The 72,089-nt window shown below is 36.0% G+C and overlaps 5 protein-coding genes and 1 non-coding gene across 6 annotated transcripts; 4 read left to right on the top strand and 2 right to left on the bottom strand.

Moving 5' to 3' along the window:
• The first annotated feature begins 15,593 nt into the window (after positions 1-15,593).
• On the top strand, positions 15,594-15,666 carry TRNAF-GAA. The gene has a single exon. It is a non-coding gene; the product is annotated as a tRNA-Phe (tRNA).
• A 434-nt stretch (positions 15,667-16,100) lies between these two features.
• LOC113278413 (uncharacterized protein At3g28850-like) lies at positions 16,101-17,074 on the top strand. The gene has a single exon (XM_026527262.1). The coding sequence runs from the start codon at positions 16,215-16,217 to the stop codon at positions 16,938-16,940; it is 726 nt and encodes a 241-aa protein (XP_026383047.1). The 5' UTR covers positions 16,101-16,214; the 3' UTR covers positions 16,941-17,074.
• Positions 17,075-28,759: 11,685 nt separating this feature from the next.
• LOC113284176 (probable inactive receptor-like protein kinase At3g56050) lies at positions 28,760-32,943 on the top strand. Its single transcript, XM_026533589.1, has 10 exons — positions 28,760-28,919; positions 29,039-29,150; positions 29,247-29,388; positions 29,842-29,913; positions 30,001-30,144; positions 30,235-30,330; positions 30,634-31,127; positions 31,231-31,421; positions 31,512-31,644; positions 32,088-32,943. Exons 1-10 carry the CDS (start codon positions 28,902-28,904, stop codon positions 32,684-32,686), a joined length of 2,001 nt encoding a protein of 666 aa, XP_026389374.1. The 5' UTR covers positions 28,760-28,901; the 3' UTR covers positions 32,687-32,943.
• A 340-nt stretch (positions 32,944-33,283) lies between these two features.
• On the top strand, positions 33,284-34,320 carry LOC113284175 (non-classical arabinogalactan protein 30-like). The gene has a single exon (XM_026533588.1). The coding sequence runs from the start codon at positions 33,523-33,525 to the stop codon at positions 34,255-34,257; it is 735 nt and encodes a 244-aa protein (XP_026389373.1). The 5' UTR covers positions 33,284-33,522; the 3' UTR covers positions 34,258-34,320.
• Positions 34,321-34,511: 191 nt separating this feature from the next.
• Positions 34,512-37,604, bottom strand: LOC113284174 (probable inactive serine/threonine-protein kinase bub1). The gene is made up of 4 exons (XM_026533587.1): positions 37,254-37,604; positions 37,004-37,161; positions 36,244-36,328; positions 34,512-36,156 (listed from the first exon to the last, which is right to left on the bottom strand). Exons 1-4 carry the CDS (start codon positions 37,497-37,499, stop codon positions 34,843-34,845), a joined length of 1,803 nt encoding a protein of 600 aa, XP_026389372.1. The 5' UTR covers positions 37,500-37,604; the 3' UTR covers positions 34,512-34,842.
• Positions 37,605-44,740: 7,136 nt separating this feature from the next.
• Positions 44,741-45,724, bottom strand: LOC113280467 (uncharacterized mitochondrial protein AtMg00810-like). The gene has a single exon (XM_026529087.1). It carries the CDS (start codon positions 45,722-45,724, stop codon positions 44,741-44,743), a length of 984 nt encoding a protein of 327 aa, XP_026384872.1.
• Positions 45,725-72,089: the final 26,365 nt, after the last annotated feature.

The following is a 72,089-nucleotide window of genomic DNA, read 5'->3' as shown; positions in this document are numbered from 1 at the left end:
GGCTTCATGTTAAAGTTTTAAAGGGCTTCACATTGATGACTGTGCGAGTTAGAAGACACTACAACACTACAATTCCTTTTGCTAAAACCTTTGTGTTGATCCTATCATGCTCTGGAAGATGTATCAAGCGACAGCTCTCCTCATGCTGGTTCTTTTATTCTCATCCTTGAGGACAAGGATGTTTTCAAGGGGAGTGGTATGTTGCAGTATAGAATGTAGGGGCTACCAGGATGTGTGTCATTAATAGTTATTTAGGAGTTCCCATATAGTATTAGTGTCTGTCTTTTAGTAATATTCAGTTGGGTGTAATGGTTGGTATAGATTAGCCCTCATGGATTGTTATTGGTCGTAGGATATTAGTTGAGTAACTTGGCCTTATAAGGTCTGAGTCAGTCTGTATTGCAACCTAATCGAATATCAAATATCAAATAGAACTTTGTTCTTCATGGTTGTGTTCCCTGTGAACTCAGATTTGGCCTGAATCTCTTGATTTAGGAGGTGTTTATAACCTATTTTATCCTTCTGTTTTTCTGACTGTTGTAGTAATAAAAAATATAGGAATGATGAGAAATACAAGTATTACTCCGAAGACATGAAGAATGTGAAGAAGTAACGAACTACAACAACGACATCATCCTTCCACTTGAGGTTAGTAATATTGACTAGAACTGTCTCATTCCTAACGTATCTTTCAAGTCGTGCTATATTGAAAACATAAAGATGAAGCTGTATATATTGTACATATTGTATAATACTCTAGTGATGTGACATGATCATAATAGTATGGTCATAGTATTGAGTAATTAGACTATGAAGTATAACGCTTATCTTTTGAACTTCGTAGATATGACATCGACATAATCTTGTATATATTGTTATGATTATGTGAATGGGTTATGGTGAAGATTTCATCCTAGGAACCAATTTTTTTTTCCATTTGTTTAACGGAAGTACATTCATGAACTTGTTTCGTGAACTAAAAGGTAAATCAATAGGGTTATTGGTCTGACTATTCATTGCAAATATTTGGATGACCAATATGAGTGAAATGGTATAACCGATATTAACTCATGTTATGTATTTTGGTATAACTAATCACAATGCCTGACTTATGATTTGGTATGACCTGTTTTGGTAATTGGTGTAACCGATCCTAAGTAATCACCATGTGATAGTATTATCGATCCTTGTAATTGGTGTGACCGGTCCTAGTAATTGGTATGACCGATATTGAGTATGTTTGAACGATCCTTGTAATTGGTGTAACCGGTCCTGGTAACTGGTGTGACCGATCACAAGTAATAACATGTGTAGATGGAACCAATCCTTGTAATTGGTGTAACCGATCCTAGTGACGGGTGTGACCGATCACACGTATTTACATATTTAGGTACAACCGATCGTAGTGATTGGTAGAACCGATTGAACCCATGTATGTAATTTGATATGATCTATGACATAGTAGTCTTAGATTACAGGAAAACCAATTTTAAACTTGTTTTGAAGTGTTGTATAACTGATTCCAAGAATGCAATATTTGCAGTGGAAAGATGTCAACATACTTTGAACACAAGCAGTAACTCTTATAATTTATTGTTCAAAGATATTCCTTGGTACTCAAGGTGTTTCTGCGCCGAAATAAATTAAGAATCTTTTAATTAAGGTTTTTGGTTTTATAAGCTTTAATTACCAGCAATTAATATATAGTTCTAGAGAATAAAAATTAGTAATGTGCATTTACTAATCGGAGATTTTCTATTGAGAGATTTCGGGAAATATAGGACAAGCATTTATTGGAATTAGCAAAATCGAATTTTTCCATTCATTGCATATCTTGAGAATATCTTCGGTTTTGGAAATTCCTTGGTTTCCAAACATCCTTGGTATATAAATACTTAAGTTTGCATTTCTAGCAAACTATCCTAAGTTGTTGTTTCTAGTGGAGTCGTCTATTTGGAGAGGAAAGTATCCTTATTAGGTGAAATCTCTTACAACCGCTCGTTTAAAGACTTCTGTGGGATCAAGAAGCTCCACGAGTATCGTTGGTGGGAAAATAGATAGTTGTTATTGGAGCACTGCTCTGTCGAACTCGTAAGTGTTGCTATCTCAAGCTTGTTTGAGTTTAGTTGATCAAAACTACAATTCTTGATTTCTAGTCTACTTATAGCTATATCTCGGATTAGGATAAAATTTGTACTTGAGCTTTAGACTTTAACACGTTCATCGACTGAAGACGAATATCAACTAAGGAGAGCTTGGAGGAACTTCATCAACAAAAGGTATGTGGAGATTAAAACTTATCTATCACTCAGAAGTTTATTCTATTCTATCTCCTAGTGAGACTAAGTCGTATAGCTATATAGACTTTTACGTTATACCCATTTGATATTTCGAGCTGAGTTTAACTCGCATATATATTTATCGAAATATGTGTTGGAAGCTTTTTGTTTTAACTATGTTCATCACTATTCTTGACAAGTTTAGTTGGAAACAGTTTATTTGTTGGAAACTAAATATTAAGTCAAAAGATGATCATGTGGAAATTGCCTTGAAACATCTCACATGATTTATGTGAGACAATCATTTGATGTCGAATTGGAAATTTTTGTATTAATTATTCGATCACTTGAAAATTACTTGAAGCTAATAGTTTGTGTGAGACATCTATTGTCGTCTTCTAAGGATGTTTCAATGATTGAAATGGGAGTTTAGAACATTTAACCATGTCTGGATACAACACGGTATACATACCTAGTATGCGAATTGTTTTGTAGTGATTTAGGTCCGGGAATCTTGTTTGCGTACCCAATATGCGAACGGTTTTAACTGTTAAGGTCTGAGAACCTTTTGTGCGTACCTAGTATGTGAACGGTTCTGCCTAAGTTGGGTTCAAGACTGCTGGTCGCGTACCTAGTTTGCGAACAGTTGGACAGGCCAAGGTCCGAAGCTGTTGTTTGCGTACCTGGTTAGCGAACACCGTGGTTTAAGTTCTAAAATCGGCTAAGTATGTTTTCCATACATATTGCCAAACGAATTATTGGTTGTGGTTGTTATACCCCCTCTTTTTCAGTTGCAGTGTTATTAGATTTCGATTTGATTTGATTGACTAACGATTGTTGAAACTTTGATTGCACCTAGTTTTTTTATTCTTGAAAATCTTCTCTTTTGATATAAGATTCACTCAAACTGGAACAGAGTATCGACGGGATCTTTAAAACTATTGTTAGATCTAAATACATCTTGTGATAATCCACTGTTAACAAACTCTGTTCTGTGCGTGATTGATCACAAGAGATTCAAGTGGTGTTGTGCAGGTTTTGAAGATTAAAGAAGATTTGAAGACGAAGAAAATTTCTTATTATTTTTTGTATCTTGTGAATTGTGTGCACAAACCTTAATTGGCTGGGATCCAACTAGAATCAAATTTAATCGATTGATTAGTTGCTCGAGATCGGCATTCTCTATATTTCTCTTTGAGATTTATTTTGATTGAGTGTGAATTTATACTTGACTATTTCGGTAGTTAAAGTTAGATTGATCTAACCAGACAAAGGATTTTATGAGATTAAATGGAAGATCCTTTGTCAAACAACTCATCTAAATCTTTAGAACGATTGATTAGAGTAGTTACCAAATAGATTCTTCCTTTGCTGTTTGGAATACGATCCAAAGGACTTGTTATTCACGTGTGTGACTCTAAAAGTCGAAGGCGCAAGGATACTTAATGAACTAAGTAGCTAGGGGTAGTCTGATTGATCTTAACTATACAAAGTTGGTATTAGATTTTGTATAGAGGCTTAATTCTGAGAGTATTTAAAACTAGACTAGGTCCCGGGATTTTTCTACATTTACGGTTTCCTCGTTAACAAAATCTTGTTGTGTCTTTTACTTTGATTAAAGTAAAATACACATATACGTTAACTCCGCATTACTTGATAGTGATCCTATAGAGTTTGGTTAATACCGAACCTATTATCAAGTAACACATTTTGTTGTTGTATTGTGTCGATCTTGTATCCATATATAGTCAATCACACAAGTTATCTTATTGTTGTATTGTCTCGATCTTGTATCCACAGACGATCACATGAAGTGTGAACCAAATCATTGTATTGTCTCGACTCAGTCCATAGATCACATTCGGTAGAGGACTTATAGGTTGAAACAAAAAGATTGTGGTGTATTTGGGTCCCCTCGTCTTTTCAATGGAAAGATGGACAACCTTCTTTTGCATACGTCAAAGTGTGGAGGTGTTTAAATAAGGTATCCTGCGTACCCTACTGCATATAGTTTTTGGTTCTGAGTTCTACTTTTTTTGACGTTGGTGTGAATACTTTTATGGAGTCTAGGGATGTTGATTTCTTTGAACATGTTTATTTTGAAACATGTGTCTTCTTAAGATGTCTTTTCAACTAGTCAGAATTTACCTTCAAAGGAAGATGAAATAGAGTTGACCCTAGGATAAATAAAAGGATTAGATCCGAGACTTCTTATAGGCCTGACTTCATAATATTCCTAGCTTAGTATGAGTTCCATACTCGTAAAGAAGCCAAAGAGGGGAGGAACGAATCCTATTTATTTAGCCATAAAACCGCTCCCATTTTTTTTATTTCTCATGTCTATTTCTTGTTCTTGAATAATGACATTGTCTCCATCCTCTAAATTCATGAAGCCGATAATGTTGGTGACTTTAAAATGTCTACTTACTACATGCATGGCTCCTTACTTTAAATAGATTTGGATGGTTCTCATTTCACAAAGTTAAAGGCAGAAAAAAAAATCAAATCAGTTAGTAAAACACAAAAACTTGGTAACTGTTATGCAGAGAATTAAATGAAATTTTCCAAAAACCAAAAAAAAAAGTTCATAGAGCATCGACCACACAAATGTCATTTAAGAACAGTGATTACTTGCAGAGTGGTGCAAATACATGTGATGTCAAAATAAATCTCCATGAAAATCTTCTTCTACTTAGAGTCAAAAAGAAAATCTTTTACTAGAAACAACTGTATGTATAGTGCGCTACAGTGGAACCTAATAGAAACACATAAAAAAAAATAGGGACACGTAACCTTTGCTTTTATGTGTTCCTATATAAGAATAAATAGGACACATAAAAAAAAATTCTTATATAGAGGTTATTCTTATAGAGAGTTTCACTAGGAAAAGATAAAGGTTAATTTTAACAAATTTTGTGTATAGACATATGTAAATGAAATTATGATAAACAAACATTTATTTAGAAATGTTTAAATTATTCTTACTATTTCTAGTTGTGTTATTATGTGTGTAAAAACTATGTTTAGAATACTAAGTTAAAAATATGATAGTACCAAACATTCAGATAAACAATATTAGTGATTTACATATCATCATTACGGGTATCATTCGGTAATGAGATATCCAATAACGCAAACCATGTTTCACACATACCGTAGAAATTGGCATCAATTGCAATAACCTACACCATCATGGCCTGAAACGGGATCTGTTACTGTATCTTGAGTTACAAAGTAAAGATAACGAACTATCTCCCTTTAACCAGCTGTAACATTATGATGATCAACTTCAAGAGGTACCATTCCCTTCTCATCACGAATATGATTCAACTTGTTATTCTTATTAGCCATCAGTACAACAGCTATAGAGAATCCACTCCTAGCGGCCATATGAAGTGATGTGAAACCACTATCACCTGTGTTTATATGCAAATTTTTTCGGTGGCTTGAGATTTACAATCTCCTCTACCATTATTTTGTTCTTGATTAAAGACATGGCACTGTGCATTATTGTAGTAGAGTCATTTGTGGTAGCATGTGTAATCACTTCGGGATTCTTTTTAAGAAACTCTTCATTGGATTCCAGTTATGTTCCCATGTTGCATGTTTTAGTTTTTCATTTCTTCCATCTAGTTAGAAAGATTTTCCTCCTTCTAAACACCACATGCACAAGCAAGAGTAAAAAACCTTAATATAACAACAAAAAATACTAAAGCGTACATATTTTGCATGTACACAACCCAATACATTTACTATCTACAACAATTGGTTGTTTTTGTTCACAATATATCATGATCAACATGTTAGGTTTCTTGCAAGTTAAGGCTATTCAAATCCAAATTTGTATTTATTTACATGATCATACGATAAGTAAATTTTAGATATATTTTTTACACAAACATCAAAAAGAAAATGTAGAATTTCAGGACTTGATATGCTTGTTTTATATTTTCAAGAAATCCTAAATATCACGAAACTCAATGGTTATTATATGGGGTTACCAAATTCTACGGAAGTTACTTATCTCCATTCCAATCACTATTCGGTTATAAGGAATTACCTCCTTAGTATTTGGTAATCGTAACAACCTTGTGAAACTTGTTAAACTTTTTTCTCACATACGTAAATCAGTCGTACTTTCATGAGCAGTTGATTTGTCGTGCCTCTATTAAACGTGTAAGTGTATTTTTTGGTTTTAACTAACTTTTCATATTAATCTATAGTTGTATTTTTAACCATCATCCAAAATCTAACTACGAAACGTAAAGGTATTTTAATTCAACTAGTTCGTCTGAGTCAATCTAAATTTTCCTTTTTATTTAACTCAAAAAGTTAATTCGTTTCAAATATATGCACAACGAGTCGGATATAAAGTTGTATTAGACTCTAGTACTTCCGGGTCAAATGTACAAAGCGAGAGATATATATTGACATCTGATTCAGTCCAAGTCGGATTCCAAACAAACAAGTTGGTATACTCAAGATTAGACATTATTTTCCTGAATAATATGGTTTCGACTTAAATTTTCATAAAGAAATATAGCCTATTTGTTTTATGTGTTTTTGCAAATGGCTAGCTACCCAAAGCTTATACTTAAATTTTAGTTTACAATGTAAATTTTGTGGGCCTGCAAAATGAGCCATTCGCAAAAGTATATTAGAAAAAAACATTTTGGAACATATTTTCAGTGATCCTAACTCCAACTTCATTTGGAAAAGAAAATTGTCAACAAAAATAAATGAAGATTACACTTTCGCAATTAATGATAAAATATGTACCTTATTTTGTTGATTATGATATTATGATGATAATTGGTTTTGCACAACTTTACGTTCTTTCTCATCATTTCTACCGTTACTACTATTATTTCTTAGAATCTCTATGAGTTGCTATTGAGTATTTTCTTTGGATACTGGGAGTTTATCTTGAGATTCAGCCAATACTTTAAGTAACGCTTCAAGCCTACCAAGAGACTCAGTTACCTGCGGACCTAACACCATATCCTGTAGCTGAGATCCATGATGAGCCTCGGCATCTCCTAGTTCTCTACTATACATATTATGGAGGTGGGAGGTGGCCGGGTGAAGTTTTTCAGGTAGAATCGGTCGAGAGTGAAAACATGGGTTATGGGGATTCAATATATGCTCGATCTTGACTGAATATGAACTAATTAATGGTGTGCATGATTAAGCTAAAAACCCTTCTTGGAGTGTTTTTTTCCAACAAGAAACACTCTATAGCCAATAAAAAAAATTAAGGAAACTTTTTTTTGATATACTTTTTTTCGAAGTGCTTCTAAAGTCAACTTTTAGAAGCTACACGGAAGATCTTTTTAGCTTTAAAAGAGTAAAATCAGAAATTGTGGAACTACTCAATTTTAAGAACGCGCGATTGGGGAATATCAAAACTAATTGGGATATGAATTACTTCTCCCAACCAAAGGTGTCTGCTAAAGGGTGTTTTTGGGGCGAAAATACTAAACCACCCTTTGATTAATTAAAAAACATTATGAAAAGACTGTTATATCCTTCCCACAAAATAAAAAACTTAAAATCAAAACCAAATACAAAATCAGCTATCCCCCATTTGAGTACCGGCATACTCGTGTGTTAGAGTTAGGTTTTGAGGAAAAAAAATTCTTCCATCTTCATCTCCTCTTCTTCATCGTTCTTCATATACTCTACGATTAATCGTTGAATCAAAAATTCCTTCGTCGATTAAAACCAACCCATAAGAATGCCTCCACGAAAAAAATCAGATGCCCAATCGAAATCAAAATTGATTGCTCAACAAAAACAAGAAAAGAGGATTGCTTTGATTGCTCAAGAGCAAGAGGAGGAAAAACAAGAGAACTCGGAAGATCAACCTCTCGTAAACATGGCTTCTGTGAGAAGGTAAGTGATTTAGAAATGTTTAATTAGTGTTTCAATCGATTTGTAGCCATGGGTTTAGGTCAAAATCGCAAACCTTAACTGAGACAATTGAGTTTCAGTAGCTTCCGACATTCAATTTAATATGAATACCACACCGGAACAGTGTATCGATATTCGATTTAGGATGAAACCCACACCGGAACTTAGTTACGTCATTCGATTAAGATTGAAAACCACACCGGAACTTAGTTACGACATTCGATTTAGGATGAAGGCACACCGGAACCCTGTTACGGCGTTAAAACTAGGTTGAATACCATGCCGGTATTGAACTTCTAATAAACAGAGAACCCTAGGGTTTTCTTATGGGTACCGGCATAGGTTTTAGGTTAGATTCCATGACGGTACCTTGTTATGGCATGTGTTTCAATTTTACGTATATGCCGACAAAGGTGTTTTCGTATCCAGGAACTTCCTAGACATTACCGGCATCCAGGACAATTATTTGGCAATCTCGGTAATGGTTCCTGGCATGTAATGGTTTAAATTTACTATGTCGTGTTTTGGTCACGGCATGGTCGATACTTTGTTAAGGTATGTCGGTAGTGATGATTTTATGTCGTTATGTGGTGTATCTATGCAGGTATTAGAAATGAAAGTTAGTTGTATTATATTTATTTCGTGCTTCTTTTGAAATAGGGCTAAAGCAAAGGAAGCTAACAAACGAAAAACTAAAGATAATGGCATTAAGAAAAGAAGGAAGGACGGTCTTGGTACTCCTCAGTCTCTGCCTCCTAGAGGGAAAGAACAAGGTCGCAATAAGCGTTTGGGGGCATCTACAAGAGGTGAAGTTTGGGAGAGTGGCCGTGACGTAGTAAACTCCCAATCCGTGAACCTACCGGAGCAATTGAGGAGGAAGATGAGCAAGATGAAGAGGAAAGTGAGGAGGAAGATAATGAGATTGATCCAAGTGAATTAGCAACCCAAAGCCAAGTAGTAGTGGAACAAGGTGGGCCAAGTTAACAACCGACAAAAGGCACGGGCACGGGCAAAGTAAAAGTTAAAGGTTCACACCTTCCTCATATTGATGACATGATACCTGACCTTGATCGTGGTAGAATTTGGGGTGCATCTTCTTTTGATCCGGGGCATCTATTTGGCTACAAGGACTCTTGGGCTCGTACCATCTATCAAACCTATGTAAGAATTTTTATCTCGTGCATATGTATTGTTTTGTATTTATATAAAATCTCTTAATCGTATTATCTCCTAATTGTAAGATCATAATAAGGTTGTGCGTGTTTGCCGAAACCAAGCCGCGTCTCATTGGGATTTGTCTAAGGAATGTGAAGAGGTCCAAACATTAGTAAAGGATTCTGGTCTATATCCTTTGGTTGAAAATTATGTGAAGCCAGATATTGTGACAGTCAATTGCTTCGTCGAAAGGTATCATGGTGAAACAGATACCATGCACTTCCCGTTTGGCGAGATGACCTTGATCCCTGATGATGCTCAGAACATTCTAGGCTTGAGTGTTACTGGAAAATCAATTGCAGAAGGAGATAACTTCCCGGACCTAGAATGGTCGAAGTTGCATGCTCTTACTAACAAGTTGTTGGATTGGGACTACAAGACTTCTGTGGAAAGCTTCTATGTATCTAAGAATAGTAGGACAAAGACCATCAAGCTGAAGCTGCTTAAGAAGGCCTTTGAAAACACGGCGCAGAGAAAAGACGAGGATAGATGGGACCCCGCACGGATTCGTTATACAGCCGATGCGTACCTTTTATTCATCTTGGTCACTAGGGTATTACCTGACACTAGTGGCAACAGGGTTAGTGCAAACTACCTTCAATACTTGGATTCGTTGGAAGAGGTCTTTAGCTATTCTTGGGGCACTGTGGTAATGGCACATTTGATGACGGAGATGAGAATGGCCTCTAAGGCGGTTAAAAACCAATTTGTCGGGAGTTTCACTCTACTCCATGTAATTTTATTTTTAAACTTATGTTCTTATTTATATTGTTCACATGTACCCTTATCATGAACTTAGAAACAAAATTTACCGATTTTTTATATGTATCATTTCACATTTGTATAGGTGTGGGCTTATGGACATTTCCCAACATTGTTCAAGGGCAACCCCTTCTTGAAGATTATACCCATTGATGACCCCGAGGAGCCTAGAGCCAAGAGATACCAGTTCAACAGCCATCTAAAGCTCAGTAACAATCATCGACTGAGAGATATGAGATTGGCTCTGGACGCAATGACTACCAAAGACGTTGTGTTCGACCCTTACAAGGAGGCTAGAGAAAACCGCCAATATTTGAGGTTATATAACGTTGCATTTTACGATGGGCCTTTGTTCCACCCAAAGGGATACGTTATGGATGATCCTCGACGTGTGATGCGGCAACTTGGATATAAGTAATTACCCTGCTTCATGACAGCCTCTACTGAAAGGTATCGGCTTGACCTTTCTGTGTTCGGCCATCCTCTTTCTAGCGTATCAGCATGGTGGCATCCCTTTACTAACCCTCGTCTCAAAGATTCCTAATTGTTCGGTCACAGCATGACAGCCACAATTTCCATCTCCGTCGACATCATCCGTATATACAATATACTCGCGAATAACCTCGGGAAGTTGTAGTACATAGGACTCTATTTTGGTATGGTAATGTCTATAAGTATTACCTGTTTGGGAATCCTTAAACATCTGCATATTACCAACTTTTAGCTTCAGTATATCCAATCCATCCTCTGCAATCTCTACATTTCCAACGTCTTCAGTATGTGATGGGAATTCGTACTTCCTTGGCCTACCCCTTCGCTTTTTAAAAGAGACTACGTCACCATGGTGTTGTGATGACTAGGAATTGGTCACTTACATTTTCCATCACTTATCTTTGACGTGGCTTCGGAATTTTCAGTTTGATGTACTTGACTTGATGTAGGTTCCTTATTCGGCCTTTCATTTTTATATGCAAAGCCTCCCCTTCAACTATGGGTGTGACTTCGGAATGCTCACCTTGTTTAATCATTGTTGGTACCTTCCTAGGCCTACCACTTTTCTTTGTAACCTCCGCTACATCGACTCTAGATGTGGCACCCTCTTCCTCGGCTTGTTGTTCTTGTTCAATCGATGCGGGTACCTTCGTCGGCCTACCCCTTTTCTTTGGAACCGGCACTTCATCGGCTTGTGATGTTGATACGGAATCCGTCATTTGTTCTTGAGTTGATAGCGGTAACTTATTCAGCCTACCCCTTTTCTTTGGAACCGGCACTTCATCGGCTTGTGGTGTGGATACGGAATTCCATGTTTGTTGTTGACTTGATGGAGGTTCCTTCCTCAGCCTACCCCTTTTCTTTGGAACCGGCGCTTCCGCGAACTTTGCTTCTGAAAGCTCACATCCGGTTGGGTCTCGTTTCTTACTTTCCTCGTCTTCACATTCGCGTTGACTCATTTCTTTCAATTCTTTCCTTTGTGTTCTCCTTGTCGTTTTAGTTTGTGGTCTACCGGGCGGATCTCCCTTTCTTGGCTCTTCACTTTTTGCTATCCATGAGCGTGTAATTATCCTTAGTTGGCTCAACAATACTTGTCGGATAGCCGAGTTTCCACGTGAGTAAGCTTCATAGAATTCCTTTGCTTCGTTTGTATCCTATGGTGATTGTCCGGGAGCTTCCGTAGGGGGATGTTCGAAAGATAGTTGCTTCCAAAATGGACCAATAACCTCAATAGGTATCACTTCTTCATACTTCACAAGCATATTACGACACAGAAGCCCCAACGAAGACATGTTGGGAAAAATACACAATCACCCGGTTTGCCGTAGTTTATCTCCTTTTCCATTTCTTTAATCATATGTTTTATTGCTCAATGCGAGACGTTGAATTTTATTTCTTGGAGCAAATTACCATATCGAAAATGTGATGTCATCCTTTCCATTGAGCTTTTCTCAAAAGCCTTCTTGATCCTATTGATATCATCCTTAAAGTATTGCTCCATTGCCTCGGTGACCGTAACCACGTTTCCTTGGAAGGATTGGATGAGATATTTAAATCTCCCATGAGCGGACTCTGCTATATTATTTGCTTCATTCCCGTAGTGTTTATACCGATTTGTCCATGCACGCACAAATTTTTCCTTGAACTTATCCAACAATTTATCCCGACAATGTGAGACGGCACTTGGATACAGTTCGTTATATTTGGCAATAAACATGTTCAATCTCTTTTCATATATATCCTCGGTAAGAGACCAATAAACTTTCTCCCAATCCTTTAGAAATTCCATCCACTTTTTATGATTTTCATCGTGTTCTTTGTCCACTCGCTCTTTAATCTTTCCTCTTTCGTCTTTTTCTTCTTCGGGTGATAGTTTCTTCTTGCGAACATCTTCCTCTATTTGAGCAATCATTCTCTTCTTAATATCCTCCTTAGAGGGTTCAAACAAAACATGACAATGTTTTGTCACATTTTGACTTATATGAAACGTACATAAGAAATTTTGTGCGTCCGGAGATACGTCGGATATTACATTCATTAGTGCTTCATCTTGATCAGTTATGATGACCCTCGGAAATTGATTTTCCGGGAACAATAATTTCAGTTGTCGTAATGCCCAATGATAATTGTAATCCCTCTCATTTTCTATTAAACACCAAGCCAATGTGAATGATACCTTGTCCGATGTTTTCCCTACGCTGTTGAACAACGACATGTTGTATTTGTTTGTCTTGTAGGTGCAATCCATCATAAGAACACCACAACATGTATGAGACAATTGTGAAAGCAAAGGATGCGCAATGAATATTTGAAGGGGCTTGTTGTCCGGTCCTCTTTTAATGATACGCGTGTAGTTGTGATCCCAAACTATCTTCTCAAATTATTTCATAACGGTCCTCCCTTCCCATTCCACCCTTCTAATGGTTGCTTGTGCGCTATAAATTGTACTTAGAGAAGAAACGTTCGCATCATCCTTTTCCTTGAAGCCTCTGAGAATCACTCTTGGTTTGATACATGCTTTGGTCTTTATCTTTACATCCTCGAATTCATGAGGTTTTGGTTTTAGCTTCGCAACTAGGGAGTGACCAACAAAATCTTTCGGATCCCGGTGGTTATGACGGACAAACCACACCGTACAATCCCATTCCTTTTCTTTGTCTCTTAAATGGAATACAAGCTTAAAGGGGAAATTATTCTTCCTCGTACGAGTCTTGTATACCCTATTAGTCTTCTTTGGATATACATAACCCTTTTTCTTATGGCTATCCTTGTTCTTGTATTTCCCACTTCTCTCGCAAACCATCTCAAAACGATTATCTGAACGTTGGGTATTCCTCACCAACACACACATGTTCTTAAGAGTCGTCTCTTTGGCCCAAGAAATTGCTTCCTATGGAGATTTTATCCCTTTATAAGGACAACAATGGGAGATTATAAGGATCATTACAAGCAATCCCCACATAAAGTTCTAAAAACTAGGTGAAAAGTATTGTTTGGTAACATACCGGAGGCATTTTATAGTATTCGGACGTATCCGGACCAAGCGGTTGGGAATTTGTTGGATCAATGTATGTCACAATCTAAGGAATGAATGAAAAAAAATTGAATTAGTTCCAAATATAATTAAATTACTATGTCGGGTACTGGTTCCGGCATGCTCGACGACAGCTCCGGCATATTAATCTCAAAACAACCAAAGCCGGAAACCGGTGCCGGCATTCTCGAATGATGTTCCGGAATTCCGGAACTGCACTTGAAAAAGAGTACCTAATTTTAAACAGTACCGTAATTGTATTTTCTTGAATATGAATGCCGGAAATGGAGTTACATGTATGCTCGTTGCACAATTTTCGACGCCGGAACCAAGATCCGGCACGGTCGATAATTTAAAACCAAGTCGGTATATTACTACCAAAATCACTAACTTATGGATGTTTTTCTTGTGGTACCTGCATGCTCTTTTTATAAGGTTCAAAGACGGAATGTAGTACCGGGGTGCTCGATAATTTATATACCACGCCGGTATTGAAGTTCAAAATTCTTTAACTCCTGGATGTTTTTATTGAGGTACCGGCATGATAAAGTTAGGAGTGAACCATGTCGGCTAAATATTCCATAGAATACTCGGTGGTAGGTAAAAAGTTAACTGCGCGCCGGCACAGAATTTTTGGTTGAAGACCACGCCGGTAAATGTTTCAAAATGGGGGATATCGGTTGCCTGCATCGAAATACTATGAATACCATGTCGTTATTGATGGTGTCGGCATGGTATTCATACTATTTCTATGCCGGCACAGAGCTTTTTCATAGAAAAAAATGGCGAATTCAAAAAAAAAAAAAAAAAAATTCGACCTCTTAGCAGCATTACCTGTGTATTGGGGATGCTTGTATGTTGAACTGGTTTACTTTCTTGGGTTGGTTCTTCAAAAAACACTTCATGCTCACAAAAATCATGATCCAAGGGTGTTGGTTCTTCATATAATTCCAATTGTGAGTTGTTATCATTAACCGAAGATTGAATATATGATTCTTGTTGTAGTTGAGCTAAAGATTCAGCTGCTGCAATTTTCTCCTCACAATCATCTTCCATTCTCATCCCAAAAAAAAATTCCCATCTTAAAAAAAAATTCCCTCCTTCTACTCTCACCACACTCACACAAATTCAAATAAAAATACACACTAATCATTTATCAAAAATCTTAAGATTTTACTAATTATTATTAACCACTAAACCTGATTAGTGAGGGGTAGATTAGGAATTAAAAAAATAATTAAATAAGGGGTGACCCTGATTTGATATTTGGATCCAATTTTTGTCTTTTTTCTCTATCCCCCAATTAGTTTTGATATCCCCAATCGCACGTTCAATTTTAATTAGTTGATTCTCTTTCATTATTATATTGAAATGACTAAATTTGTTTATGTATAATTCTTTTTTCTAATCAAGTTTATTTATTTTTTTGTACAAAATAATAATAATATATAGTACTTAATGGTAAAGATTAAAATAAAAATAAAGTTAAATTAAAATATTAAATGATTAAAACATGAATAAGAAATTTTATTATTAATTCATATATTTAACAATGTTCAGAGTTATTAAAATATAATTTTTAAACCATGTCTATTTTCATCATTAATCACATCATAAATACTTTATTGATTCTACGTCTAACTACTTTGTTTTTATAGTCCACAACTCAACGTGTTCGATCAAGTTGTTTTCATCGTCCACAACTCAAGTTGTTTATATAGTGGCAACTCAACGTCTAACAGAAGTGCATCATACGGCAATACCAAACTCGCCTAAATCATCTTTGAATACAAATTGTTTATGCCAGCCCATGCATAAAAAAAACAGCTCTCTGGTTTGGTAGATGCCAAGGGACAGTTAGACGGGAAATATAATATGTTTGACGTTACATCACATCTGCGGGGATAGCTCAGTTGGGAGAGCGTCAGACTGAAGATCTGAAGGTCGCGTGTTCGATCCATGCTCACCGCATCAAATTCACTTTTTATTTTTATCAAATAACTCCTTTTCGGAGTTGGCACAATTTTGCAGTTCTTCTGTAACTTGCGACACAAAGCTCAAGTGTTACGCTTAATTTTTTTTTATTTCCAGTGTGTTAAGCTCGTGATGTGCCTGGATCATGAGAAAGGCTTATTACATAATCGTATTATATATTCAACCCAAATTGCAAACCATCATGCTTCATTTGACTTAACTGCTCCATTAAATACCTGAATCCGGCAAATGGCTAAGCTAGCTAAGTAGTCAAAGAGAGCTGACAAAAGGAGCGGAAACGAATGAAAGACACAAAAGATTCAACGTCAACCTCAAGATAAGAAAAGAAAATGAGAAAACAAAGAGAAAAAGGTGTGACTTGGTTTGACCAAGTCATCAGATGATTTTCTAAATAAGCAACCCCATTTTTAACAACCAAACTTCCCAACCCTCATTTCTCTCTATCTCTCATTCAACCAATTCACATCTCTGCAACACCGCAACCAAACCCATAATTTTGCAGTTACCCGAATATCAATCTCCTAATGTGGACACCATGGAAGAAAAACAACCCAACAAGAATCCACAATTCTTCACCAGACTTCTTATGTTCATCATTCAAAGACATACAAAATCTTTGTAAAGAAGAAGAACCATCATCACAAGATCAAAAGGCGAAAGACCCAAAAAAAGTATTTCACCGTGTACGTATCGCAACCTCCGTATTACGTAGTTGGAATTCATGGAACTCGTTTTCACGGCAACCCAATTCTCCATTCTTAGAACCGTTAAATATATCACTCCCCGGTTCGGAGAAACGTATAGTTGTATATTTCACAAGTTTACGTGTAGTTCGTAAAACGTTTGAAGATTGTCGTACGGTTCGTTCGATTCTACGTGGATTTCGTGTTTTCGTGGACGAACGGGACTTGTCCATGGATTCTGGTTTCTTAGAAGAATTGCAGGAGATATTAGGATCTAAGGTACAAGTAACATTGCCAAGGGTATTCATTGGAGGCAGATATTATGGTGGTGCTGAAGAAATAAGACAACTGCATGAAACAGGAGAATTAAAGAAGTTGATTGAAGGTTTTCCTAAGGTAGAACCAGGTGTATGTGAAGATTGTGGTGGGTATCGATTTCATCTATGTGATCAATGTAATGGTAGCCGTAAGATTTATCTTGAGAAAGGTGGAGGGTTTAAAACTTGTTCGAGTTGCAATGAGAATGGTTTAACTAGGTGTCCTACCTGTGCATCTTTAGAAGAGTGATACATAGAATCACCCAAATCAAAATGGTAACACTTTCTAATTACCAGGGTTAATTTTTTTGTTAATTCCTTTCAATGTAATTTTATCCTTTGATTACATTAATTACAATACAATTCTTTTTAATTATTTTCTAATTTTTTGTCCAGATATAATATTTTGTGTCAAAAAGATTATTGGTTCTTATAATTTTTTGAGAATTTATTTTTTATTAGTTACCTGGAGTTCCGAGTGTTAACGAATTTTGAACTCACATCGTGTGTTCGTACACGGTGATTCATTCAGAAATGTTTGCTTTTGAGAATCGGCATTTGTATCATATTAGTCGTGCACATTGATCATTCATTCTAGCATTTAAGCTTTTCTCTCGATAAGATTGCAACTAAGTTGAAGCCCATTAAGACAAAGCCTAAAAATGACTCCTGCCCAAATGGTAAGATTATTTTGTTAATTTTTTAGTGTAATTTTTATCCTTTTATTACCTTAATTACTGATACAATAATTTTGTCTCGCTCTTTTTCCTTTCTTCTAGAGTATGACTGTATGAGTACACATACGTTGTCAAAATGATAATCATACGCGTTCTAATGATTTTCAGATAATATATCTTTAACTGGTTAGTTGAAATTTTGAGTGTTGAAGAATTTTGGATTCAGATGGTGTGTACGAAAACACGATGATTCAGAAATATTTTCGTTTGGGATTGACATTTGAATCATATTAGTTATGCACATTGAGCATGCCTACCATTTTATGAGAGAAGCTTTACCATCTATTCCTCGATGAGATTGCAAGCAACTAACTTGAAGCCGATCGAGTTGAGGCCCAATAATGATTCCAGCCCAAATGTTGTCATGTTCTTTTCTTAGCTGTTGGGAATTGTCAAAAATGTGGGTAGTAGTCCCATTTAAGTCGAATCACTTTTGCAGGTGACACTACATTTTCATGTGTGTTGCTGCAACAAGCAAAGCAACGTAGGGCACATTTGATGGTTGCAGGGTGCGAACTTCTGAGTGCCCTAATGGTTGGAACATGAGGCTCACAGATGTTGCAATTATTTGTGTTCATTCATGGGGGGGCTCCATATCCCAACCTAATCATATGTTTGATCTTTTTGTGTTTTTCTTTTTATTTTCTTTTGCAACTTGGGACTTGGTCCTTTGGATCCTATCCATGGGCGTTTATGATCTTGACTCTTGAGGTTGGAAGTTTGGGACCTTTGATTTCCTTTTGGTAGTGTACTTATTGTTTCAATATACGGAAAATGGGTCATTTGTCCAAATATTTTTAAATCACGGTTCAAATGAACGAGTAAAAAATAGTTTGGGTGAAATGGCAGCTTAAATTTAAAAAATAGCAGGATGAAACTGGATACATCCTGTGTAAATTAAAAATAAGAAAAAATATTTGAAAATGGGCACGATGAAACTGGTTACATCCTGCCTATTTTTACATATTTGTCCATTTAAACAGTATCAAAATCTAACTGTCCATTTCACCCAGGAATTGTTGATTTTGGTCTTTTTAACCAATTTTGAGTTCAATATATTGATTGACATGTTAAAAGGTTGGAGGTTGCAATTTCTTTCGATAATGTTGAAAATGACAAAGAATTTCGAGATTACACATCTTATGTAATTAACGAAATGCAATAAAAACTTGAATTATAGTGTTAGGTCTTACATTTATTTATTCGAAATTTTGATTTGAATAGCACCGTAAGTAAGGTTCACAACATTGTGGATGAACGTTGATTCTTTGGTTGAGCTCAAAGCTAATTTTGTGTTTAAACACCACATAAGAAGTACCTCTTCGACCTAATTATTTTTTGTCTTCCAAAAGTATAAAAAGTCACGAGTAGCTTGGGCACGTGATTTTAGAATGTTTTCTAAAAGCAAAAATGTTAGTGGTTTGTATTTAGATACACATTCTGAAATAGTTTTTTGATTTCTAAAAGTCAAAAACCAAAAAGTTAATTTGAGCATAATATTTCAGAACAAAAAGATTAACTTTTCGTTCTAGTATCCGAACAGTAATAACTCTTTATGAACCAATTTTTTTTGATTCGGATCTCTAGCAAGAAAACGGTATTCTCAGCCTTCAATTTTTGGTATTCTCCGCATTCAATTTTAGAATGCCTTCCAAAAATCATTTATTTTAGCAAGAAAATGGTTTACACCGCCGGTACAAGAGTAATATCACTCTTCAAGTCCTAACACCCACCTTTCCCATCTTAGCAAGAAAATGGTTTTCCAACAACTACACCAAAAATTTAGGCCATGCAGTAAAAAGGGATAAAAAGGTATGGTTTAGATATCATATCATATCATATCATATGCAGTAAAAAGGGATAAAAATTTAGTCAACTTTTTTTCTTCTTATATTTTTTTATAAGAGATCCTCCATCTCACAAACTCAAACCAGAAGCAACAACTGAAAAGCGCATGTCCCCTTGCTTGCAACTATAACAGAAAACCATATAAAAACCTACTCTTGGCTCTCGAGTCTTGAGTCATATCCAAGTTACAGTTTCTTTTCTTTCTTTCTTTCTTGGCTATAAAAAATCACCACCGTCTTGAGAAACTCACTTTTAGCATCATGGATCCCCTAGTCATGGTGCAGTGGGGCGGTCAATTGGGACTTTTTATGGATTAAGATATCTGGTGAACTCCACAGTCAGAATTTACTTGGCCCACTTCTTAACTCCACAGTCAAAATTTACTTTTGTCCCCAGTTAGTAATTCTTCGAATGATCGGTGAACGTATCCCAACCGTGTGAATATCCGAATGATACTTCCCAACTATTGGAACTCCGAACCTAGTTCGCGGATTATTCGCGAACTGACCGAATCCGAATGACATTTCCGAACTAGAATTCCCATAGGCAACTATCTGACCAGAGTTATGTTGATTGGTTTTTGTTTGATTTCGTATATATTTTATATTTAAATACAATTATTCAGTTAAAATTTTCTATTGGTAGTTGTTTAACCAGTGTTTTATGTGTTGATTTTTGTTTAAAAATCTATAAACTCGTTTATAATTCATTTATGCGATTAAATTGTTTACTACTTGTTAAATAATCACAATAAACTGTTTTTTTCATCTTATAAATCATATACGAATAAAATTAGTCTCCTAATAAGGTCATAATAATTATCAATTCATCATTTATGTAAGCGGAATTTTAAGTGTCGAACTCACATTTATAAAACGAATACGCACGTACATATGTCGTTCCGTCCGAACAACGAATCGTTGACCGGATTTTTGACCGAATCTGACCTATCTGAATCCGTATAATTCTCGTACGTATGCCGTCCCGAACTACTACCCGTACCCCGAATTGCTAACTAGCCAGTTTTGTCTCTCTGAAATAACTCTTCCTAGAACGGTAGACAAGAGGATAGAGATTCCGATGAGTACTAAGAGATACCAGTTTACTGACGAGGCTACAAAAATTTACATAAAATAAAGCACTTTTTCATATCGGAAAATGGGTCATTTGTCCAAATATTTTTAAATCACGGTTCAAATGGACGAGTAAAAAATAGTTTGGGTGAAATGGTCAAAAAAAATAGTAAGGATGAAACTGAATACATCCTGTGTAAATTAAAAATAAGAAAAAATATTTGAAAATGGGCACGATGAAACTGGTTTCATCCTAGCTTAAATTTAAAAAATAGCAAGGATGAAACTGGATACATCCTGTGTAAATTAAAAATAAGAAAAAATATTTGAAAATGGGCACGATGAAACTGGTTACATCCTGCCTATTTTTACATTTTTGTCCATTTAAACAATATCAAAATCTAACTGTCCATTTCATCCAGAAATTGTTGATTTTGATCTTTTTAACCAATTTTGTGTTTTCATATTGACATTTTTCCTACCAAAATAAAATATTTATAAGGCTCATATAACAAGCGTTGTCACAGTGATTTTCTCTCCCCTCATTATAGGAGAATGGCAGACCATGGGGAGCCGAGTTCTGAAGTAAGGAGGGGCAAATTAACAATATGGTCATATGGGCACATTGAGCTAGATGGCTAAAAATGGACGTAGGAGTCGGTTCATCTGGCGGCCCAATTACACATCCATGCTCTAAGCTGACTCTGAAAAGTCATAGGTTTCTCCCGAAAACCGGTGGCTCATTTAGCAAAAATAAAAAAGAACAGTTCGAGTAAGACGTTGCAAAACGGGTTCCATTAGCATTTAAATCTAGCCCTCTACCTCATGGTACCACACAAGTGTCTGACCTATTCAAAGGGTAAGAGATTTGGGCTAACTAGGAGTCTTCTCTCTTATTTTCAAGAGAAATAAACTAAAATTACGGACTGTAAATTTGGATTATTTGTTTGTTTCAATGTTGGATAATTGAGGTATGGCTATGAATTAATATACCAAACAAAAGAAAATAAGATGAAGATGACTGCCAATTTTGGCCTTTTACTAAGGTTATTGTTCTACCAATTTGGATTAAGGAATGTAACAAGACGAACCACCAAACCAGAAGAAGATGAGTATTGGACTTGGTAACTAAAAACAAAAGCAACGAAGATGAAAGGTAGTTGTAGTGCTTTTGTTTCACTTTCAACTTCCAAAAGAGGTTGGATTGGGTAGACTTGAGTGTTCATCTGTTAAAGTTTAGCAAATACGTGGAGTGACTCAATGGTATTGGGATAGAGTTTGCTATTATGAAGGTGTTTGTTTCTTTTTCATTGTCTTGGCATCTCCCAAATTATGTTGGTCCGATTGTTCTTTTTCACATTAAATTCACATAACCTACTCAAATAAATTTTTCACTAGACTACAAACATTTACTCCAATAAAGGGTCCTTTACAGCGTCCACAATGGACGACTAAACCCAAATATTTGATCCAGTGGATAGACGTAGTGGAACGGACCATCGATCCAAATTTGATCAAAGACTAAAACCCAGACCAAATTTGGTCGGCGACCAAGACCAAACCCAAATATAGTCGGGCATTTATATAGTCCACGCCCCATCACCAGGCGGACGTATAGTCCACGTCCCATCCCAGGCGGACGTATAGTCCACGGCCCACACCAGGTGAATGTATAGTGCATGCCTGTTTTTTTTTTCTTTTGTGTGGGGCGTGGTTTATACCTCCGCCCCACTCTTTACAAATTTCAAATGCATGGGGCGGGCTTAATACCTCCGCCCCATTTTTTGATTTATTTTTTTGAATCTTTCTGCACCGGGAGAACGTATAGTCCCCGTCCCACACCCGGCGTTGGTATAGTCCACGCCCCACACCAGGCGAACGTATAATGTACGTCTGACCAAATTTAATTTTTTCACCGTAACGTCACACACTAGACTAAACTCAAAATTTGGTCTTTTTTTTCCTCTTTGGTCTTTGGTTATACTCGCACCACTGCAGTTGCTCTTATGAGTTTTTAGAAGTTGCTTTTCCATTTCAAAAAGCAAAAGAAATAACAAGTTAGTTTTGGTAAGTAATTTGAGAATGACTTCTGGAAATAAAAAATTAAAAAAAATATTTTGTTTCTGACTTCTGCTTATGTTTTTTTTGTATCCAAACAGCTTATGAGAATTTGAGAATTTTTATTACTTTATTTTTAAGAAGTAAACTTTTACCTCTTAAAATAAAAATGTCAAAAACTATGTTAATTTGGGAATTACTTCTAAAAACCAAAAAAATAAAACAATAACTTTATGTGATTTTTGGGCTAGATTTCTGTTTCGGGCAACCAAATACTTCTAAGGCAAGTTCCTATGGGCATGGCAAACTATAAAGTTTGTCATTTTTGCACCCACTATGGAGCTGGCCAACTGGCAAACTCGCCACTTAGCCAGGCCAGATCAAGTTTCTACCGAGCGGTCGAGTCTTGACCGTTCGATGTTGTTTAGACCGACATCGATTTATATTCGGCCAGCCGGTCTAATCATCACAGCCACATAGAATCTGATCTAACTGTCGTAAATCTCCCCCTATAAATACCGAATTCCTCTTCCATTTTAACTTTCATTTTCTTTTCTCTATTATTCACATTTGTTAATCTAAAACAAATTTCATCATCCAACTCTTTGATTCACTCGTATTTTGTAGTTTTTTTTAATGTGTATCTATTTAATTCTCGATTAATTAAAAGCAATAAGATTAGGGGTCCAAAATTTACCTTAGCCGAAGATGAATGCATTTGCAGAAACTATGTGTTCTTTACACAAGATAGTGTCGATGGTGCCCAACAACAATCTACCAAGTTGTGGGATAACATATTTGCTAAATTTCGTGATGAAACTATGAACATCAACGATCATGATGCAAATGGATTGTCCGGTTGCTTCGTTGTAATCAACACCCAAGTTGCCTTGTATGTTGTTGCTATAATGCAAGATGCTCGTGCTCGAGCGAGCGGTCTTGTCGATGTTGATGTCGAAAGAAAGTGTCGAAATGATTGGCACCACAAACATGGGAAAAATTTTGGTTATGAAAGTTGTTATCATATTTTGAAAGTGTTGCCTAAATATAATCCATAAGTGTTAGGAAACATGCAGAATGTACCTACAAGTTCACCATACACTTCTTCTCCTTCGACGCCAGTTTCACAACCTTCTCAAACATCTCATCCCCCTCCGGAGAATCCATTTTATTCACCATAAACCACAACAAACAACAATTCCAACTTGAATGTCAATGCTGCGTTCAAGAGAAAATTATTAAGAAGAAACACTGCAGCGAGAAAAGCTGACCAAGAAGGAGAAGCAAGTGGAGGTTTTTTGGATACTTTTATAGATCATCAGAAGAATGTCGAAAAACAAAAAGAAGTAGACCGCATTTTTTGACTAGGGAGATGAAAAACATCGACAAACTCAATAGAAATTTGTTTCAGACTGTGACAAGAATTAGATTCTAAATGCAAACACCTTAACATTGATCCCCAGACAATTGATGGTATGGGAGATGGAAATGGACAGGTTAACAGAGGAGTTGGAAGAAAAACGAAACAAGAGAAATTTGGAAAAACAATTTGGTGGTCAAGCTGAAGATGAGGATGATGACGACCACGATGAAGCAGTTCCACTTAATTAATTAATGTATCATCTTTAATTTTAATGAAGATGTAGTAGTTCGGTTATGATGAATGAAATTATTCTAGTTTTTTATCACATTAAAACTTTGTAGTAGTTTTTTCATTACATTAAAACTTAAACTTGACAACATCTATTAAAACTAAACTTAAGCCTAACATCCCATACGAGTTATTAGAAACTCCTTAAGAATTTGGTAATCCGCTTTGTATTCAAAACTTTTTCCTTTCCATCTTCCCCACTCGTCTCGAGTTTGTATTCCTAATTCAACATTGGTGCCACCTCTAAGACAATATCTATTGACAATCCTTGTCATAGCTATAGAATCCATAAGATCTTTTTTGATAGTCATGAATCGGAAAAACAAAGAAGTTTGATCTCGGTTATGAGGATTACATGTCTCTATGCAGAAGGCGTCATGAATTTTACCCAAATAACTCATACTGGGTAAACCATTCATCCATCGTTCTTCACCTCTCTTCGGGTAGTATATTACATAGTTTTTACAAAGAGATAAATCTTCATCTTCAGTAAATCTAGGATCATCCATAAATTACCCAGAAAGTAGAGAAGTTTTTAAGTGAATGTGTGATTTTAAAATGGATGAAATGGTGTGGTTTTGAAATGGATGAAGTGGTATGCATTTATAAGGATTGTTGGCGATTGAGTCTAGACCGCTAGCGATTTAGTCTAGACCGCTACTTCTAATGAAAACTGTAAAAAAAAAATTAAACTTAAAACAACTTCAAAACAAAATTATGAAACAAACAATTAAACTTAAACAACTTCAAAACAAAAAATATGATACAAACGATTAAACTTAAACAACTAAACTTGACAACACTACTATTCGTCCTACATCTCTTCCAAACTCAGCCCACGTATTCGCTCTGAGATCTTCCCTTAACCTGTTATACAGAGTTTTGTTCTCGATGTGACTAGTCATTTGCACATAGTTCCTTGTAGTTAATCCCCTTTCAGGGTGAATCTCTGGCCTTAAGTCTTCATCTTCATGGTTAGTCCAATTCTTATTACGACGAGTTTCCTGAATTACCATGTTATGCATAATGATACAAGTCAGCATAGTCTTATGCATTTCACGAGCACTTAGACCACGATAAGGCACGCAAATGATGGCGAACTTCCGCTTCAGAATTCCAAAAGCTCATTCCACGTCCTTTTCCAATTCCATTTGTCTACTATCGAAAATGAGTATGAATGACCCATTTCACCGGCAGGTGGCTGACGGTAACATTGAACTAAAGTTAACCATTTTGGATAAATTCCATATGCAAGATAATAACCATGAGTGTATTGATTCTCGTTGATAACGAAATTTGCCTGATGACTAATTTCATACTTTAAATCCTCAAGTAACCGCAATCTGTGTAAAACATTTATATCGTTCTGAGATCCCGGGAGACCAAAAAAAGCGTGACATATCCAACAATCATAAGAAGCAGCGGCCTCAAGGATAACCGTTGGTTTTGCGTAGTGACCCTTATACTGACCGGCCCAATAGATAGGGCATCCGGTCCATACCCAATGCATGCAGTCAAGACTACAGCAAATCAATGGATTCTTCTGGATCTCTAGGTATATGCCCTACTCTTTTATACCTTTAATCCTCTGACATAGCAAATGGATGGGTTAGCCATCCCCATAGGAACCGCCTAACTATACTGATATTATTTTTTTTGATCGAATACTAAACTAATATCTAACCAGTGAATTAAACACGAATGAATCTACAAAAAAACTAGTTATTTTCTAAACTACTTGATTAGCAGTAATTTTTGGCTAGTAGTATCTATTATTCTTGACATTGTGGTTAAATCACAAACATTTTTCTTCTCTCATTTCTAAAAGCAAAATGATACAATGTACTATTTCTTTCGTGAAGTAAAAAAAATAAAATAAAAATAACTTCACTTAAAACTCTTGAAATCGACTTTCTAATTTATGAAGGATTGGTACATTTCGGTCGGCAAACAAGTTATACAATCAGAATTTCGCCGGCATCAGTACTTTAGACATTTCATTTCACAAGAATTATGCACTATTATTTGCTTGTGGTCCATTTTCTCATTAACCCCTTACACTAGCTTTACACCGGTACACAAGAATGTTATCACTCGCAAGCATGGACTCTTTAATACCTTACACCTTCCCCATCGATCTTAACAATAAAATGGTCTGAAAGCAATACATATAGAAAATGGTCTGACAAAGTACAACTCATTTTTTTTTCTTCCACATCATATTCTCATAGAAAGTGTCATTTTTCCTTGTATTTTAAGATACTTGATAGTATCCAGACAGTCAACTTTCCATCTGAAAACTCAAACTAGAAGCAATAAGTTGCAGCTCAGCCAAAAAGTGCATGTCCCCTTCTTGGCCTTACACTATGAGAAATGAAACTCACTTTTCGCATCATGGAGTGGGGCGGTCAATTGGGATTCTAAAGTCTCTCTTTTTTTCATCACAGATCCCCCCGGCTGAAAGATATACATTAAACAACAATAAAACTAGTAAGAAAAGGGGATACAATGCTAAGTTGGCAACGTCAAAGTTTGTGCACTGCAGTACCTAACCCAATATTAAGGGCGTACCATCAACAGTTTGTCGGTATGGAAACAGAATTTTGATCAAATGAAGGAATACACGTTATTTCCATGGAAAGATAACTATTTTCATGGAATTAATTCCTATCAAGCACATCCTTAGTCTAGTGTTAACTCCGCGGTCAAACTTACTTTACTCGAGAGGGTAATAAAATTTGTATGGAATAATAAATCGAAGGTTTGACAGGAATTTTTGGTACATTTTTAGTAAGTTCAAAGTATTTTTATTTTTTCAGAAGCAGAAGTCATCAAAAGTCAATTTTCTTATTTTTAAAGGTTATTTTGAAATTTTACACCCAAAATTAACTTTTTTCTTCTAACTTTGAAAAGTCCGAAAATAAAATTATTTTTGAACGTGCATCCAAAAACGCGATCAGAAAATATTTTTAAAATGAAAATATGAGCTTTGATTGGTCTTGAGATTTATTATTATTATTTATTTATTTTTCTTTGTAATTTGTCTCTTAGAGGCTAGAACAAGAACTATCAGACGGATGCAGCTCATTTCGCAAAAACCGGTTCGCATAAGTTTGCAAAATAGGTTCCACCAAAATTTAAACCTAGAGACCTCTGCCTCTCATCATGGTACCACCACAAGTGTCTCTGACCTATTCTTATTCTCGACAAAAGTAGAATAAAATTTTGGATTATTTGTTTGTGTCACTTTTAATATTGGATAATTGAGGTATGTGTATGGCTATGATTTAATTTTATTTTATTTTATACCACGCAAAAGAAAATAAGATGAAGATGACTGTCAATCAATCCTTATCAACTTCGGCCTTGGACTAAGATTATTGTCTTACCAATTTGTATCAAGAAATGAACCACCAAACCAGTAGAAGATGAGTAATGGACTTGGTAACTAAAAAAACAAAAGCAAGGAAGATCAAAGGTAGTTGTAGTGCTTTTGTTTGTGTATCAACTTTCAACTTCCAAAAGAGGTTGCAGGTTGGGTTGGGCAGACTTGAGTGCTCACTTGTCAAATTTTAGCAGCAAATACATGGAGTGACTCAAAGGGTAATTGGGATAGCTATGAAGAAGGTGTTTGTTTCCTTTTCATTGTCTTGGCATCATCTCCCAAATTATGTAGGTCTGATTATTCTTTTTCTCACGTTAAAAATAAAATAACTTTTATTAAAAATAAGATAAAAACGAATATGGCCTGTTTGGATAACGATTAAGAAATTGTTGAAGAAAAAAAATTTATAAATAGTTTAGGCAAATAATTTCAGACCTTGTGAAACAAATTATTTGTTCTTTTGACTTATACGATTGATCTATGCTTTTGTACCCTCTAATATTTTGTCAACTAATTATTTTATTTTATTTTTTGATTCTAACTCTGGAATTAGTTTTTGCTTCTAAGATTAAAAAGGATTTTTGAATTAATTTTTGCTTCTCGGAATTAAAAATACATTTGTTTCTAGTATCAAAATACCTCTACACTATTCAAATATCCAAGTCTTTCAGAAAAAACAACAATTCCAAAATCTTTATTTTTTCCAGAGCTATTTGATTTTAAATATTTTTTTGTCTGCAGTGTCTGTTATTCTTGACCGGATGAATTAAATCCAATAAATTAGATCAACTACAATCAACTGAGTCGAAAATAGCAACTTCAAAATCTTCGTTTTTGTATGAGCTATTTGACTTTGAATGTTATATGTAGTGTTTGTTATTCTTGACGGGATGTCAGGATGAATTAAATCCAAAATCTTTGTTTTTCTCTGAGCTATTTGATTTTGAACTTTTTTATCTGCAGTGTCTGTTATTCTTGACGGCATCGATTAAATCCAATAAATTACGATCAATTACAATCAAATGAGCTGAAAATAAAGGGAAAAAAATGCTTCAAAAATGAAAAATGAGTCGAAAATTGAAAAATAGCCAATTTCATGGTATTTTCTATTTTTTTTCGGGACCATATATACACGTGACAGTAAAGTCCCTTGGTCTAGCTAGCTTTATCCACCACCAATATCTATCCACCTATATATATTGCCAAACCCCATTAAATAAAATGAAATGAAATTAAAAAATGTCACAATAATTAAAGAGGAGAGACACACAGCAGAACAGACAAGTCAAAACAGGGGGAAAATGAAATAAATCTACCCAAAGAGTGAAAGAGTAGACTAGATTCTATCAATAACTCTTCGATTCCAGTACTTATTTTATTTTATTGAATATATCAGTCAAAAAAATAAAATAATTAAACAACAAACGCGTTTTCCAATAAGTTTGTTTTGTGTATTACCATGGTAGTGAAGTTACAGGTAAACTTACTTTTCTCTTCTTAATACTCCAAAAAACAGATGATGGGGTTTTCATTTTACATCTTATAATCATTTCTAACCATTAAATTTATCATTTTGATTCTATCTCATAAAAACAGAGAAATCTTGGTATGGAGGAACTTTGGAGGTGGAGATGGAGGAGATTGATTTGTATAGGTCTGCTAGTGTTGGGTTCTTGTATTGATTCTTGTTTGTCTCTCAATGATGAAGGTACTGCCAATTTTGAATTTCTGTTGATTTTTATTATTTTTTTGGTTTAGTTTGAAGTGGGATTTGACTGTGGAGATGGTTTGATTGAACATGCAGGGATATCACTATTGAGGTTTAGGGAGAGGGTTGGGAAAGACCCATATGGTGTTCTGTTGAATTGGAAGTTTAGTGATGGTGCAGAGAACCCTTGTTCTTGGTTCGGGGTCAAGTGTTCTACTGATGACAAAGTTATAAGCTTGTAAGTGGTGTGATTCTTTCAGCTTTTTATTGTTCTTGATGAGCAAGTGGTGATTGTGAATTGTATGTTTTATTGTCTGAATGAACTTAAAATTGTGTGAATAGAACTTAAATTGACTTGTTGGTGGGATGATTTACGGAAATAGTTTGAGTGTGAAGTGCTAGTTGATTGATACTGAAAATTGTTTGGGAGGTGTAAGGGATTCGAGTATATGTGTGGAGTAATTCAGTAGTAGATCTGTTGTTTGGTGCCCTTGCCGACAGAGATCTCATTCTAGAAACTAAACAGTAGTAGTACTGTTTGTGAGATGTTAGAAATTCAAAATGGGTTTAGGGAAAAATCATATCGGGCTTCAACCTTAATCTAACGAGCTTCAACCTTGTGACTGAATTTTTTTTGTTGTATTTGGGGAGTGAATATGAATTAACGATGTGCAATTACTTCTACTTGCAGAGATTTGAAGGATCTTTCTCTGGAAGGAACACTGGCTCCTGAAATTTGTAATCTCGTGTACATGAAGTCCATGTAAGCATCTATCAGCTCTGGCCTAGTTTTGTTACAATTATATGAGCTCACTTGTGCAAGGACATTAACTGAGCTTTTCTATTGCAGAATTTTGCGCAACAACTCCTTTTCTGGAATAATCCCTCTTGGGATTGGAGAACTGAAGGAATTGAAGGTTTTGGACCTGGGATTCAACAATTTCGATGGACCTCTTCCATCCAACCTTGGAGATAATTTGTCCCTTGTCATCCTGTAAGCATAAACTATTAGATCTAACGTTTTATTATACTCGTGTTGCATTAAATTTTTTATGTTAACTCGGACTAATGATTGTAATTGCAGTCTGGTGGATAACAATAAGAACCTAGGCGGCATAAAGGAAAGTCAGCTATCGAGCTTGTGGCAAAAATCTTATTCCATTCGAAGAGCCATTTCATGGTAAGATAAATTAAACTATCTCTCATCACTCACCTACTGGTAAACGCTTCACAAAGAAGACCATCACTTGTCTTGGAGATTTGGTGAAGAGGTCTATTACGTAAATTGAATTATAAAAGTGATTGAACAGTGATGATCAGAGTTTAGCTAGAAAAGATTTCAGTAAGGAATCTCAATTTATACAGCATGTAAGGCACTAAAATGTAGGATTTTATTCTAGAATTATATGGAACGATTAACAGAGATTGTCTAGTATATACCGTTCCCCAGGTTGGCTTCCTGACATGATATTATATCTACTAGGAGCATTGCTCGAGTTGGAGAAGCAGCACACAGAAGGCTGCTTCAGGCAGCGAACGCCCTTCATTTCCCCAATACCGAGCCTGTGAGGCACAAATCAGGAAAAGAGACTCACTCATCCCAGTTAGTTATTCCCAGCATTTCTCAGCCACCTACGACCTCTCCAGCACCATCACCAGCACCATCACCAGCACCAGCACCAGCACCAGCACCAGCAATACCTGTTCCTCCTTTCTTTCCTCTAGCAGACCCTCCAGCTGCTCCACCACCTGTCCTCCCCAAACCAGTAGTACCTTGGACCTCAGCTACCCCCTCGGCACCAGAAGGAACAGGTGTTCATAAAAAGTCATATCGCTGGCCAATATCTGTAGCTATAGGGGCTTCATTCCTCTCCATTGCTGCCATTGTCTTTCTCCTCTGTCGAAGCAAGAAAGTTGTCAGTGTCAAACCCTGGGTCACAGGGTTAAGTGGCCAACTTCAGAAGGCATTCGTAACAGGTTATTTCTCCTCAGTTTTTATTCTGAGATTGGAATCATATTATGATTTGTTTACTTTCTATCTATATATCTGTATACTTACAATACGGAGACTGCATTTCAGGTGTACCAAAGCTCAAGAGATCAGAGCTCGAAACAGCTTGTGAGGATTTCAGTAATATAATAGGCTCTTCGTCCGATGGAACAATGTACAAAGGAACCTTGTCGAGTGGGGTTGAAATAGCAGTGACGTCTACAGCGGTGACATCTGCCAAAGAATGGTCGAAGCATTATGAAGGGCAATTCAGAAAAAAGGTATTTTGGAGATTAAATAACAAATCTCAATGTTCTCTGCTATTTCATCTGAAATTTCCTTAACCCCGTTACCTTATATTTATGTTTCAGATTGACGTATTATCAAAAGTTAACCACAAAAATTTTGTAAACCTTCTCGGATTTTGTGAGGAAGAAGAGCCTTTCACTAGGATGATGGTGTTTGAGTATGCTCCTAATGGAACGCTTTTTGAGCACCTACACAGTGAGTATTCAAGCCTTGCACTACATACCATGACCCTGTAGTTTCGTAGTAATTGACTGCATTCATAAAGATACTCCCATTTTGACTAGCCTATCCTTAGAAAAATACTTATGGTATAGGCAATTATAAGTGCATAAATCTTACTCCCTCCCTCCCTCCCACAAAAAGTGGGTCTTTCAATTTTTCATTCTTGCCTGAAAAGTGAAAGACCCACTTTTTGTGGGACGGAGGTAGTATTATTTATGATGGTGTTTGAATATGCTCCTAGCGGAACACTGAGCATCTGGAAAGTGAGTTTTCAAGTGTTACTCTACATAACAGGACCCTGTAGTTTCGTAGTAGTTGACCGCATTTGTAAAGATATTTCCCATTTTTACTGGTGTGTATTGACAATTATAAGTGTGCGTGCATCTTATTCTTTTGAATCATTGTGATTCCTGCAGTAAAAGAAGCAGAACACTTGGACTGGGGAGTACGGTTGAGGATTGCAATGGGTATTGCGTATTGTCTTGAGTACATGCATCAACTGAGCCCACCCGTAATAGTAAAGAACTTGCAGTCCACCTCTATCTATCTAACTGAAGACTATGCTGCAAAGATATCTGACTTAGGTTTTTGGAGTGAAGCAACTGCTGTTAAGATGGGATCATCTGACACAGAGAGTCCACTCACACCATCGTTGGATACTGAGAGCAACATTTACAGTTTCGGAATCATATTATTGGAGATGGTAACTGGTGGACTCCCTTACTGTGTCAACGATGTCCAGCTTGTAGAATGGGCATCCGATTACTTGAGGAAGACCCGACCTGTCAAAGACATGGTGGATTCTACCTTGAAATATTTTGATGAGGAAAGTCTCGAGAAACTATGTGAAGTGATTAGATCTTGCATCAATCCTGACCCGAAAGAAAGACCAACAATTAAAGACGTCACGGCTCAATTAAGAGAGATCACAGCAATGACACCAGATGGCGCAACACCTAAACTATCTCCTCTTTGGTGGGCAGAGCTCGAGATCATTTCTACTGAGGCAACCTAACAAGATGTATAGCCTAGGACTGTAAGATATTTTCTTCTCTTATCTATTTATATTTTGTTTGGGCATCACATAAGGGCTATTGTCCGTGGAATGGTACAGCTTGTACCTACCATTTGAGTGATATATTATGTGTATAGGATATAGAACCGCGACAGCAAACATTTCGTGTAACTAAGTTTGTTTTTTGGAAGTGTGAAAATTCACTGCACTGAGAATATACTGTGAAGGCAATAAAAACATATTCGTTTTTCTCTGCTTGTCTTCTGATTTCTGCAACATTTCAGTTCTGCACTTTTTCAAGTTTCTGCAAGATATTGGAACCAGTTTGCCAGGGGGAGCAGTATCTTCCTTGAAGCTGGTGCATTTGAGGCTCGAAACTGTGACCTCTGATCTTTTAACTCCTTTAAAACAAACTCTTACAGGGTGTTTGCTTTTTGCTGACTCAGCATCTGGATCTGACTTGGTGCCGAGTCAGATATCAGACCGTTTGTTTTTTAATTTGAGTCAGATCTGACTAAAAAAACAACAATATTGAGTCACATCCAGATGAGTCAGGTGATTTCAGTCAGATTCAGAAAGTCAGATCCATATGAGTCAGGTGATTTCAGTCAGATTCAGACGAGTCAGATCCAAAAAGAAGATTTCAGTCAGATTCAGACGAGTCAGATCCAAAAAGAAAAACATGATGTTAGTTGTTGGACTACTCTGAAGGCCTAAATCCTTCTTGATGATTCAGTGTATCTTCTAGTTAACAATAATGGCCTTCACGTTTGAACAAATTCAACTTCATAAAGAAAGAAAAACAAAAGTCAAGCAAATATTTTAACTTCAGAAAAATGAAGGTGGTCTTCACGTTTGCTGAAACTCAATGCTATAAATATGTGCTCAGAACCATTCTCTATTCATCGTCTTCTTGTTCTTTCTTATTTTCTCCATTGTTCTCTCTAATCTTCAAAGACATGGCAAGCCAAAAGCTTTTCTCAGTTCTCTCATTGCTTCTGTTGTTATCCATAGCTTTTGCTTTTGCAAATGCTTCACCAGTATACAAGAAACCAGAAGCAGCACCAAAGATGAAAGTCGGGAAACCGGAATATCATAAACACGATGTGGAGGTTGCAACAAAACCCTCATATGATGAAGACGATGATGAAGACAAGAAGATTTCCGTAGTTGTCGAAGGTGTTGTTTACTGCCAATCTTGCAAAGCAGCAGGAACATGGTCTTTGACAGGAGCTAAAGCGATCGAATACGCGAAAGTCAGTGTTGTTTGTAAAGACCATAAAGGCAGAGTTAGCTTCTACAAGACTTACACTACCGATGTGAACGGGTACTTCTACGCCGAGCTTGAAGGATTCAAGATGGATCATTACATCTTGGATCATCCTCTTCATTCTTGTGGAGTTCATCTTGTTTCTTCTCCACTTTCTCACTGCAACAAACTCACTAACATCAATTATGGAATCAATGGGTCTCCTCTTCGTTACGAAAACAAGAGGTTGTTTGGATCACATTATGAAGCTGTTGTTTATGCTGCCGGACCGTTAGCTTTCCGCCCTGAGCAGTGCTACTGATTGTAATGATCCTGATATGTGAATTGTGTTTTGCCTGATCTTGGTTTCTTTTTTATGCTTTCATTCGAGTTTTTCTACTGAATCTGAGTGATTCTGACCTGATGAATGAATCAGAGTCTTTTCATGTAACTTCTATATCCATCTAATATCTATTATACCTATTATACGGTTATACAAATATCAGAAATATTCAGATAGTTCTGTCGAGTATCACTTTTTCTGAAACAAATGTAGTACATAACAGGATCTCGTCATAAAAAAAAACTCTGAAATTCTCATACCTGACTTATGTACAGATTACAAGCATCAACCTCCAATACTTCAAAAATCGGAAAAAAGCACAAGAACTCTGAAATTCTCAAATTTCTCTCATCACCACACAAGGCCACTGCAATACAACAAAATGCACACAAGAGTTTGACAATCATCCAGTTGACACTTTCCTAGTCTAACTCTTAGAAGGTCAGGAATACAGATCAATGTTAAACTTCTTCAGAATGAAAAGATCGAAATGATCTGTGACCACTGTTAAAGTTCTGGGTCAAACAAATACTTGGTTTCTTCACACAAAGGTATAGACTTCCGCTACCACAATGGTTTGCCAAACATCTCATTTATATCATCCATGGCCTGCTTGGTAAATACAGTTGGCTCATGTAAATCATACTCACTGCCAGACTCCATTTTATTAGTTGGTAACTTCGCTTGTTTCTTCAGTTGTGGTTGTGATTGCTGTTCCACATCATCATCAGGAAGTATGGAAAACCCACCAGACTCCATTTTGTTATTTGGTAACTCTGCTTGCTTCTTCACTTGAGGTTGTGGTTGCTGCTGTTCCATATCGTCATCAGCAAGTATGGAGAACCCGCCAAAATCCATTTTGTTATTTGGTAACTCTGCTTGCTTCTTCGGCTGAGCTTGTTGTTGCTGTTCCATGCTGTCATCAGGCAGTATGGAAAACCCACCATAATCCTTTTTCTTATTTGGTAAGTTCCCAAATTTCTTAGGTCTAGTTGCCCTCCCAAAATCTAATGGCTTCCCAAACATGTCATTTATGTCGTCCATAGCTTCCTTCATATTGACTGTGGGTTCTACTAATCCATGGTGGCAAGCATTCTCCACCTCCACATGATCATCTAAAATGGTAGAACCAACAAACCGACCAACAACTGTGTCCTCTCTCCGTAGCAAGCGTGGAGGCGCCGGTGCACTCTCTGCAACTTCATCATCAGAGTCATCAGTGGCAAGCGTGGGAGATAGGAATACGAAGCCATCACTATTTCCTTCACTACTTCCACTACCTTCCTCATCATCAACGAATATTTGAAAGGTTTCCTGTAGAGGTTTTCGTGTTTCAATCTTCTTCGACTTTGCTTCTTTTACAGGAATTGAAGCAACTGCAATATGTGGTGCATCGCCATTTTCTTTGTTCTGACCAGGTTTCTCTCCATCATCCAAGCCTTCATCAACAAATACTTCAAATCCACTAGTCATTTTCTCTTCCACTTTGGTCGGATTTTTGTTCAGTTTCTTCTTGCGAACTGGTTCTATATCTAAAGGCTCCCGAAACATGCTATTTATTGCATCCATGGCATCCTTCAAGTTAATGGTGGGATCCACTAAACCATGATGACATGCAGCTTCTGCTTCAGATTTTCCGACAAAGGCAGTACCTACGAACTTCCCCACGACCGTCTCATCACTGCAAAATGAGCTCTCTTTACTTGAATTCCTGTCACTGCTTGCTAACGGCTTAAAGAAACTTCTAGGTTTTGTAGCTCCCACGACTTCCTTAGCTCTAGAAGAATCACCATCGCCAAAGTCTTCTTTAGATTCTCCAACCTTCTTGGGAGGACGCAATATGCTCTTACAAACCTTGCCTGCTGTTAATTCATCCCGCTGAGTTTCAACAGGTTCTTAGTCAGCTAATCACAGAACCACACAAACAAAACACAAGGAATAAACAAGATAAAACAACAGTATTACCTGAGCCTTCTTTTTCTTCCTTTGTGCCATACGTTCAAGGAACTCAATATACGTTTTCTTCAATTTTTCTATTGGCTGTGCAAGACTGCAACAGACAGTAGGAAACACCATCACATATCAATCCTCACACAATAAGTATGTCACTAGATATAATTGAAGCTTTTCAGTATATGCAACAACTTGCCTAGTTTACTATCCTCAAATACAATCAACCCCATAAATATAAGAACACTTATACTGAATCATGAAGCCATCAAAGCATCAAACATATGATACAACCCCGTAAATCAGATATCTTAATCAAAATTGACATCTAATAGATATAACTGAAGGCTTAAAGCAACATTCCAGCTAATCCAAATCAAAGAGAGATAAGCACTCACTTGATACAACTACTCAATGCAAATGGGATTGAAACCCCCATTGTAAACCTCTTGGTACAACTATCAAGCACTCAACTAGCTCAATTGTGAAACACTCAAGTAGGATTAAACCTCTAATTCATTCTCAGTATTAAAGAAACTCCTAGATTCCGTAATGAAAATCGACAGGGGCTTGAAGCAACATTCCAGCTAATTGGATCAACTTAATATTTCAATCAAAAATAGATACACATTCACTTGATAAAACTACCACAGGGCAAGTGAAATTAGAATCCCTAATTCATTCTCAATATTAAAGAAGAACTCCTAGAATCAGTAATCGAAATCGACTTAATATTTGAACCACGGATAGAGATAGAATGACAAAAGGGACTTACTTAGTGACACCCAAATGATACATCTTCTCAGCCTCATCATATCTCTTCCTCTTCTCAAAATACAAAGCATAAGCTTGATAAAATAGAGCTTTTTTTGCCCCAATTTTGCTCATCTCCATTTTCTTCAATAACCCTTTTGGATCATCCACCAGATCCATCTAACACGCAGACAAAAAAAACAACAAAAACCTAATCAAATCAAATCAAAATCGAAGAGATGAAATGTCTGCTTGAACGTTTTTCAACTTACCAGTTGAATCCAAATCTGGATATAACGAGTATCATTTCGATAAAGACGATCGTTCTGAAAAGTCTGAACACATTTCTGTAAGAATCTAGGTAATTTTTGGTTGTAAATTTGAGGTGGTAATGATTGTTTCATTCTTCGAATTCCTCTGAGCCATGGCCGGAGTGGATCATCTCCGGTGTAATTTTTGATGTCGGAGATCATGGAAGATAGTAAGAGCTGTTGTTTTTGCTCCTCCGCCTCTGCCATTGTTGAAGAAGACGAAGAAGAAGAAGCGGACAGAGCCGTTGAGGTTTTGAAAAGTTGAAATTGGAAATCCCTATTTTTAAAACCCTAGAGAGGGAGATTAAGGAATCCAAGAGAGTCGCATGTAATGTCATGTGACACTGGAAACATCATATCAAAATTTTGCTTAGGAGGAGATTATCGAATTATACCAACTATACCCCTGAGTGGGTCCCACCAATTGTCCACTCCCACTTCAAATAAAAAAGACATTTTCTTAAAACTATGGGTATAATTGGATTTTACTTAATTAACTTATACAAATAGGAAAGTTAAATGTTAGCAAGAGCGAGTTTTAGGAAGAGACCTTTTCTTTTTTTAATTGACTGAGATCTTTCATCTTCCAAAAACAATTACCAGTTTACCACCACCGTAAAAATAAAAATATATATATGTATATATATAGTGAGGGTAAAAACGGTTCAAATAATGGATCAGAAAACAAAGTTTCAAAACAGAGGTCTATTGATGTTGGGTGTTACTACCAGACCATATGATCAACGATCTGGAAAGGAACTCGAGTTAATGCACACACCAAAACTGTCATATTGAGAGTGAAAAGAAAGACGCTTCAAGTTTATATATATAAAAATAAAAGCAAAACTAGATAAGTTATGGGATTATATCCGCATCGCAGATCTTAGGACTTTGGTTCAAGCTACCGATTACGGAAAAATTTAATCTCGGAACCTAGTCCAGTTTGAACACCGCGCTGTATGTAGCCGCCACAAATATTAGTCTACTACCATATTTCGGACTGGAATGTAGTTAAAATTGAATCGACCCTCAGAGAAATTCAGCTTAAGTCGTGCTCCTTGCGTATCTAGATCTGATTCTACGCACTTGATTCCCATGGGTGACTTCCTTTACAACCGTGGGAGTTGCTTCAACCTAAATGAAGAGTTACCTCTAACATATAACCTCGATTTCCTTTAAAAAGGTATACAATCACGATAATAGAAATCTATTTGCATATGAGGGATCTTCATGGTAAAGAAGATATCAAGCAAACCTCGATAATTACTCTCTTAAAAATGTCATAGAGGTGCCAAATCGATACTATGTCACAAGGTCAATTTTAAAATATGATTCTTGTGGAATTACAGATTTTGAGATGAAGAGTACTTCGTAATTTCTATCAATTTAATTCCTTAGCCGATATCAAATTTTGAATGACTGTACAACAGAAGAAACAGACCTTCAGAATAGACAAGACTTACTATGATCAAGATAAGATTCCGAATATTAAGAACTATCAAGTTTAAAAGTCGTAACCTAATACAATTTTACGGAAAACATTTGTATTTAGAGGATGATTTTAGCTGCAATTAAGACACATAAGTTCCATTATTGAGATTCTGGTTTCCAAAGAGTCATTTATTTATAATGATGAATAAGGTAGATTACAATCAAAGATGAGTTTGTGAACTAGTCTCATGTTTATGAACTACCTTGATACCGAGTAAATTCAACTTCTCAATATATTAATCATGCAGGCATGTGAGAGATTTTACTTGAATTACAAAAATAAATAAATAAAAATAACGTGCAATTGTGTATCTATCGACATAAGATTTGTGTATGAAATGGTTAGCCCAAGAAAAATCAAGCATTCCTAGAGTTCAATAACTCTCAAAGACTAAATGAGTTCGTGAACTGCTCAAAAATGTTTGTGAACAAATTGACGTCCGTGAGTTGAGGAAATTTTCATATTCATAAGTTGGCGAACTTCCCGAATTAGTTCATGTACCCAACTTACAAAAAAAGTATTCAAGAACCTCTTAGAATCAACCGGCCGCAAACTAACCAAATCAGTTTGTGTAATTGAGGATTCAAAAGTGTCCAAGAACATCTCAAAAATCAACTAGCTCGTGTATGCGAGTTAATAAGGGAGTAATTCATCAAGTCTTATTCTTTATAAGTTCCAACTTCATGTACTGTCCAAATCAGTTTGTCAACCTAAGAAACTAACTTGATGACTCCTATGAACTTTGTACGCAATTACGATATGTTGGAAAATAAACTGTTATCAACCTATATATTATGCGATAAGTTTTTCATTGCTTGAATTTATGATTCAAAATTTATCAAGTACTAACTCGAATTCGAGATTTTTAATTTACAATATTCATCATGATACTAAAACATATGGCACTTCCTCATAGATGGAAAGGTATAAAATACTAGTAATAGGATAGTCAGTCTTTATATACCTTTGTTGATGAGGTTCTCGTAGATGTCTCTGTTGTTCTTCATTATTCAATCTTCAAGGTCACATTGTCTGTAAGTATTGATTCAGAAGAGATGGAGATATAAACTCTACATACATATTGTCAAGGATCATTAAGTAATTTGTCTGCTTGGAATTGTATTAGGTTTTGTCCATACAGTTTGCCGAACGAATAAAGTTGGTGGTGTACTTGGTACCCTCTCCTTTTCAATGTTTTTAATCTAAACGACTTGAACGTAGATAAAAATGGAAACAAGTCAAGTCTTGTATTTTTAACCTCAAGTGGAAGGATGATGTCTTCTTTGATGTCGATATGTCTTCAGATTCTTCAGGTCTTTAAAGTAATACTTGTATGTCTCATCATTTCTAGACTTCCTAGTCTATCCTATTGAAGTTGACTTTAGTTATCTAGTCAAGCGACTTTTGAGTTTTGATACTAAAATACGACAACCAACCTTAACATACCTATATATTTTTCATGGCGGGTTCGACCGAGCAATGTTCTAACAAAGAACATACAAATAAGTGGTTTTTATGATAAGTTAGTAAATAATTTTCCATAAGCTTAGCTTTTTTACTTAAAATCAGCAATTACTAAAATAACTTCCCTATATTTTTGCTTCTCAAAAGGACTTCTGAGAAGTATATAAGCATAAGCAATTTTGTTTATGGTATCCAAACTTGCTATAAAGTAACAGTTATTCTTTAAAAAGAATGCGTTCATTTTTTATATTTGATGTGCGTTATGTAAATCCATTTCGAAAAAATATTCGATCAATATATGATCCTGGAAATAACATGTTTTGTAATCCAATTCATGTCGAGCTAAACCTACTACAATTTTAATTTAAATTATTGGTGTACTTGTCATATGTGCGTATTGTGACATCTTCTTTTTGTATCTTTTTTCTTTTCATGAGTTTCATATAATTGTTGCCTTGTTTCGCAGGAAGGCTCTCGACTACACCTTGGGAAGATTGTAGAAAACTTAATACAACCTCGTTAATCCTATTTATCAACAACCTTGAAGAAACTATAACAAAGTTTCGCCTGCAAATTGAAATGTCTTCTCAATAAGCTTCGCAATAATTTAAAAAAAGAAGTGTTTACACATATATGTGAACAACTTATACATAAACAACTACTTGCAAATGTTTATTTCAGAAAAATAAATTGTATGTCATAAAAAAAAAACTTATATGCAAATAAATATTCATATTTAAGTACTTGCTCTTCACCTAATATGTTTATCTGTATGTCTAGCACATCGTATTAAAATATCTTGATGTTGTGAGCCGTGGTTTAGGAAATATGACCTTTCACGTGAAATATGTTAAATCTAAAACTACATAATTGTAGAACTGAGAGCTAATGGAGGTGGTTTGTAAAAATTTGTTTTCTGGCCAAGGAAAATTGAAAAATGAGGGCCAGTTTTTATCAAGGGGTGCTAGTACAGCTAAAACAGAACATCGGTACCTACTAGTTGTTGATGAAACCAATTGTTAGATTAAACTGCAGCCGTTGAATTTTATAGAGTGGGTCCACTGTTTTACATCTACTCATATTGGCCCGTCAATTTAATACAAAACATCAAACAAGTAAGTTTAGGATACATCGAAGCTTAACTTTACATTTTGTGCAATCATCTCTCTGTTCTGTTTAGGAGGGGAGAGTAAGGTTTTAGACAGAAAGATTCCTCATCTGATTTTTTCTGTTTTTGATTACTATTAAACTTTGATATGAGAATTGGAAGGTAGAAGAAGAAGATGTTTTACTCTCATCAACTACTCGCTAGAACAACACCGTACCATTATAGGAAACAACTTGTAATTTATTTGGATTTTCTTGTGAAATTTTTGATGTTAGTAGTTTTGATTTTAAGTTGATTAATCAAGAGTTATGGTAATTGGGTTTGTATGAAGATTTTGATTGAAACTTCTCTGGTTTGTTTTTGTGTTGTAATTATCATCAAAGGATGGCGGCGACTCTGCATGCGAAAATCAATAGAAGGAAGCTTGATAAGCTTAATTTAGTGAAGATCTGGTGAAAATCACATGAATCTTCTATTTCCGTTGTTTAATATTTGTAATCATCAATGTTTTTTTCATCGGTTTGGTTTTCTTGGACAATTGATTTTGGTTCTGTTTTTGTATTCTGAAATTGGGCTTTCTAGAGAAGAGATATTGAATCCTTTAATATAGCGCCGCCACGTCATACTCAACACACTTCTTTACATAAAGGAGGAGAATGTTGTGGCTGACATGGCACAACCACATCACTTCTCACATTTTCTTGAAAATTATATTGCCACGTTATTTTCTAGATTTTAAAGAATAATAACACGCACCGGGATTATATCCAGTAAAATTTCTCGACATAGATAGCCTGAGCCCCACGCATCGAAAAATAGGTTTTGGTTTTGGGTCTAGTGGGTTTGTGTCAATCGAGGGATTATTGGTGAATGTGGATTAGATACTGGTCCACCTATTGTAATCGTTTGACCAATAGACACGTTATAAAAACAAACCTTTGCAACTGTTGACCAAAGAGATGCTAATTGCCGAATATATCTTTGAGACGCCTTAATAATCGGTGAACATAAATTTTAATATATGAAGTATAACGATTTGAACCCTATATATTGATCAAACATCGACAAGCCGCTAGATCTTTCGAGTGAAGAATTTGCAATATCATAAAATCTCCTTTTTAACTTCTGTCAGTTTTTGAAACGTTTTTGGGTTTGTCTCTATTTATCTTTCCGTCTGCAAGTTTAATGTATTGCTTTAGGAAATCAAAGTTAATGGGCCATTACAATATTGCATGGTTACTCTCCGTCTCAAAGATGATGGGATTGGCATATACAGTGTGTAGTATATATAAGTCATTACTGTTTTGTCGCCTCTTGGTCCCAAACAAAACATTACAAGACTACATCTTACGTAAAACCCATACCACTGATACCGGTTTGCACTTGATCAATACATACAGTTGTGTGGCTTTATACCTTCCTCTTCTAGAGACGACACTACTTCAACCACCCACGCCCATCTTATGAGAACTTTGGCATTTCATACTTCGAAGATGTTAAGAAGGAAAGTTACTACTGAGTATACGACAAACTACGTTGTGTGAGAGAAATCATTAGCGAAATCAAGTTCAAGTTGTTAATATTGAAGATTAAAAAGATTGAAGACTTGAAGTTCTTTTGTGTTTCTGATCTTAGCATGCTGATTTAAGTGACTTAATTATCTTGGACAAACATATTATCTTTTATGGACGTGAATCTTAAGTTGTGCAGATCGAAAAGTTGTTTGCTTGCAAACCTAACTTGTATATGTTGATTATCGAAATAATCAACATCTTGGTTGATCTTGATCAAATAGTTTCAGATCTATCATATCGTGTTATCTTCGTATTCGATATAAACGGAAGATCCTTGACTATTGTATAATATTAACGGTATTTGTGATTGGATTTGAGTGGTTAGCAAATAGTTCAATTCCTTGTTATTTGTAAGAAGTCTTGAAAGAATTGAGTTGCAGAAATCTTTACAAGATAAACCGACACTTGGCACTGTATTCTTTTAGGTAATTCAAGAGCGTTGTCTATGTAGATTTTCTCATCAATTTGATGATGTTTCTGGGACGTCTTGCTATAAGAATGGTTAAGACAAAAAAATGTTGTGTATTAATTAAATTATGTGTTTTCATGTTAGCGTGTTCTTACCTATGTATGGTTACTACTAAAGTAGAAAGAGTATTTTTCAATATGGAATTGTCGATTGTGCGACCTGACAGATTAGTGGGTGGATGATAATTTGCTTTGTTATATTGAAAAGAGTATTTTTGATTTTATGTCGCTTCAATTATAAAAAGTTTTCATAGATAATTATAAAATGTATCAATCAATAAACAAACAAACAAAAGTAAATATATAAATCATGAAGTGCCTTTGCCATCATAAAGTTCTGGATCCGTCATTGCGTCCAAGTAATACTATAAGAACTAAGAATCACTTGGTTATCCAGTATGCATGTGCAAACCTTCTATCAATAATGACACGATGTATGGTGCTTTAAAGAAATACAGTTGTATCAAGTTGCATTTTAGCTGCATAATTTTGAAAGGGTATTAAAAAACCCTTCAATCACGGATTCGTTCAGCTGCTTCCCTATCTCATTTCAAATCCATATCTGCATCTAGGGCAAGCATGAAATAGAATTGTAAACTGTATAATCTCAAACAACAATTTGCATGGAAATGCTTTTGTGTCTGTTAAATAATAAGTGCAAACAGATTGTCTTTTGTTTGTTATCTCAGATTAGCCTGATGCATATGTTCTATAAATAGTGGATCTCTAGTCTTGGCCTTGTAATGTTTCACACACTTCAGTTACAATTGTGATTGGTTCCTACATGGTGTCAGATTTATTTCTTTATAAACCTTTGAGAATTCATTCAATCCTCAGTTCTTTCTTGTTCTCTTCCAGAGGAAAGCACATATTCAATCCTCTCAATTATTCAGTTGAATCTTTGGTTTTCTTCTGCAATTTTTACACAATCGCTTATATTCTGCGACAATTCGAGATCTGATGCAAGCTTTCTAAAAGTAGAGTCTAAATCAACCTTTTATTTCTTCTCATACTTCTTCTTCATCTTATGATTTTACCATACCTTTTCAAAACATCTCTAATTTTGTGTCAATCAAGTTGGATAACACAAATTTTCTTTTATGAAAACATCAATTTGAATCTATTTTAACTAGTTCTATTTTTATTCGGTTTATTGATGTTTTTTTTATGTTTGTCATGTATCTTAGTCTTGGATAGTGGTGAAACTCCCATGAGAGCTTTCCCTTTTCTCATTAGTTATTATATGTCAAAAGAATGTCAATGAGTATCTCACAGTAATTGAGAATACTTCACAGTAATTGAGAATAATGCTAAGAAAGGAAATAAGATAATATTTAATCTATTACACCCCCTTAATCGGAGCGGGAGAAGAGCAGACGCTCAAACTAGCACGAAAACGAGTAAATAGCTGTCGTGGAAGGCCCTTGGTAAAAATATCAGCATATTGATTTTCCGAGGGGATGTGTAGTACATGAATATCACCAATACGAACGCGATCACGAACAAAATGTATATCAATCTCCACATGTTTGGTGCGTTGATGTTGCACAGGACCACCAGACATATAGACGACACTGACGTTATCACAGTATACAATGGTGCCATGCCGTAGAGGTAGATGAAGCTCAAGAAGTAAGTTGCGAAGCCAAGTAGTCTCTGCAACAACATTGGCCACTCCCCGATATTCAGCTTCATCACTTGTGCGAGAGACAGTTGCCTGACGCTCAGAAGACCAGGAAACTAAGTTGTCACCTAGAAAGATGCAGTATCCGGAAATGGATCGACGGGAATCCGGACACCCAGCCCAATCAGCGTCAGAATAAGCAGTTAATCCAGTGAGTGTAGTGGCAGACAGGAACAAGCCATGATCAAGTGTACCTTGAAGATAACGAAGGATCCGCTTAAGGGCCTGCATGTGAGGCTCCCTAGGGTCATGCATAAACAAACATACCTGCTGAACTGCATAAGAAATGTCCGGTCTAGTGAAGGTGAGGTACTGAAGAGCCCCATCCAGGCTTCGGTATAAAGTAGGATCCTCGATCACAGGACCGAATGTTGCACTTAGTTTCGAATTGGTATCAACTGGTGTGGCCACAGGATTACAGTTTGTCATAGATGCACGAGCAATGATGTCATTCGCGTAAACTGACTGAGACAAGTAGAGGCCTGAAGATGAGCGGTTAACAGAAATACCCAAAAAATGATGCAGCGGGCCAAGATCAGTCATGGAAAACTCTCGTTTCATCAATGTAATAAATTTTCCAAGAAGATGATCAGTATTTGCTGTCAAAATGATGTCATCAACATATAAAAGTAAATATGCCATCTCGGATCCGGATTAGTAGACGAAGAGAGATGGATCACATACACTACCCCGAAAACCACAATTGGTAATGAACTTGGCAAATCGCTGAAACCACGCACGAGGAGCCTTATTTAGACCATAAAGTGAACGACGAAGTCGACATACATAATCAGGGTGTTCAGGGTCAACAAACCCCGGAGGATGATGCATATAAACTGTCTCAGTCAAATCCCCGTGGAGAAACGCATTCTTGACATCCAGTTGATGTATAGGCCAAGAACGTGACGTGGCAATAGTAAGCATTGTACGAATAGTCGCTGGTTTGACAACCGGACTAAACGTTTCAAAACAATCAATTGCAATTTGTTGGGACTTACCATTGGAAACTAGGCGTGCCTTGTGACGCTGCAAGGAACCGTCAGCATGAAATTTGTGGCGAAAAAGCCACATAGAATGAATAACATGTGCATCTCGTGGCCGAGGAACAAGTTCCCAAGTATTAGTTTTCAACATGGCAATGTATTCATCTAGCATGGCTGCATTCCAGTTAGGGTCCCTAAGAGCATAAAGGTGGGAACGAGGCAACAGAGAGATCTTATATTTGGACTGAACATGAAGATTGAGTTTGTGATTGGGGAAAAATTGCCTCTGGAGGCCCGAGTGACCGGACGAGAGGGAAGAGGGATGGGTGGAGCCGTAACAGTGGGAGGATGTACAAGAGTGGGAATTGGAGAAACTGAACTAGGGGAGGAAGATGGAATGGAGATTGTGGGCTGTTCATTTGAAGTAGTAGGAGCTGGACTAGTAGATGTGGTAGCGGAAGAAGCGGGAGCTGTACTAGTAGATGTGGTAGCGGAAGAAGTGGGAGGCACTGTAGGTCTGCTCCTGTGAGGAGGAATATATGGAATAGGGGAACTGAGGACATCAGACGAAGGGCAAGGGTTTCAGCAAAAGAGCGGTGGATAGGTGAGGGAGAGGGTTATGAGTCTATATGACCGTTGGGAGTAGATGTTCCGAAAGGGAAGACAGTTTCGTCAAAGGTTACATGACGAGAGATAATGATTTTATGTGTGGTAAGATCGAGATAACGATAACCACGATGATTGACAGGAAAACCAAGAAAGACACAATTGGTAGAGCGAGGAGCAAGTTTGTGAGGTGTGGTGGAGGAAATGTTAGGATAGCAAAGACATCCAAACATACAAAGATGATCATATGTAGGTTGTCGACCATAGAGAGCAAAGACAGGAGATCAAAAATGGAGAATATTGGTAGGAAGAATGTTATGAAGATAGACGGCCATGTTAAGAGAGTCGTCCCAATATTTGGAGGGAATTGAGGCGTGAGACATAAGAGTACGAGTAATGTCGTTAACTCGACGAATCATATGCTCAGCCTTGCCATTCTGGGAGGAGGTTTGAGGACAATAGAAATGGAAGACAAATCCATTTGTATGAGCAAAATTATGAAAAGAAGAGTTATCAAACTCGCGACCTAAATCACATTGAAAACTTTTGATGTCACGCTCAAATTGAGTTTTAACGAAAGAGTGAAATTCCAAGAATTTGGTGTAAACTTGAGATTTGAATTTTAAAGGATAAACCCATAGATAATTAGTGCAATCATCAAATAAAATAAGATAATATCGAAAACCTGTTTCAACATGTGATGGACAGGTCCATAAGTCACTATCAATAATATCAAAGGGAGCAAAAGTATTGGAATTGGACTCAAAAAATGGTAATCTAACATGTTTGCTAACTTGACAAGAATGACACAGTTGAGAACATGAATTTTTATTACACGAAATAAAACTTTTGGTGCGTAAGACATCTAATATAGCTTTTCCAGGATGGCCAAGCCGGTTATGCCAAACATCTGGCGAACAAACAACAAGAGAGATAGGTTGAGGCAAGAGCGGAGTAGGAGGAGATACGATGAACTTGGTGATAGGATAGATCTCTCCATAACTGTCACATCGTAGAATAGTCTTCTTCGAAATCAGATCCTTCACAGAGAAACCAGATGGGTCAAACTCAACAAACACATGATTATCAGTAGTAAACTTGCGTACAGACACTAAGTTTTTGATAATGCCAGGGAAAACAAGGGTATCTTTTAGATGAAGAAGACGAGAAGGAAGATGTATGAACTTGGTACCACTAGCCGTAACTGGTATACTACTGCCATTGCCAACTAGAATAGAGCGAACATTGCTAGAGTTGAAAACGTTATGCAGCGTACCTGGATTTGAAGTAAGATGTGAGGTAGCGCCGGTGTCCATATAGAAATCTTCATCAGGAGGTTGAAGACTCATGGAGCTATATGCCTCTGCAATATCATCCGGTTTGAGAACTTCAGTGGTCGGAGTGAAGTAAGCTTGGCCACGACCTAATCCAGGTGACCGTGCGCGTTAGGAGCGTTGTTGGTGTTGTTGTGGAGGGCGTGGTTGCCAAGCAGGGGCTGTAGGGTAGGGCAGGGAGGCACAGGCCAGTAGGGAGAACAGTGAGGCTGGTAGTTGGGCTGACGGGAGTAGCATGGAGTCTGTTGGGCCGTGTGATGCATGCTGGGATTGGCAGGAGAGGTGGTTGGGCCGCTGGGATTTGGGTCCAGTTAACATTACCGCTGGAGGGTGGTCGTGGAACACGTTTGCTGTTGCTGGGACGATGTTGTCTCTGATTTTGGCGCTGCACAGGGGAGGCAGCAACAGTCAGTGCCGTCGGTGTAGGATTTAGGGTTTGTTGAGAATGCCTTATCTCTTCCGCTCTCAGTTGAGATCTGGCAGAATCAAAACTAGGCATGGACTGTTGAATGAAAGATGCAACAGTGTTGTATTCCTCCGGAAGGCCATTGACAAGTTGAATAGAAGAGTTTATTGAAAAAGGGATGAACAATTCCCATTCTGAATGTGTGATGATAATGCAGTTTCATTGTTTCATCTTGTGTATATGTATTTTCGTATCACCGGTTCCTATTAGTGTTAGCTACTGTCTGTTATGTCTCCCTATTTAAATTTGCATCTTATTTGGATCAGAGATTTTTGTTTCTTGTCGATTCTTATCAAGTTAAGCTATAGAATTCGGTCAAACTAGGTGATTTGTTTTAGTTGTTGGAAAACAAATTTAAGGGTGTATATGTCATATATGATTATAGTTTCTATGTACTTGTAACTTTGGCTTATCTGAACACGGGAAGATCACTTCTGAGCTTACATTTAATTTGATATGTTGTTTCTAACCCATATTTTAGTTCAGATTCTCTATCGATGTCTCCCAGCATATTTCGGGATCGAATTTAAGTTTGAACTGGGATCTCCCTGAACTTTTCTTGTTGAATCATTTTTTTGCTTTCACTAATACATTAGTCCTCATAATTTTTTGCAGTCTTATAGGGTAACTAGTTGGTATTAGAGCATGTAATCTAGGTTTTAGAATTGTAGTGTTATAGGGATACTAGTCTCTAAATATCCATTTCTTACTTTAAAAGTAGCATTGCCAGTAGTAAGGCTCCACCATCTAAAATAGAACATAAACCTTTATTGTTTTCAACAATTTTTTTTCTCAATACTATCTACGTGTCATGAAAACGCTATTTCACGGGCTAAGATGAAAACGATTAAGAAAGTTCATGATAGGATGATCACCTCAAAAAGGTTCCTTGACACCAAGTGTGGTGGTCGTGTACCCGGAGCAAAGCCTGAATTAGTCGATGGAATGAATGACCTTTTGAACAACATTTTCATCCCCCTTAGTTGTGGATTCAACTCCTATGTTGTTTTTTTGTGAACCATAATCAATTTTTTTTTAAATTGCCCATGAGTATTAAATTGTTAGTATGAATGAATATAGACATAGCGGTGATGCAGAAAAACTATGGCTGAACCAGGATTTGATTTTGGGGGTCTAAAATTTCTCCTATAATCTAGTTGATTAATTTTTTTTCGTCGAACAAAAGCGACAAACATTTAGTTGTGAAAAAGCGAGGGTCTAACAACGTCACCCAATATTTCGCTTAGAAATCTGTATGGACTCACTCCAATATACTTTTAAGAGCATCAACTAGACAGTCAGACTCAATCTTAATAAAAGTATATCAAAGAGTTAATATCTCTATCTCTCAATTCAATCTGCACCAGCAAATACAAATCTTCGAGCCCGACTGAATATAAGAGATATAACTTGAACGGTGCCAAAGACCAATGTTCAAGGATCAATCAGTTTCAATCAACAACCAAAGGTTGGATTTACCAATTGATCGATTCAATGCACAACCTATGATATTTCAATTATATAACAAAATATAATGCGGAAAAGAAATAACACAGACACCAGAAGTTTTGTTAACGAGGAAACTGCAAATGCAAAAAAAAACCGGGACCTAGTCCAGATTGAACACCACACTGTATTAAGCCGCTACAGACACTAGCCTACTACAAACTAACTTCGGTCTGGACTGTAGTTGAGCCCCAATCAATCTCACAATGATTCAAGGTACAGTTGCGCTCCTTATGTCTCTGATCCCAGTAGGATACTACGCATTTGATTCCCTTAGCTGATCTCACCCACAACTAAGAGTTGTTACGACCCAAAGTCGAAGACTTTAATAAACAAATTTGTCTCACACAGAAAAGTCTACATGAATAGATAAATCTGTCTCCCACAGAAATACCTACGAGTTTTTTTTTTCCGTCTTTTGATAAATCAAGGTGAAAAGGAACCAATTGATATACCAGACTTATATTCCAGAAGAACAACCTAGAAATATCAATCACCTCACAATAATCTTAATCGACTAGCGAAACAAGATATTGTGGAATCATAAATGATGAGACGAAGATGTTTGTGATTACTTTTCTATCTTTCCTATCCGAGAAATTAATCTCAAGATAATATTATGATTGCACTCAATCATGATAGAAACAACAAGATCAGATCATGCAACTACAAAGAGAATAGTTGGGTCTGGCTTCACAATCCCATTGAAGTCTTTAAGTCTTTAACCTACAGGGTCTCGATAGTAACCTAAGGTTAAAGGAAAACCGACTCTAGCTAACACAACTAGTATCACACAGGAGGTGTGGGGATTAGTTTTCCCAGTTGCTAGAGTTCTCCTTTATATAGTCTCCAAATCAGGGTTTGCAATCTAAGTTACCTTGGTAACAAAGCATTCAACATTCACCGTTAGATTAAAACCTGATTAGATTCAAGCTAATATATTTCAACCGTTAGATCGAATCTTAGCTTGTTATAAACAAATGAAATATATGTCATTTAGGTTTGAGTAACCGTACCTAAACATGTACACTTAGTTGGTTCAATAGTAGTTAACCAAATGGTTAGCCATACGAGCACTTTCATATCAGACTTATTCACCTTCACCATAAATAGTACAAATGACTCAAATGAACTAGTATGAGAGTTTTTCAATTGCTTAGATCTCATATAAGTATACAAGACACTATTGTAGCAAAAACGGTTTTGATTCACTCGAATCGATTCATGAACATTATAGCCACGGTTTGCAAATTGCGTTCCTTAATATATAAATGATTTAGTTCATGAACAAGCCGATTTTACAAATTAACCCACTTAAGTACGCATACTGTTACACATACTTAAGTACCCGGACTGAGCTTGTTTTCAGTTCACAAACTCCAGCAGAAATTCACGGGATGTGAACTTCCGGAAGTACTTATACGAGTATGCGGACTTAGCTTCCGGACTTCCTAAACCAGTAAAGTACGCATACTTTGGTTCAAGGAAAAGTTGACTTATACACAAACGTGAGAACACATTATATGCTTATATCCAAAGATGGTTACATGTTCTAAAATCTTTATTTCAATCACTGAAACATTCTTAGAGGATGTTAAATAGAGGTTATTCACACACTATTTTTCATCAAAGCAATTTTCAAGATATTGAAATAATCTATATGACTTTCATCACGAGTAGAGATGAACTTGGCCAAAGCAAAAGCTTACCAACACATATTTCGAGAAATAGATAGGCGAGATAAACTCGGATCGAAATAGAAATGTGTATAATCGAAGTCTATATAGCAATACGACTTTTGTCTCAAGATAGGAGATAGAGTAGATAGATTTTTGAGTGATAGATAAGTTCAAGTTTCCACATACCTTTTTGTTGATGAAGATCTACCAGTTCCTTGAGTAGTTCTTCATCTTTGAATGATGAACGCCTTGGAGTCTAGAGCTCAACTACACTTTCTATCCTAGTCCGAGACTTAGCTATATGTAGACTATAAATCAAGACTTATAGTTTTGATCACTAACATTAACGAACATGCTTGAGATAGCAACGCATGTGAGTTCGACCGAGTAGTGCTCTAACAAGTTGAGATATTTATTTATGTGAATTTGGGTGTTTATAGTTGTTGTATTTTAATGATTGAAAATTTTTATTTTATATTCGATCCCAAGGAATATATAATCACCAGTGCAAGATATTATCTACTTTCCTTGTATTTTTTGATTTTTTTTGTTACTAATAAGTTAATCCGAGTTTGTTGTTTGAATTCTGAATGCGTTTTTGTACAAAGAAAAAGATCACATTAATAATTGGAATGTATCCTTCGTACAATTGTCTATTTAGTTCATAATTTTTTTTTATCATAATTAGTTAATAAAGTTTATTAATGCACTGGAAAATAAGTATTTCTTGCCAAATGTTAATGACTAGGCGATGAGTCGTGCCGTAACATCACAGACTATTTCACAGAGTTAGCTTGGTCTTTTAGAAGTGACATTCAGAGAAATGTTTTTCTGATTACTTTTTATGTATTGCAACTTTTTTTAGTTTCATGATGTTGCATGTTATGCAAAGCACATTTTCAAAAACAGCAATATAGTTACTAAAGCCTAGGCAATCCGAGATGGTATGCGTTTGTTTGTTGATCTTGGCTTACAATGTGCGGGAGTGGAACGTGATTCGATCCATGCTATCAAACTGTGCCGAGAGGAAGCCCAACCTACTAGGATGTAACAATTCATCATCCAATTTTTCAACAATCATTACTCAAATGGCATGTGCAATTTCTCTGGGTAATTAACCGTGTTCATCTGTTTTGTCATCCATTTATCTACAATTTATCGGTTCATATTGATCACGGATTACTAGTCTCTTATTTTATCATTCTAAAAGTTAACCCTTAATTGCGCCAATAACTTAAAATAAAGATTAATATATATTGTTGATTTTCTACAAACTAATAATCCACACAAGACTTTAAAAAAAAAATAGATGACCATCAGCAATGGATACATATGTATAGTTGTATTATCTCATCTTATTTTATTTTTCATCCAGTTCTTAAAATATTATTTTACTTGATAATTTTAGGTGAGGGCTTGAGCCCATCAATGATTGTTGGTCTTAATGTGGTCTAACTGGAACTGAGTTATAGAAAATAAAGGAAAAAAAAAAAATACATATATACTCAATTACTCATACCACAGTCGAAATAAAAAGTAGAGGTGTCTGTTTCCCGTTCTTTCCTACTGGTGAATGAGTAAATAATTGGAAGCCACTAACAAACATCCAATAAACTATAACTCCAATAAATAAAGTTTGTTATAGGAATTCACATTGTAATGTATAACCTGTGTCTCTATCCTGGGAAAGTAACATACAAAACATCTATATGCAACTGTGTTTTGAGTAAGATTAGTTGTCTTATATGAACTGTACATATAGATTCTAAAGACAATTTATTGATTTTCCGAGTAAATCTTTTTACATGGATTCACAGAATCTACATATTAGACTATTGTTAGAGCATTGCTCGGTTGAACCCACAAAGAGTTGATATGTCAAGTTTGTTTGTCATATTTTAGTATCAAAACTCATAAGTCGCTTGATTAGATTACTAGAGACAACTTCGTTAGGTTAGACTATGAAGTCTATAAATGTTGAAGATTACGATTATTACTCTTAAGACCTAAAGTTGATGACGATGTATCGACATCAACTATGACATCATCCTTCTACTTGAGGTTAGTAATACATGAATTGACTTGTTTCCATTTCTATATCGTAAGCTTTCAAGTCGTTTCTGATTGAAAACTTAACATGCAAAGTTATATACATGAAAATCTAGTATAAGAGACATGATCATCATATTGTGATCAAAATGTCAAAGAACAATATATCAATAGTGATGAATGCTTTATATTAGTATATTTAATCACGAAGTATAATGCTTATCTTTTGAACTTCGTAATTGCGACATCAACATAATCTTTGCAACTCGTTACTAGATTGTTTAGTTCACATAGGTTTGATTTCATGCATAGAAAATTATGTTTAATTACATGAATTCGAGGAAGTAGACATACGAACTTGTTTCTGGGTTGAAAGGAAACCAAGAGGATTAATGAAGGTTTGATTTTCATTGAAGATCTTTAGGTTGGACTGATCCTAACATATATAGGGAATCAAGGTAGAACCAATCCTAGATTATGTTGGGAGTCAAGGTAGAACCGATCCTTACCTACATTGGGAGTCAAGGTAGAATGGAACCTAACTTGTTTAGGAGTCAAGGTAGAACTAGTCCCAATAGGAAAAACCGATTTCTCTAAGTCATGTACACTTTAGGGTTTGTGTGATTTAGAAATTGGGTTTTCAAAATAATATTGTTCATAATATCGACATAATGAGTAATTTGTACATGTCCATAAATCTTATTTCTTAATTGCCCAAAGGTATTCCTTGATACTCAAGGTGAGATCCCAAACCAAAATAGTAGAAAATCTTTTTGATATTTTTGAATTAATATGTTTGCAAGGTGAAAGACATTGGAATTCGTATCGGGCACTAATTTGCATGGTGATCGGTGGACGCGACAAATTTTTTTGCGACGAATCTTAGATTAAGTTGCGATAAATAAATAAAAATTAAAACTAACAAAATCAACAACAAGAAAGTGACCACGAAAAGAAAAGTGAAAGATAATTATGTTGAGAAGAAGCTATTTTTATTTGCTTATAAATTAGAATCTGCATTAAGTAGGCTAAAAATACATTTTTAGGGGTGAAATCTTTTATTTTTGAAGCATTCCAGGGTGGGATACTAGACACAACTGGGATGAAATAAAAAATTCAACAATTTCAATGAAAAAAAAGTGCTAGTCTTGAATTAGGGACAGACGATAGCCTAGCTTACCCATTTTGATACAAATGCTTGGACTATGAGTGTTTGGTGAATGAATACCTGAAGGATAACTGGTGAAGTCATTGAGAAAACTAATATTGTTGTAAGTAAAATATATTATTAAAAAGTATTCCAGGTACCTTTCACAATTACTGGACAAGGGTAGTTATACCCATAACATGTGACACACAGACTTAGTCAAGTCAAAACAGACTTGAACTGACTTATATTCCTAATACACCCCCTCAAACGTTCAGACAGACGCTGGAAAAATCTGGAACAGTTTGAAGAGAGAAACAAAATTCAACACAGACTTGAACTGAAAAAAAATGCTACAACTCCTCAAACTGAAATTGCAGAAGAACACCAGCTCAGCACAGACTTGAACTAGTAGACAATGTTATAAAATGCAGAACTCAAGATGAAGTAGCAAAATTGAGAACCAATATTGCACCTAGATAATCCAACTGACCATTAATGCCTTGAAAAGTAGTAATAGAATCGTGTAAACATCAAAGAACTGAAGGAAGCGGTCATATCACACAACTAAGCTGTAGAAGTATCAGGAGAAGCATGAATCAAACCTTGTTGTAGTACAAACATCTTTAGTAGTGGAACCAATAGTAACAGAACAAGTAGTAATTGTGAACCTCTTTATCAAATATTAGAACCAATAGCAACACAAGTTGATTAACAACAGAAATCGGAGCTTCCAATATTTGTATTGTTGTTCTCTGTTGGTTAAGAGACTCGAATTATTATTTAGAAACTGGTGTTCGTAAGACTAGATCTGTAAAGGTATTGATATGACTTGTTTTGAAGTAACAAGTCATAGAACTGGTTAATGAGATGTTTTTAGGACCAGTTAGGTATTGAAAATTATTACTTCATATGCTAAACTCAAACAAAAGAAGTAACAATGACCAAATGGGGAAAATTGTTATTAAAAAGTTATTACCCATATAAATGTTGATATTACTCGGAAGTTGCTACTGCTGTTGGATTGATATTGAAGTTGTTGCTGCTGTTGTAAATTATTTGATTTTGTTGATAATAAGTTGATGTTTCTGATAAGAAGTTGTTGTAAATTGTTGTTTGCCCATATGACTTGATTCACGACACTCCAAAGTTTGATAACAATGAAAAATCCCGGAATCCAAATTCTCCATTTTAGATTCCATATTCATCAATTTTGATCCACACCCAATTCCAATACTCCAATTATCGCTGTCAATTTTTGGCCTTTTCCGAATTTTCCATGTTTACTGCTTGGTACCTTGTTCCCTTCTTCTCAAGGTTAAACATCAATAATCTATTTATGGCTTCTCTTTCATCAGCAGACGGAAAACCTTTTCTACCTCTCCTTCCAGTAATAGCCCATCCAGATAAAGAACATAACCTAACAATCTCCTATATATAGATGGAGAATTATAATGATTTCAAAGAATGAAAGTTTTTACCACATTCAAAAACAAGTAGTACCATTCTTAAGTTCTGATTCGTTACTCTCAAACCATCAAAGAATCATCCAGAAAAATCCACTGAGTACTAACGAAATATTGAATATACACCAAAATTGATTCAAGAACAAGATTGGTTAAGAAATATGTGAGATGATATTGTTGATGTGAAAGATTTGATCTTTAGGGTTTTGAAAAGAAATAATGAATTGCTGAAATTGAATTGATGAGAAGAAAATTAAGTTGATGGTGATGATTTTCTAGTAGTGGGTTTTGAAGGATTGGAGAAAGAAACAACTTCAAAGAAGGATTAGGGTTCAAAAGATGAATGAGTCTTTGTAAAGAATCATAACCATTAATCAACAATTTCAATAACCCAAAGTTGAAAACCCTAATTTGAAAACAAGAATTGAAAATATTTGTAATTCTAACGAAAATTGCCTCTTACGAAAAGGAAACCCCAAACTTCAACACATTACCAGTTGTGAAAGTAGAATCTTCTCCAACATTATAATTTGATTTGTTGTTCTTCTTGTTTTTTTTTCTTCTTCTTAGGAAAACCTTTTGATGATGATGCAACGGAAACCAAAATTTGATTCTCCATTAGAGAGTATGGAGATGAAAAAGACTAGGATCGAAAAAGAATATTAGTGATTGTTTTTTCCGAATGATACCATGAGAAAACAAATATTGTTGTAAGTAAAAGAGATTATTAAGAAGTATTTCAGGTACCTTACACAATTAAAGGACAAGGGTATTTATACCCATAACATGTGACACACAGACTTAGTCAAGTCAATACAGACTTGAATTGATTTATATTCCTAATAGGCATGAGTGAAGCAAACAAACCAAAAGAGTAGAAGAACATATAAGAAGCCTTTTATTGAAGCTCCAATTTTGCAATTCCAAATAAAATTGAAATTTTGTAAACTGTTATAGTTCAGAAAATCGGAACCATTATTCTATATTTAGAATAACAATTGAAAAAGCGGGGTCTAACAACCACACCCAACAATTTCGTTTGGAAATATGAGAGGACTTACTCCAATATACTTTCTAGAGAATCAACTAGACAATCAGACTCAATCTTAAGAAAAGTATATCAAAGAGTTATATCTCTATTTCTCAATTAAATCCGCAATCAAACAAATAGGAATTCGCGAGCCCGATTGAATATAAGAAATAACTTGGACGGTATCAAAAACCAATATCCAAGTGTCAATCAATTTAATCAACTACCAAACGTTGGATTTCCAATTGATTGAACTTACACACAACCTGTGATATTTCAATTATAAAGATAAACAATATAATGCGGAAAAGAAATAACATAGACACCAGAAATTTTGTTAACGAGGAAACTGCAAATGCAGAAAAACCCCGGGACCTAGTCCAGAATAAACCCACACTGATTATAAGATGTTACACCAATTTCCTACTACCTATTCGGACTAGATGTAATACCTGCTTCAGCTGTATTCAAGCACTTATAGAACTCCTGGAAGAACACTGATTTGATTTTTCGATACAACAACACGATTGATATTTTTCGATCTTTTTACAAAACACCAAATCGATTTCCCTTTAGATGTAAATCAAGGTTTTGGAAATCTTGTGTTTGTTTTGAACAACTACCAAAAAAAGTAGTGAAATCAAAAACAAACTTGTAGATTAGGGTTTTAACTTACAATCAGTATGCATACTGACAAGAAGACCGTGAACCTTATTTTTGTAAGTGAACTTGGGTAATTCCAAAGATCAATTTACAAGTTAAGAAAACCTTAATAATTCTACAACAAGAACAAATTCTACAACAAGAACAACTAGATAAATCTAGAGATATCTTGTTTAAAACTTCTTAAGGATTTTTACGAGATACCTTAATCGAAGTTTTATTTCTAGCTTCCGATTTCGACTAACAAGTGTTGGTATACGATCAGAAACTGAGATCTATACAAACCTAGAGTTTATGATCAACAACTCTTGATTGGTTTTATATCAGAAGAGAAAACCTTAGAATAAACAAGAGGTGAAAAACCTAGATTAGAAGTTGTATAATCAATCGCGAAGATTAAATCCAACTCGGCTTTGTGATCCCCGATACAAAGACTTTTATCTCACTCTTGTTCATGAAGAACAGAAGACATGGAAAACAACCTTATGAATTTTACACCAATTTTCCAAAGGGGATAAAAAATACGTGTAGCATTCACGAACCCTTTATTTATAGTGAACAATAGCTTGGAAGCTAAGAAAAGCTATTTTCCTTTTTTCAAGACTCTCCTAATTTTGGAAGTCTTTCCTAAGTTACAACTCTTTCCGAAATAATTAAATAAATAATTAATTAGCAAATATTATATTTATGTGATAAATCACATTTTCACTTAGGCAGGAATTCAAAGTTATCACAAACACTTTAATATGGTAATCAAATATGTTTGGATTAATAGCCATCTTGCCTAGATAAAGAAACATCACCAATTTGACTAAAAAAGACTTCTAGTCACGTAATTGGGTCCAAGTCTGTGAACCGTTAAAAACAGTCCACGGATTGTTTCCTACTAACGAACTGTAACAGTTACAACAACACTTATAACTGTTACTTTGATAAATCACTCATAACTTCATCGTTATAACTCGGAATTGAGTGATTCTTGCCTCATTGGACTCATAAGCTTATCCACTATAAAATAAAAACCTTTCCAGGGATAAAGGTTATTGTCACAAAGATGGTGGTTCAAATAACCTCGAGTATGTATACAAAAATGTACATATACCGTCATAGGAATTGTTCCATATAGTGAGCATTTGTTTGGATAGATTAGAAAGATAAAATTGAACAAGAATCCAAATGAAATCAAGTACCACATACCTTTGTTGATGAAGTCCTTGTTGATGTCTTCTTGTAGTCTTCAAACTTCATTCTTCAAGGATAGATTCGATTCCACTTCTTAGACTTAATCTAGTCCGAAACAATCTTTAGTATACTAAAACAAGAATGCATTTTGGAAACTAAAATTGACAACTAACATGACATACCAACGCTAATGGGTTCAATCGAGCGATGCTCTAATAGGAATATATGATAAAAATGAATGGTTATTAATCAACACCATGAGAAACTGACTTTGACAACAAGTATTGAACCAAGTTAGCATCTGAACTTATATTACCTTGATTCTTTCATATTCTCTGAAAGCAACCATCTATGCATCTTCAACAATTCTTATGTTTGCTTCAACTCCTCTACTTTGCAAATCCTAGATATGTTGCTGCCAAATTATTTTGCAGGTTGCAGCTTTGAACTTTTCAGCTCTCAAATGCATGGAAGACCGTTCCGGTGTGCTGTAAAAATAAATCACTTGTACGATCTGAGAACGTACTGTTAGACATACAACATTGTTCCAAGATGCTTATGTAGGGTGTCATGTATTTAAGTACCATATCAGGGAATAAAAATATTTGATATATTTCCTACGTTCCTAAATAGATGACCTCGTTCAAGTTTGCACAATTCCTAAGGAAAGGAGGAGAGATGAGAATTTTTCAATGTATTTTTTTTACAATTATACCATTATGGATAATTACTAGTAAAATTTAGAAATGATTTATCTCTCAAACTATACAACGGATATTTTTGTTTCCAAACAAGAGAAGAAATCGGTGACTGATTATGGGGAGGCAATGGGTTATCCAAGAGGTTTTTTAGGACAAGTTACATTTTGTTGTTCAAAGCTAATATCAACCCAAATCAAATTTATACGAAAAGATAAGCACTAACATTGGGTCGAATTGTAGGCGTTAAACATCCCACACGTGAATAATCATGCGAGACAACTGAGTTATGATGTAGTTTTTATGTTGTTGTAGAAAGTGGTAGTAAAGTTGTCGTCCACTCAGACTTGTGGAGATTTATTTTAGACTTAAATAAAAACTCAAGATAAAGTTGTTGTTATCAAGATTATAAAAAGCACCAAGACTCAGGATTCCATCATTGACCAATTAAGTGATTTAATCTAATTAATATTCATGTAATTCTTTGCGTTTAAAGTGATTCTCATTTATTGCCTCTAGTAGATTTTTGAAGTAACAATTGTATACATCAAGCATGAAACATCAAAAGTCTTAAACTAAGCATGCTCCATCAAAACGGATCACAATCATTCAATAAAAATCAATTTTCCAATATTAGTTCCATGCAAATAATCATAAAAAAATTGCAAGAATTAATTAAAATAAAAATATACCACTTTTCATGGAACAATGGCTTCCTCCGTCGCCTCAGCTAAGGGGTTTAGCTCCTCATATTATTCAGGTGCTCAAAATACATGTTTGTTGCCCAAAAGTTGATTAAATAGAAGAGAAGGTATGAAGCAGCGTGTTTGTAACAGTTGTAATTGTTACAAAACGCACTGTCACAGAAAGCACTGTTACAGAGAAATACTAACAGTAATAATTGTTGCAGACTGTTACAGGAACGATAGAAAATATATGTTGTTGAATAAAAGACTGCTCTGAAGGGTCTAATGTTCTTCGTGTTCTTCAGCAGCAGCAGCAGAATTCGACTTCCTGCAACTTCGATTTCTCGACTCTGTGGTGTTCTAAACTTTCCCAAACTGTTCGACCTTTTTCCTTGAACTCCCGACAAATTATATATAGCCAACAAAGCGATTTAATCTCCCCAAAACTCCTCAAAATCTCTTCTTTCCTTCCTTGGCAGTTACGACAATAATCTCTTTCCAAAATTGTTTCACGCATTTCTGAGCTTTCCAACTTATCTCAAACTCTTCCTTAGATAGATATGTATCTTTGGGAAGAGTTTCTTTCCTTTAGTCTTCCTGGAATTCTAAAAATAAGTCCAACAGCAAACCGTGTATAACTTGACTTCTATTTCTTTTTCCGGCTATTCTAGCCAATTTGGGTTCAAACAAAAGACTTCACCAGGCCTGTTTAGGTCTAGGGAGTAAACCCAATCAATTTTAGCCATTGAATCGCTCTGGAACTCGATCGAATAATCACCCAAAAATCATGCAGACGTGAACAAAATTTTCCCGCCAATTTTTTTATTAGAATTTGGGAAGAAAGTGACCTCCCCCTTATCTGTGGCTAGTCTCCCTTTAGCAGATGCCTGGAAATGGGTCACCCCTTAGTAATTAGGTTACCGCTTATCCAAAGTGAGAGTCCGTATAGTAATTTTCTCCCACGAGCGCAAAAACCACGTTTTAGCCAATTTCGCCGCAAAAGCTTATTTCTCCAAAAATACCTACAGGGACATAAAAAGCCATAATAAATATAAAATCGAGCACTAATAATATATACAATTGAGATTATATAAGACACAAAAATGTGCTTATCAAGTTACTAAGGAGTGAACGGAGTTCGCACGTAGCATATCTTAAATGACGGAATCAATGACGTCACAAAGTCAGGAGTAAAGTGTGAGAGTTTTACGAAGTTGAGGAGCACGTGCGAGACGACCAGGTACGTGGGTGCGAAGACATCGCATGCTAGATCCGAAAATAGGAGCTTTGTTAGTTGTCCTCCACTATGTAAAATCCCTATATATAAGACCAGCCACCCTTGTGGTAGAGAGGGATCTTTTTGAGAGTGGAGATAGAACTTTAGGAGAGAGAAAGTTATTTTTTTCCCAAGTTAGGGTTCTATCTATCATCTTTGTATTGATTTCTATACTTAATAATACTATTTGTTAGTGTTCTTCATAATGTCTTCTTAGTTTGATATATAGATTGTTTAAGGGGTGTAGTAGTAGGATTTTATACTACTACATTTTGGCGCTAGAATACAGCTCGGGATTGGGATTGAATCTGTTTGTGAAAATTTTAAGATGAGTTTCTTTTTCAAAAATTTCTTTCAAAGTAAAATTTCTTATTATTCTTGTTTTTTTGAAAGGTTTTGATCACAACCGCGAAAATCAGACATTTGGAATCATTCATCCAAAACAAAGTTTTCATTAAGAAAAGAAATTTTAGTTTACTTACGTTTTAGCTGTAGTTTTCATAAGTCTGCATAAGTACTATTTCAAGAACACAAAATGGCGAGACAAACATCTGAAGGAGAAAACACACCACCGGTTAGGAGAAGTCGAATAATTGCGGGTAGAAGAAGAGGTGAAATAGCAGCGACATCAAGAATGGGCGAGAGAAACAACATATCTCAGTCGATCAGATCCGAGATCCAACATGAAGAAAGGGAGAACGATCAAAGAAATTACGATGCAGTAAGTGTCGATACTACGGATACAGATACCGCCGAGGAAGATGATGAAAGAACACATGCAGAAGGAGCTGAAAGAGAGATCGAAGACAACATAACCATTGCAGAATTAAGGCAGCGATTGGAAGAGGAAAGAAGAAGAGAAGCAGAACTACGTGTGAATTTGAAACGACAAAATGATGAGTTAAGAGAGAAAAATCAGAGATTACAAGAGCAAAGGTCACAATCAAGATCCAGAACAATGCGTGCGAGTTCAAGATCAAGGACAAGCAGGAGTACCACTAGGAGGAGTAGATCTAAGCACGGAGATAATACACAAGGACAGTTTTTGGATAATACTTTTCAGGAAAATGAAAATTCGCAGTAGGAGCACGAAGGGGATCGCATAGAAGATAGGTATATCCAAGTAGGATAGGATGAACTCAGGCGAATGCGTCGTACAGAAGGAAGATTGGAGCGGAATGAGGAGCACAATCGCGCGCATGATGACGAGCAGCGAGAGAATGACGTAGAACAAGCAAGGATGATACTCCATGGAAGAGAGATGATGAGACAGAAGAATGAGATAGATAGAGCATAACATGCGAGAAATGGAAGGGAAAGGCGAAGAGAAAGAAGAAATGATGAAGAACGACAACAGCTAGAAGAGGCAATACGGCAAAGCAAACATGAAAACAGGATGAGAGAATCCCGGTTGAAAAGGCCAAGGGAACAACAAGAAGAAGACATATTCCCAAATGCTGAAATCCGTAGAGAAATAGCGGAATTAAGAGAATTAGTAACTAAAGGGAAAGATGGAGGAAGAAGACAAATAGAGGATGCGATAGAAGAAGCATCAAGGACACTCTTCGCATGGAGGATACAATCAGTAAAAATACCAAGAAAGTGTGCTCTACCCACGTTTCCTAGCATCTTTGATGAATCTACATGTGCGATCCAGCATATAAAGACTGAAAAAGTCGGGGTCTAACAGCACCACCCAATATTTCGCTTAGCAATCTGTATGGACTAACTCCGAAATACTTTGCTAGAGAATCAACTAGACAGTCAGAATCAATCTAGATAAAAAGTATCTCAAGGAGTTATTATCTCAATCTCTCGATTTGATTTCTACTCAAGCTAAAATCAATAGCGAGTCTTTATCAAAGAGAGATAACTTGGACGGTACCAAAGACCAATGTCCAAGGATCAATGAACTACAATCAACAACCAAAAGTTGGATTAGAGAAGTCGATGATCATGAACGCACAACATGTATTATTTATATTATATAAAATATGATGCGGAAAAGAAATAACACAGACACCGGAAGTTTTGTTAACGAGGAAACCGCAAATGCAGAAAAACCCCGGGACCTAGTCCAGATTGAATACACACTGTATTAAGCCGCTACAAACACTATCCTACTCCAAGCTAACTTCAGACTGATCTGTAGTTGAACCCCTATCAATCTCCCACTGATACAAAGTACAGTTGTACTCCTACGCCTCTGATCCCAGCAGGACACTGCGTACTTGATTTCCTTTGCTGATCTCACAACAAAAAAGAGTTGCTGCAACCCAAAATCATAGACTTGATAATAAACGAATCTGTCTCACACAGAAAAGTCTATCGAAAGGATAAATCTGTCTCCCAAAGATAAACCTTAGGTTTTGTTCCGTCTTTAGATATAAAATCAAGGTAACATGAACCAATTTACAATCCGAACTTATATTCCCGAAGAACAGCCTAGATTAATCAATCACCTCTTTACAATCCTTCCTGACTACATAAGCGGATTGTCGAGGAATCACAAACAGTGAGACGAAAATGTTTGTGACTTCTTTATCTTACCTATCGGAGAACTCTCACGATCTCAAGCCAATCAATCGATTGTACTCGTACGATAGAAGATGCAAGATCAGATCACACAACTACGATAAAAGTAGTATCGGTCTGGCTTCAGAATCCCAATGAAGTCGTTAACTCGAGTTTAGAGAAGAAACTCAAGAGTTAATAGAGATCGACTCTAGCGAGAGCACTAGTAGCACACAGACGTGTGGGGATTAGGTTTGCTCAATGCTAGAAGTCTCCTTTATATAGCCTTCAAATCAGGGTTTTTCTTTATGTACACATCAATCCTTATTCACCGTTAGATGAAAAGCTGATTTAGATTCAAGCCAATATCTATCAACCGTTAGATCGAAAGACATAGCTTGTCACAGACACTTAGGTACACGTTTACTGGGTTTGAGAAAACCATGCCCAAGCGAGTACATGTATGTTGGTTCAACATGATAACCCAAAAGGTCAACCATATGAGCATCTCATATTAATCATGTTCTTCTTCACCATAACTACTTCAATTGACTCAAATGAACTAGTTAAGAGTTGTTCAATTGCTATGAGATCTTATGTGACTACACAAGACACAATTGAAACAAAGATATTCGATTCGATTAAAATCGGCTCATGAACATTATAGCCACGGTTTGCATAAAGCATTCCTTAATAATTAATGTTTCATGTTCAGAGCACATCTTTATATCATAACCTCTTAAGTTCACAAACAAGTTCGCGAACTTAAGTTAATCGGTTGAGTTTTTCAAACTCAGCAGAAATTCTCGGGTCGAGAACTTCCGCCAGTTCGAGGACTGGTTTCGCGGACTGAGTTTGCGGACTTAGCACACAAACGAGTTTTAGAAATCCCAGCAGAAATTCTCGGTCGAGAACTTCCATCAGTTCACGGACTGGGTTCGCGGACTTGGCAAGCCAATTCCACAATCCTACCGATTTCTCTTGATCAAAAAAGTTCGAAAACTTCGGTTCAAGGAATACATGGTTATATAATCTAAACTCTCATTTCAATCATTGAAACATTCTCAGATGGCGATATTCAGTCGTGAAGAACAACAGACCTTTCTCGTCAGAGCAATTTCCAAAGTGATTGAAACTTTCATGACTTTCGTCACTAGGTGAAGATAAACCCGATCAAAGCGAAACGCTTTACCAACACATGATTTCGAGTAAAAGATAAGCAGTGAATACTCATCTCGAAAAATCAAGTGTATATGATCTAGTCTATATAGCATACGACTTTTGTCTCATAAGAAGTAGGAGAAGAATAGATAGACTTTCGAGCGATAGATAAGTTCAAGTCTTCACATACATTTTTGTTGATGAAGTTCCACGGTTCCTTGGTGTAGATCTTCGTCGTTGTCGTTGAATCACCATGAAGTCCTTGAGCTCAACTACACTTTTTCTATCCTAGTCCGAGACTTAGCTAATAGGATAGAAATCAAGACTTTATAGTTTTGATCACTAACATTGACAAACATGCTTGATATAGCAACGCATGCGAGGTAGACCGAGCTATGCTCTAACAATCTCCCTCTTTGTCAATTTTAGTGACAAAACTATTAATACATATGGAATACAAAAAAGATAAACTTTAGTGGCTCCTAATCCATAGTCCAATCTTCAACGTTCCTTGAAATCTTCGTCCTTCCAAGTACTCCAATGATCCCAAAGGTTGTAAGTTTAGTATCGCCGTTGTTGAAGATCCATAGGTATAACAATGAACAAATCGAGATTCCCAATCATTATTATACAGTGTCATAGTATTATTATGAACATCAAAGTCCAATTGCATCACGACTTTAACAATAATACTATGGTGATATGTATCATTCCCCCTTAGTTAATACTCCATCTCGATAATGGAAACCACTCCCCCTTACACAGTGATCCGAAAACTATGTATTTTTAGTGTGACCTACAATATTTCTCCCCATTTTTGTCAATAAAATTGGCAAAGGTATAAGAACGGGTTCATAATGAAATTTTCACAAGAGACATTTCATGACCAAAAGAAAGACAACATATCATCTTAATTTAGATGCAATCTTGTAAACGAAGCTAACATCATTCATCAAGGAGTTTTAAGACGCAAGATAACCCCTATAAAATTCCACAGCCGCACTCCCCGCAAGATATTACCATTAAGCACAAGTTCAAAAGAACTCTCCCCCATTTGATGTCATTCCCAAAGAAACAACAAGAGCGACCTTAATTTCGAAAGAAAAGAAGGATTTTTATTTGGACACCAAAAACCATGTGAGTGATTTTATATATCCAAAACTCAACCAAAATACAAGTAAACCCATGAATATTCTAATTGGAATACGCAATTAAATCAAAACCACAAAAATGATCAATTTAATTGAAAGTGCTCAACATAAGTAAACTCACGGAGCAACAGGATACGACTAAGTTAATCATATAGAGGTGACTAACTTACCCGTTCAAGTACTCAACATAAGGAAAACCTTATAGAGTACGTGACTACATTAACCAATAAAACATGATAGTGTAGCCGTTCATATAATCAACACAAGCACTTGTGAGATATATGAAAACTCAATTAGATTAATTACAAGAGAACCTATAATTATTCTAATCGGAATACAAACGAATAACCAAACTAATCGTCGAGGTAATCAATTTAATTATTTTGGGCTCAACATAAGAGATTATGGAACCCCGACTAAGATTATCATGGAACATGACCTCTTAACCGTACATGTACTTAACATAAGAAGGAAAAACTTATGGAGTACAAAACTAAATAACCAAGGATGATTAATATAGTTCTTAATGCTCAACATATAGCATCTTACGGAACAACCAACAAAGCCAAGGTTAATCGACTTAGTTGTAAGGTACTTAACATAAGACACGCAATGGAGCGTTCACGGTAAAACATAATAAAATGGATCAATGAAGATCAATACCGTGGATAACATACAAGGATCTATTCTATCTTTGCATCATTATATGCATAACAACATAATAGACTTTATCCTTGTTATACAAAAGATTTAATCCTATTTTCCATCAAAAACATGATTGCATAGGCATAACTTTTGTATATGTCAAAAGTTCATTCGTCCTTTCATCAATACGAATATCAATTCATTAACGACTTTACTTTTGACAGCAATATGGGACCTTCAAGTTCACGGACGTAAACAATACATATCCCATAAAAATATTGCAATATAACAAACCAAGAAAATGCTGCAATAATCATCATCCTCCTAATATTTTTAGAATTTAATACCAATAAACCTAAAAAACAACATAAGAAGATGAAAACAATTAATAGCTATGTGTAGTCACAATCATCGTTATTCAAAGCACTAGTTATTCTTCCAACTAATCCAAAAAGAAGACATACTAGGTATCTAAACTTAGTTTTCCTTGATGATTTCATACCTCTGAAATGGTCCATCAAAGTAGGAGTCACTGATATCCTTGACCCTATTGACTGTAGAGACACCATGTTCAAAAGTTAGAATGTTGACTTTTCGATCAATAGTGCGAACATAATGACGAGCCTTTGCACAATCAAGGATAACTTTCTTCTGATTTCTGATCAAGATATTCTGAGTACCAAGGATTTTTGCATGTCCATCAATAAGTTGGTTATCTGCTATTGAAGGTTAGCCAGTTCGTTCTTAACTTCATTCTGAACACGAATCAGATCCTTGACAGATTCACCAATCCAAGTGTTATATTATTTTCTTTCAAGCATCTTATTTTGTATAAACTCTTGACCAAAATCACATCCTTTGAGATCATCCTCCACCATAGGGTTAACTTCTTCTTTAGGAACAGTTTCCATAGAGCTCCTTTCTGAAGAAAAATGAACCACATATAAGATTTATATATGTTCGTGAATACCCTGGTTAGAAAACCTAAATTTCCTTGAGGAGATCTGGGCGTTCGTGGGATGACAAAACAAATGGCCCTAAAGCGGTATATTGTACAACTTCCACAACTTCCACCATCAAAATATCAAAGAGACAAGGAAAAGGTTATTACCACAAGGGATATACAAACTAGAGACAATATAGCACAAAACTTGAGCATCTCTCAAATCCTCATCCTTGTATCTCTCAAGTTAGGCACAAGGATAGACCATTCTGCTGTTAGGTAGCAGAGGGAGACATAGTTTCACCATCGGTTCTGAGAGAGTAGATATAATTTCCTCTAGGGTATCTTTTCTCAGCACTTCTTGTCCTTTCACCACAGCTTCCAAGAAAGAGGGGGCGACTAGCAGTCCTTCTGGGAATCACAGGAGAGAAACCTTTCTGATAATAAAGTCTAGGACCTCTAGAGATGGGTTCTAGGGGATTTTCCGAAATTCGTCTCCACACACTAGACTTAGATTTATCAGATTCAATCTTATAAGCACAAGGATTTACAAAAGTCATGTGTTGATTTCTAGGAGATAAATCATTATAAGATGTCTGGTTTCCTGTGAAGGGGACCTTCACTGTAGTAGTCGTCCGACTATTTACTTCATTGACAGTAGAAAGAAGCAACTTGTGAAGTTCAGAAACACATTTATTTCTAGCAAAACAATGGATAGCATAGTGATTTCCTTTTCCACAGAAGGTACAAATTCATGGAGAAGAAGTAACAACAGGTACTTGTTTAAACTTCATAGCCACGGGAGAAGATTGTAAGTTGTGAAAACTTTTCTTGACACAATCTTGTTCTGGAGAAAACTTCATTATGTACAGTAACTCATGAGATTAATTTGTGCAAAAGAATTTTTCTTTAAAACAGAGTTTTCCTTTTCCAAGGATTTGCACTGTCCATGGGCTAAGACAAGCGAAGCTTCAAGTTTCTCCTTCTCAACACGAAGTTTGTCTAGATCGGATGAATGCGTCTTGATCAAACAATTTTCTCTAATTGAGCCTTCTTTGACCAGCTTTTCAAGACCACAAATCTTTTCACGCTTTATATTTTTTCTTGAAGAAGTTTCTCAATTTCCTTAGAGAATGACCCTATAATGTTGTAGAGTACTTGTTCACGATCAATAGACTTTTCAAATTCATCCATGATCTGTACATGATCCTTGAGATCAATAAAATCTATCGAGTTTTTTGAAATTCAGGTGATCTCCATTTCAGCTTTAGCCATTATGTCCAATGTCTCATTGGAGGAAGAATGATTCACACACGATGGGACATTCTTCTTACCTAGGGATTCGGAAGAATCAGCTAAGGAGTGACCTTTTGAGGTATTTCCGAGACTTTTGACAAAATTGACAGCTTTAGGAGGCATTTTGGTATGCGTATGATATTCCGTCCACAGAGTCAGATCGCTACAAACACAGACTGATGAGGTCTTAGTGTTTTTGCCTTCTCTGATACCAATTGAAAAAGAGGGGGTCTAACAAAACCACCCAATATTTCTCTTAGCAATATGTATGGACTAACTCCGAAATACTTTGCTAGAGAATCAACTAGATAGTCAGACTCAATCTAGATAAAAAGTATCTCAAGGAGTTATTATCTCAATCTCTCGATTTGACTTCTACTCAAGCTAAAATCAATAGCGAGTCTTTATCAAAGAGAGATAACTTGGAATCTATCAAAGATCAATGTCCAAGTATCAATCAACTACAATCAACAACCAAAAGTTGGATTAGAGAAGTTGATGATCACGAACGCACAACCTGTATTATTTATATTATATAAAATATAATGCGGAAAAGAAATAACACAGACACCGGAAATTTTGTTAACAAGGAAACCGCAAATGCAGAAAAACCCTGGGACCTAGTCCAGATTGAATACACACTGTATTAAGCCGCTACAGGAACTAGCCTACTCCAAGCTAACTTCGGACTGATCTATAGTTGAACCCCTATCAATATCCCACTGATACAAGGTACAATTGTACTCCTACGCCTCTGATCCCAGCAGGACAGTGCGTACTTGATTTCCTTTGCTGATCCCACCCACAACAAAGTTATTGCAACCTAAAATCACAGACTTGATAATAAACGAGTCGGTCTCACTCAGAAAAGTCTATCGAAAGGATAAATATGTCTCCCACAGATAAACCCTAGGTTTTGTTCCGTCTTAAGATATAAAATCAAGGTAACATGAACCAATTGACAATCCGAACTTATATTCCCGAAGAACAACCTAGATTAATCAATCACCTCTCTACAATCCTTCCTGACTACACAAGCGGATTGTCGAGGAATCACAAACAGTGAGACGAAGATGTTTGTGACTTCTTTATCTTTCCTATCAGAGAACTACAGAAGATGCAAGATCAGATCACACAACTACGATAAAAGATCAGATCACACAACTACGATAAAAGTAGTATCGGTCTGGCTTCACAATCCCAATGAAGTCTTTAAGTCGTTAACTCGAGTTTAGAGAAGAAACTCAAGAGTTAATGGAGATTGACTCTAGCGAGAGCACTAGTAGCAGACAGACGTGTGGGGATTAGGTTTGCTCAATGCTATAAGTCTCCTTTATATATCCTTCAAATCAGGGTTTTGCCTTAGGTACAAAGCAATCCTTATTCACCGTTAGATGAAAACCTGATTTAGATTCAAGCCAATATCTCTCAACCATTAGATCGAAGACATATCTTGTCACACACACTTAGCTACATGTTTATTGGGTTTGAGAAAACCATGCCCAAACGAGTATACGTATGTTGGTTCAACATGATAACCCAAAAGGTCAACCATATGAGCATCTCATATTAATCATGTTCTTCTTCACCATAACTAGTTCAATTGACTCAAATGAACTAGTTAAGAGTTGTTCAATTGGTATGAGATCTTATGTAACTACACAAGACACAATTGAAACAAAGATGATTATAGCCACGGTTTGCATAAGGCATTCCTTAATAATTAATGTTTCATGTTCAGAGAAAATCTTTAGATCATAACCTCTTAAGTTCACAAACAAGTTCGCGGACTTAAGTTAATCGGCTGAGTTTTCCAAACTTAGCAGAAATTCTCGAGTCGAGAACTTCCGCCAGTTCGCGGACTGGGTTCGCGGACTGAGTTCGCGGACTTAGCACACAAACGAGTTTTGGAAATCCCATCAGAAATTCTCGGTCAAGAACTTCCATCAGTTCGCGGAATGAGTATGCGGACTGGGTTCGCGGACTTGGCAAGCCAATTCCACAATCCTACCGATTTCTCTTGATGAACAAAGTTCGAAAACTTTGGTTCAAGGAATACATGGTTATATAATCTAAACTCTCATTTCAATCATTGAAACATTCTCAAAGGGCGATATTCAGTCATGAAGAACAACAGACCTTTCTCGTCAGAGCAATTTCCAAAGTGATTGAAACTTTCATGACTTTCGTCACTAGGTGAAGATAAACCTGATCAAAGCGAAACGCTTTACCAACACATGATTTCGAGCAGTGAATACTCATCTCGAAATATCAAGTGTATATGATCTAGTCTATATAGCATACGACTTTTGTCTCATAAGAAGTAGGAGAAGAATAGATAGACTTTCGAGTGATAGATAAGTTCAAGTCTTTACATACCTTTTTGTTGATGAAGTTCCACGGTTCCTTGGTGTAAATATTCGTCGTTGTCGTTGAATCACCATGAAGTCCTTGAGCTCCACTACACTTTTCCAATCCTAGTCCAAAACTTAGATAATAGGCTAGAAATCAAAACTTTATAGTTTT

Source organism: Papaver somniferum, chromosome 5 (genome assembly GCF_003573695.1).
Source record: "Papaver somniferum cultivar HN1 chromosome 5, ASM357369v1, whole genome shotgun sequence".
In the NCBI taxonomy this organism is placed as follows: Eukaryota; Viridiplantae; Streptophyta; class Magnoliopsida; order Ranunculales; family Papaveraceae; genus Papaver; species Papaver somniferum.
Note: the sequence above shows the minus strand (reverse complement) of the source record. Positions and strands in the feature narration are given on the sequence as shown.

Bases quoted from the DNA above. Each gene is read 5' to 3' on its own strand.
- LOC113278413 (XM_026527262.1), top strand. From the start codon at position 16,215: ATGTGGACACCATGGAAGAAAAACAACCCAACAAGAATCCACAATTCT.
- LOC113284176 (XM_026533589.1), top strand. The intron at 29,389-29,841 runs GTAAGTGGTGTG...TTCTACTTGCAG, and splicing joins GATGACAAAGTTATAAGCTT to AGATTTGAAGGATCTTTCTC. The intron at 30,145-30,234 runs GTAAGCATAAAC...TTGTAATTGCAG, and splicing joins AATTTGTCCCTTGTCATCCT to TCTGGTGGATAACAATAAGA.
- LOC113284175 (XM_026533588.1), top strand. From the start codon at position 33,523: ATGAAGGTGGTCTTCACGTTTGCTGAAACTCAATGCTATAAATATGTG.
- LOC113284174 (XM_026533587.1), bottom strand. From the start codon at position 37,499: ATGGCAGAGGCGGAGGAGCAAAAACAACAGCTCTTACTATCTTCCATG. The intron at 37,162-37,253 runs GTAAGTTGAAAA...TCTGCGTGTTAG, and splicing joins TCCAGATTTGGATTCAACTG to ATGGATCTGGTGGATGATCC. The intron at 36,329-37,003 runs GTAAGTCCCTTT...TGTCTGTTGCAG, and splicing joins TATCATTTGGGTGTCACTAA to TCTTGCACAGCCAATAGAAA.
- LOC113280467 (XM_026529087.1), bottom strand. From the start codon at position 45,724: ATGGCATATTTACTTTTATATGTTGATGACATCATTTTGACAGCAAAT.